At 40.6% G+C, this 70399-nt stretch overlaps 4 protein-coding genes across 8 annotated transcripts in view; 3 read left to right on the top strand and 1 right to left on the bottom strand.

The window, feature by feature from the left end:
- The window catches only part of HABP4 (hyaluronan binding protein 4), a 24965-nt gene extending 17390 nt beyond the window's left edge, over positions 1-7575 (bottom strand). For all 3 annotated transcript variants that reach the window (XM_062018141.1, XM_062018142.1, XM_062018140.1), the window contains exon 1: positions 7191-7575. In XM_062018141.1, coding sequence (XP_061874125.1) covers positions 7191-7455 — 265 coding nt within the window. In that variant the 5' untranslated portion in view covers positions 7456-7575. The remainder of the gene's footprint in view (positions 1-7190) is intronic.
- A 7312-nt stretch (positions 7576-14887) lies between these two features.
- Positions 14888-21483, top strand: ZNF367 (zinc finger protein 367). The gene is made up of 5 exons (XM_062019410.1): positions 14888-15393; positions 15945-16095; positions 17812-17931; positions 18205-18343; positions 18832-21483. Exons 1-5 carry the CDS (start codon positions 15040-15042, stop codon positions 19067-19069), a joined length of 1002 nt encoding a protein of 333 aa, XP_061875394.1. The 5' UTR covers positions 14888-15039; the 3' UTR covers positions 19070-21483.
- Positions 21484-22194: 711 nt separating this feature from the next.
- Positions 22195-43627, top strand: SLC35D2 (solute carrier family 35 member D2). 3 transcript variants are annotated; one of them, XM_062017765.1, is made up of 12 exons: positions 22195-22375; positions 24938-24971; positions 26550-26636; positions 29183-29250; positions 31309-31380; positions 33204-33272; positions 34220-34322; positions 35787-35879; positions 38256-38323; positions 39073-39151; positions 40886-40968; positions 41532-43627. In XM_062017765.1, exons 1-12 carry the CDS (start codon positions 22236-22238, stop codon positions 41632-41634), a joined length of 999 nt encoding a protein of 332 aa, XP_061873749.1. In that variant the 5' UTR covers positions 22195-22235; the 3' UTR covers positions 41635-43627. The 3 variants fall into 3 exon arrangements, with proteins under 3 accessions (XP_061873749.1, XP_061873751.1, XP_061873752.1); XM_062017768.1 differs by lacking the exon at positions 22195-22375 and adding an exon at positions 22590-22659; XM_062017767.1 differs by lacking the exon at positions 31309-31380.
- A 2592-nt stretch (positions 43628-46219) lies between these two features.
- Positions 46220-68069, top strand: HSD17B3 (hydroxysteroid 17-beta dehydrogenase 3). Its single transcript, XM_010198227.2, has 11 exons — positions 46220-46397; positions 47779-47825; positions 53590-53665; positions 60119-60226; positions 60949-61016; positions 62387-62422; positions 64463-64497; positions 65522-65603; positions 66668-66733; positions 67037-67186; positions 67852-68069. The coding sequence occupies exons 1-11, from the start codon at positions 46244-46246 to the stop codon at positions 67960-67962; spliced, it is 933 nt and encodes a 310-aa protein (XP_010196529.2). The 5' UTR covers positions 46220-46243; the 3' UTR covers positions 67963-68069.
- The last annotated feature ends 2330 nt before the right edge of the window (positions 68070-70399 follow it).

The following is a 70399-nucleotide window of genomic DNA, read 5'->3' as shown; positions in this document are numbered from 1 at the left end:
GTGGGGCCCACCTGCCCTGAGGAGAGATAAATGGCAGGAGCCATTGGGAACAGAGTAGCTGATACCCCCATTCCCTGCCCCCCCGAGCCATTTAGAATCATAGAATGGCAGGGGTTGGAAGGGACCTTTAGAGATCATCTGGTCCAACCCCCTTGAGAAGCAGGGTCACCTAGATAAGGTTGCATAGGAACATGTCCGGGCGGGTCTTGAAGACCTCCAAGGAAGGAGACTCCACAACTCCACAACAGGGCAGCCTGTTCCACTGCTCCATAACAAACAGAAAACAACATAGAGTGGTACGATGATAAAGAGCACAACCAGCCCTTTAAGATCATCTTCTCCCCACCCCTCCCCTCTCCTCAGGCTCAGAGCCCTGATCCTGGTGTCTTTTAATCCTTCTTTGTTTGTTATGTTTTGGGGTTTTACGGTTATATTTTGGCTGGTGGTAGATTAAATTATTTTCTGTCAAGTAGCCTGGTCTGTTTTGTCCTGGACCATAAGCGGCAATTAAACCCTCCCTGCCTTTTAGGAATTTTCAAGTCTCTGGTAATTGAGTCTAATTATGGTCTTTTGTCCCTTCATGGGCCTAAAGGAGGACACAAAGCTACTGACTGAAATGAGTTGATTATACTTTACAGTCAACCAGAAATATCCCCTCATGGCCAAGAAGGCCAATGGCATCCTGGGGTGTATTAGAAGGGCTGCAGGTAGTAGGTTGAGAGAGGTTCTCCTCCCCTTCTACTCTGCCCTCAGGAGACTAAATCTGGAATATCGTGTCCAGCTCTCAGTTCAAGAAGGACAGGGAGCTGCTGGAAAGAGATCAGTGCACGGCCACCAACATGATGGAGTAGAGCATCTCCCTTATGATGAAAGGCTGAGGGAGCTGGGGCTCTTTGGCTTGGAGGAGACTGAGGGGTGACCTCATTAATGTTTACAAATATGTAAAGGGTGAGTATCAGAAGGATGGAGCCAGGTTCTTCTCAACAATGTCCAATGATAGGACAAGGGGCAATGGGTATAAGCTAGGAGACAAGAGGTTTCAAATAAATACAAGGAAGAATTTCTTCACTGTGAAGGTGACCGAGCAGTGGAACAGGCTGCTCAGATGAGTTTTGCACTCTCCTTGTCTGGAGACATTCAAAATCACCTGGACAAGTTCCTGGTGACCTACTCTAGGTGGTCCTACTCTGGCAGGGAGTTTGGACTAGATGATCTTTCGAGGTCCCTTCCAACCCTTAAGATTCTGTGATCTCTGTAAAATAAAAATAAATACTTTTCCCCTTCTCCACATATCGTACAGTTCTATATACACTCCTTTTATATCCTCAGATATCTCTTCTCAAGGCAAAACCCCTAAAATTTAAAAATAAAATTCTCCCAATACATAAATCATTCTGTAAGTTACATCCAGCATGTCACACAAGTGTGCTCTTTTCTAGTTTAAACATCCTCGAAGTAACCAAAAGAGCAAACACATTTCAAGATGTAGGAAGGTGAAATTCCTTCAAAGGTGTCAACGATTCCTTTTTTGTTTTCCTTTTTTGTTACTGCTATCTCCAGTAATTCTCAACACTGCTTTTCTCCTAAATTGCAGTTGGAAATAAACCTACTCTTAAGAGTCCAAATTACTCTGGAGCTCTCTTTCTTAAACTGCAATAGTTTGAATGAGAAGTCTTTCGCATTGCAGTCTAGCTTGCAACACGGCCCCCCCCCCCCCCCCCCCCCCCCCCGCCTTGATCCATAGGTATTACTTTGCATTAACTATAAGATAGTGAATTTCCTCTGTCATTTTATAGCTCATTTACAGTATGTAATTTGTGTCATTGCCCTGCAACTCTTCCTCTACTGGGCTAAAAAGCCATGCACATGCAAATTTCAGTTATTTATCACTCTCACAGCTCTTCTAGCACAGACCTCCTACTCATTTGCATACACACAAAGTTAAAACTGAAACTGTGCTTAAAAATTTTAATTTCATACAAGTTTCATCTGTCTTGTAGATGTTAAATATAGCTAACAACAGCACAATCATTGGTCCTAAATTAAAATATCTCCTTTCTCTTGTTCCCAGAGATGCTTCTCTCCTCTGCTTTGAGCTTAACAGCTCATTTTTAAATGAAAAAAAACCACAACTCAGTCTCAAGAAACAATTTTACGGGAGTTCAGAGGAGATCAACTGAGTACAGAAACCAAATACAAGTACTTCTCCAGAATGAGGGCAAGTGGAGTAATTGTGCTATAATTCAAGGATCTATGTCATAACTTACAGCTGCAGGCAAAGACACTACATTAACCACCCCAGTTACACAACAATAGCTATACTTGCATCATTGATCTCCCTTTACAAAAAATGCTGCATAACTGGAAAAAGTAAAAGACTGTTGACAGTTGACTTATTTTGTCATATTTCAGAGTATAACAGAGTGAAGAACGCACAAACAATCTTACTTCCTCCTCCTTGCATTTGCACGTCCACGTGATTCTAATTCCGAACTTCAAGCAATTAATTTTGTGAACTAAAGCATGGCTAATTACACAATTTGCAGAATAATACCACAGCATCCCAAAATACAAGGAAAAGGCTTTGGCTATTGCATGCAACACACCGATGAAATGCACATGGAGTTAAGACTCTATTCTCTAGTATTTTGTTTACATGGGTGCCAGTACCCAGTTACAGAGTTGCCTACTGCAGCCTTCTTCTGGACAATCCATATGACTGCGTAGCTGAAAGGATACGTTACTTAAACATAAGAAAATTGCAGTCATTGTAAGACAATATTCCCCAGAAACCGCTCTGTGCCATTTTAACTTAAAAAACATAGTTTACAAACCTAAAACATGCAGTATTCAGGAACTACATCTAAATGTTACACGAGTCATCAAATGTACATGAAAGACAAAAAGCTTTTAGAAAGATTAGCAACAAAGGTTTAGAGATTTCAACAGAACAGAGCTTATTACTGCATGACCAACAATTTTAATTTGCCTGGACTGGTAAAGAATGCAAGCTCTGCAATCGAGCCTTTTGAATAAAGAGCTGGCAAATGCAGTTTGGCCGCTGTGCTAAGAATGAACTGAGTTAACATTAAGTGCTGCAACTATAAGAGAGATAACGTCTACAAACTGCCTTTACCCAAATTCTCAGTACATAGCCTGAAAATAACAAAATAACACAGTCAGTAAAAGAGGAAAAAAATATATTAAGGTCAAAAGTTTAGATTTTGGTAGACTATGAAATAGGAGTCCATTTTCTCCTTAAAGAAAGATTAAAAAAATAAGACTCCTTACAGCTCTCAATTCACAATTAATAGCTTGGACGCTGAAGGTCAAAGTACTGAATTACCTGTCATTAGGAGGTTTGTTTCAAATTGGAAACATCTCCAGAAAAAAAAAGTAAAAAGCCAACTTGAAATGGCAGTGAAGAATTAAATGTAAAAAAAAAAAGTCAACTCACAGAACTTTCTGAGTAAACCTTCCACTCTAACATCAAAACTTAAGACCAAAAAAAAAAATTCTCAGACTATAACATTTTTTATATATTGCAACATTGACGACTAGGCTTGCTTCAAGTCTTTCTAAAGGTAAAGACTATATTTCTTGAGCATATTAAAGCTAAGGAATAAACACAATAATAAAACAAAAATTGTGACATTTTTAACAAGATTTTTTTGTAACCTCAACAAGAAAATAGGCCAGTAATTAGATAAAACAGTCCAGAGGGGAACCAGAGGAGAGGCATGAGGATGATCAAAGGTCTGGAGAGCCTGCCCTATAGAGCTACATCTTCCTATAGAAGGCTCAATGGGGACTACATCACAATCTTCCAGTACATGAAGGACAGCTACAAAGAGGATGGAGGGTCCCTTCACAAGGAGCCACATGGAAAAGATAAAGGGCAACAGGTACCAGTTGCACAAAGAGAGGTTTTGTCTTGCTATCAGAAAGAAATTGATAACAGTCATTCACTGTAGCAACCTCCCCTGGGTCATAGTGGAGACTTCATCACTGGAGGTTTTTAACACGCAATTAAACAGGGTGCTAGATCACGTGTTCTAGGCTGCCTTTTCCACAAAAGGTTGGAAAAGACAATCCTTAAAGGTCCCTTGCAAACTGGGCTGCTCTGTGAAGATTCTGTGAACACTAGTGCAACACAAACTGAATTTTGTCACTTCGACCATAGTATCAGAATGGGACTTGGCTGTTCAGATGGGTCTAGATACTTTTTTGTGTGTCTAATCAGTGAAATGAAATTAGAAGGAGTTCTGTTCAACATCTAAAAAACAAACACCAACAACACCATCAACAACACAACACCAACACCAACCCAACACCACTCCAACACCACTGGAAACAAAATCTTTTAAGCATTTTGCAGCTTAAAAAAAAAAATATAAGTTTAGACCTTTGTTTCACAACTTAGTAATTTAAATCAATATTATTTTCCCAAATAAAAGGTGCACACTTCAACCAATGTATGTCATTAGCTTTATATCAAATTGAAGGGGCACAAGGACCTTCCCAAGCAGTTACTCATTCTCAACTGTTAAGCTGATAGTACCCTGAATCTTTTACTGTATCCACTACTTTTCTGTCTGAATCCTGCATAACAAACCAACTTTGCATGGCTCTTTTTAAAGAAGAAGCTGTCCAAAGGGACAGTGACAACTGGTTAAGATCATTCTCTACAAAGATGCTCATTAACTACTTGTAATGGTTTTGCCTGGGTCAGGTTTTTCGGTAGCAGTGGGTCTACAGGGGTGGCTTCTTTAAACAAAAAGAGTTGCCAGAAGCTTCTCCTGTAGCTCACAGGGTTAGGGCCAGTCAGTTCTAAGCTGGACCCTGCACCTGACCCAGGCCTGGCCAATTAGTGATGGACGTAATGCCTCTGTGAATGACATATTTGAGCAGGGGAATAAGCTGTAGTGCAGTTGCAAAACTGCAGCAGCAACAGGGAGGGAGAATGTGAAAACATCTCTGCAGACACCAAAGTCAGTGGAGAAGGAGGGGGAGGAGGGAGTTTAGGCCCTGAAAGAAAGACCCTGTGACCTGTAGTGAAGACCATGGTGAAGCAGGTTGTTCCCCTGCAGTCCATGGAGGCCACCGGGGAGCAGAGACCCACTCGCAGCCCATGGAGGAGCCCATGCTGGAGTGGGTGGATGCCTGAAAGAGGCTGTGACTCCGTAAGAAGCTCATCCAGGAGCAAGTTCCTGGCAGGACCTACAAGTTCATGGGGGAGGTGCCCAGGCTGGAGCAGGCTTGCTGTCAGGACTTGTGATCCTGTGAGGGACCCAGGCTGGAGCACTCTGTCCCTGAAGGACTGTTCTCCCCATCGTTGACCCACATTGGGGCAGGGTGTGAGGAGCTGCCCCCATGGGAAGCCCCATGCTGGAGCAATTTGTGAAGAGCTGCAGCCCATGGGAAGGACCCACTCCGGAGAAGTTCATGAGAGACTGTCTCCTGTGGGGAAAGACCCCACAGTGTAGCAGTGGAAGTGTGAGGAGGTCTCCCCCTAAGAAGCAGCAGCAAAGTCCATCTGTAATGAACTGAACACATCTCCCATCCCCTGCACTGCTGAGGGGGAAGGAAACGGAGTCCCAGGAAGAGGAGTGTGGGGGGAGGTGGTGTTTGTTTTTTTTTTTAAGACAGTTTAATTTCTCATCTCTCAGCTCTTATTGTTTCTTTAATAAATCAAACTTTTTCTCCCTAAGTTGAGTCTCTTTTGCCAGTGATGCCAATTGCCAAGTGAGCTTTCCATCCTTAACTCACAAGCCATTTGTTGTATTTCTCTCTCTCTCTCTCTCTCTCCTGTCCAGTTTAGGAAGAGGAGTGATTTTATGACTTGGTGGACATTGGGCTAAACCACCACACTACTGCATATTTGGCACTGAAGGATTCTCTGTCACAAGGTCAAATAATCTGTTGGGGCGACATAAGGGTGTAAGTCTAAGCAATAGAATCGGTAGCACTTGCAACGACTTGGATTGGTTGGCCCAATTCCAAGGCCATATCTTTTTCTAGGGCATTGAAACACACAGTTCAATTACTGTGAATTTAACAGGAGCTTTTACTACATGAAGAAATGAATAGCTTAAGAATAATTAATGTGTTAAGCTTTGTTACCCACTGCAGGAGAACAGGAACTTGCAACAACTCAAGAGAGTAAACTCAGAGTCTTCTGCACAGATTGTCAATATTTGGAAAGCATCAGGCAGCTGTCAGATACTTTAGCTGCCAAATCCACCATCCTGAAGCCGAATTCTACGATTTTTTGAATATTAGGTGAGTAGAAACAATCACACAAAACCAGCTTCAGATTCAGGTAGCTATAGATCAATGAAGCCTTCAGCTGCAAAAAGGACTATAGTAGACATTCTGATACAAAAGATGACTGGGTTCCTATTGCCTCAAGCAACATTTAGCATCAAAGCCTAGTAGCTGACTATCACTTCACTCAGTTCTGAACTGACTAACAGTTCACTCAGGAAATCAGGTTTTTGTTCAAAGGTTTGCGGTCAATGCAAGCTTAAGACAAACTAAGCACAGACACTCAAGACAAATTTTAACTCTGGAGACGCTGAAGTGATAGAAAACCCACAAGTACCAAGAAAACAAGGTGTCAAACACCAAAGGAGAACAGCTAGGAAAACAAGTGATGAAATGTACCGATAGCGATGCTAAACCAGCACGAAAACTACAGATGCTGCTGTGGAAGAGCTAACAATCTTCCACTTGTCTCTCTGGACTGATTCTGAAGCTTTCATTTACACGCTCAAATGCTTGTTTCCCTGTGGCAGCCTCCTGCACAGGCTGAGAGAACCCGTCAAGACCGCGTCGGTAGAGCACCGTGCCAAGCAAGGCTCCCAGAGTAACACTGCGGTTGTCACTTGTTCCTCCAGGTGACTTTCAGGTACACACAATGACACAAGTACAACAAACTCAGAGCCCTGCTCTGACCCCGCTACCTGCGGCGGCACGCCACGCCACGGCTGCCGAGAGGCAAGGCAATCGCGGAGTCGGCGGCGAGCTACGCCGCGCTGCAGGGCCCGGAATGCACCGGCACCGAGCCGGGAGCAGCCTCTGGTACTCCACTCCTCAGGAATGCCGGCTGCCGGGCCGACCTCCCCGCGGGCCCGTCGGCCCTCGCCTCCTCCCCGCCTCGCCCCGCTGAGGCAGCGCCGCCGACGTACCAGGCTTCGGCGACCCCGTCCCGAGCTGTCTGCGCTCCTCCTGGGACTCCCTGCGGCGGCCTCCCGGCCTGATGCCGGGACCAGCTCTCCTGATCGCCGCCTCCTCGCGCTTCTTGCGCTGCCCCTTGCGGCGCTCGGCCTCGCGCAGGGTGTCGAAGGGGTCCGAGTCGTCGTCCAGAAGCTGGGAGAAGCGATTGGCGACGCTGCAGCCAAAAGTCTCCTGCGTGACAGCAGCCCCCGTGGCGCCCAGCGTCCCCTGCATCATCGCTGCGGCCCGCGCTCCCGGGGCTAAACCGACGCGCTCGCTACGAGAGCGCGACAGGTAAGCCTCTCCGCGCTACCCGCGCCCCTGCACCATTGCCACTGGCATTTTCATTGCCGTCGCCCCGCTTTTCCCGGAGCCGCGGCAGCCAACCGCGCCCCGGAGCTGAGCGCAGCCCCTCAGCCGCCACCAATCAGCGCTGCCGGGCGCGCCGCCGGGCCCGCCCCCCTGCCGCCACGAGCCACCAGGCGCCACCAGGACTAAGTAATGGCAAACGCGAGCAACCCATCGCAGCTTTCAGGCCTGCCCCTGCCGTGACGCTGTGACGGGCGGTGCGGCGCGCCCGGCGTTCGGCCTGATGGATTATTCATTACTCATGTATTATGCAGCAGCGGCTCCTGGGCTGCCCCGCCACCCGCACAGCGCTCGCCCGACGGCGCTTTGGGCACTGCGGCCGCAGGGGGCCTGCAAACTGATTGTCCGCATGTCAGGGGTAGATTGCTTAGTAAAAGGATAAGGTTGAGGTGCTTAATGTCTTCTTCGCCTCAGTCTTTAGTAATAAGAGCGTTTCCACTAGGGAAAGTCAGACTCCCAGGCCAAGAGACAGGAGTGGGGAGCAAAATGTCCCCCCTACAATTCAGGAGATGGTCAGTGACCTGCTGCTCCACACTGATGTGCACAAATCTATATGGTCATATGGGGTACATGCTAGAGTGCTGAGGGAACTGGCAGGGATGCTCACCAAGCCGCTGTCCATCATTTATCAGCAGCCCCGGCGGACTGGGGGGGTCTCATTTGATTGCAAGTCAGCCAATGTAACACCCAAACATAAGAAGGAATGGAAGGGTAATCTGAGAAATCACAGGCCTGTCAGTTTGACTTCAGTGCCTGGGAAGCTGATGAAGCAGATCATCCTAAGTTATGCAGTACGTGCAGGACAACCAGGTGATCAGACCCAGTCAGCATGGGTTTATGAAGGACAGGTCCTGTTTAACAAACCTTATCTCCTTCCATGACAGTGACCCACTTGTTGGATGAAGGAAAGGCTGTGGATGTTGTCTACCTTGACTTTAGTGAGGCATTTGGCATTGTTTCCCACAGCATTCTCTTGAGAAATTGGCTGTTCTTGGCTTGGATGGGCATACGCTTTCCTGGGTGAAAAACTGGTTAAATGGTTGGGTCCAAAGAATTGTCATTGGAGTCATTGGAGTTAAATCCAGTTGGCGGCCAGTCACAGGTGGTGTTCCCCAGGGCTCAGTGCTGGAGCCACTCCTGTTTAACATCTTTATTAATGATCTGGATGAGGGGATGGAGTGCACCCTTAGTAACTTTTCAGATGACACCAAGCAAAACAAAACGGCCTCAAGTTTTGCCAGGGGAGGTTCAGGCTGGATATGAGGAGGAATTTCTTTACTGAAAGGATTATCAGGCATTGGAATGGGCTGCCCAGGGAGGCCATAGAGTCACTGTCCCTGGAAGTGTTTAAGAGACAATTAGATGTTGCACTTAGGGAAATGGTCTAGTGGCTGATAGGGCTGAGACAAAGGCTGGACTTTATGATCTCTTCCAGCTGAAATGATTCTCTGATTCCGAAAGCTTCCAGCCTGGTGTCAGCACATAACCACATCACCACAAGTCTTTAGATTAGAATTCAGATCCACAAGCTTATTAGAATCCCGATCCACGAGACGAACCATACTAGATGAAGAGTTCCAAAAGCAACTTGCTTTAGGTGGCCAACATGCTTGCGTAGCCTGACGTTTCCACAAAGTTTCTGAATAGTGGCAGAAACTAAGTTAGGGCTATTATCTGCTCACAAACATCTTTACAAAACCCTGGTAATCAGGAAACTCAGCAATTCATAGAACAGTTTGGGTTGGAAGGGACTTTAAAGAGCATCTAGTTCCAATGCCCCTGCCATGAGCAGGAACACCAGCTTGCACAAAGCCCTGTTCAGCCTGGCCTTGAACATTGACAGGAGTGAGGGCAGTCACCACCTGTCTGGGAAACCTGTGCCAGTGCCTAACCACCCTCACAGGGAAGATCTTCTTCATAATAGCTAATCTAGTCTGTCATTTTTCATTTTGGAGCCATTACCCCTCGTCCTGTCACTACGTGCCTTTGTAAAAAGTCGCTCTCCAGCTTTCTTGTCAGCCCCTTTAGGTACTAGAAGGCTGCTCTAAGGAACAATCCCAACTCTCTCAGCCTGTCTTCATAGAAGAGGTGCTCCAGCCCTCTGATCATTTTCATGGTCCTCTCCTGGACTTGCTCCACCAGATCCATTGCCACCTTATGATGAGGGCTTGAGAGCTGAACATAGTGCTGAAGGCGGGTACTCGAAAGCAGAGCAGAGGGGGAGCATCAAGCGTTAAGCAATGAGAATATATTAGCATTGTTTCTGCATCATTCTTACACTGCAAAAAATAGCCATAATTGGCAACAAAATAAAAATGTATCAAGGAATTTCCACAAATACAATACAGTAATAAATTATTGTATAGGAAACGTTAATCTAGACCAACTGTGCTTGCTTCTGAATAGCTGCTTTATTTTGTAGAAAGATGAAAATACATGTAGTTTTAGTGAAAAGAGGAACTGGAAAGCTACTTTGTCCTTTTCCAGCATGAAGAAACATATTTAACACCACCACATTTCCACAACAAATATAACAGTAGACCTTTTGCAGGCCTTTGTGGAGCCTCTTGGCATTAATGGCAGCACACACATTAGATTTTCTCATAAAAACATTGTATCCAGAAACCTTTTTGGAAATTCTTGAAATGTTATTTTTTTAAAAACATTCTACAAGCTTGAATCAAAGTCTCTGAAGTTGTGCTGTATATGAAAGATGGCAGACAGAAGGTTATCATTGTTGACTGTAGCAACAATGTGCTTGCAACTTTAACGAGCATTTTGAAGGTCACAGTATCTTTGGCGGAGAAAACATATGAGGAATTTAGAAATATTTCAGCAGTAAGATGTTGTAGTGGTGCAAGCAATATTCATTCAAAGATGTAGAGAACCTAGCTAATGCACATGCAGAGACATACACAGGCAACATAATACAACCAACACAGCTGACTCGAAGCCACCCTTCCTTTGCTAGCTACCTCCTTATATGCTGCTTCTGCCCATGTGATCACCCAGGGCCCAAATTATTAACTTGCAGCACCTGTTTCTGATAATTGGAAGTAGCTTGCCAGCTGCATTAACTTGTCCCTACCATCTTTATTCAAGCTGGCTGGTCCAAGCCACATTTGTGCCTACAGTAAGATTAGATATTTGCTGCTTTGTGAAATCTGGTTTTGTTTTCCCAAAGTTCCAAAAGATTTAAAAAAAATAAAGTACAACTTCTCAGAGAGATTCCACAATGACAGCTAAAAACAGCACTAGTTATGAATGTATCTTTTCTTTGTAATTTTAGTTTTTAAAATGAATGTAAACCTTTACAAGAAGTTCTTAGTTTTCTGATGCTTAGGTTTCAATCAATCCAAATTTTCTTCAAAATAGATTTCAAACCCCACTCTGATTAAAAGTCTTGCATGGTAGACTAAAGCAATCTGTAATCTCTTCATTTGCAGCTTTTCACAATGCACACTCAGTTCACACTTACACAAACCACAGGAGACAAAAAGAAAACCTGAATTTTAGAGTTGACATAAACCTAAACATTCTGCCTGGATTTTTGCACTGAAAAAAGCAATTGTGGATAGATTAAGTATTATTACATATTTACATGCAAAGCCTGAATTATTTGCAGTGCTAAACATGGGTGCCTAACCTTTCTGACACTTGAATACTCATCTAGTTTCTGTCAAGATGAAGTCTGCCTGTCAAAGTTGGGCCTCCATCCAGATTCTCTCTGCAAGTGGATTTTTCACAGGCACAGAATGGCAGCCCTACACAAGTTTCCCAAGCAGTTATAGATAAGGAAGATGGCATCATTACCAAAGGGCCCTTAGGGTTCTTGTTTGTTTGTTTACTTGTTTGTTTTAAAGGCAAATGTGCATAACTACAAGAGACAGAGACTTGCTAATGAAGGCTGATGTTCCTCTGACCTTTATAGCTCAACATTTAACAACTAGAAAGGGGCATCCTGTCCTTGACCTTTCTTACAGCCACTCTTTCATCCCTGGACATGAATCTAGTGCCCAAATCTGCCCTGTCTGGAGTAGGAACATCCCAAACCCACCACGGGGCTCAAAGTTCCATTCTGAGGCATGGCACTCTAACATATAGAGAGGGTAAATCTGTGTCATGTAGTGGATCTAGCCATCATACACATTTTCCAGCAATATAATTCTACTGAACTTAATTGACTACATGAAGTTTTAAGCTAAGCAGCAATGAGCTACATCACCAAAGATGCATGGACCATATCAATGTTGTTTTTGCAAAATGCAGCTGTGGGGCTAGATAACTATGGAGAGCCAGATAACCAAGTGGTGTCTGAGGGATGCTACATCTGTGAAATATAAATGTGTTTGAAGCTGCGTCTATGCAGCTGTGGGGCTAGATAACCTAGTGGCATCCGAGGGATGTAACTATTTTTAAGATATAAATTGCATGAAATATAGTTGTTTTTGCAGATGCAATGGGAATGAGGATAAGATGGGGAGCCTGAACATTAAATCAGTCAATGTGTCCATGATTAGAGTGTACAATTAAAATCTTAACTAACAAGTCAAAAAGGGGGTTGAGGGGGTCTAAGGAATTTGAGGTTTCCTGGCGAGTTGTACACCTTGGAATACCTAACCAATGTGGAAACAAGGGAGGGACCTTGTGGGTGGGAATAAGGAATAAAAAGTAAAACTTTGTGTCCATCATGGTGTGCCCATTAGTTAGGACACCTGCTCTTGTAAGATCACTTAATAAAAGTGCTTCACTGCAGAGTCTGACCAGAGTCTTTTGAGAAAAATCCTGTTAGTATCTCATAGATGGACCTGCTTTCAGGAACTTCTACTCATCCACTACCTTCATGGGAAAAGATGGAAATTTATCTTTGTTATGGGCATGCTTACTTCATTCTGTTTCCTTTCTTCTGGAGCATTCAGTAGCTGACCTCAAGTAAGCTATTAATATAATCAATTTTATTGTCTTGATATATTAATATAAAGCAAAACTTGGAAAATGTAATAATAGATACTTAGGTATAGGATACTGTGAGTATTTCTAAGTTATAACATAAATCCATATTACAGCACACAATACTTACTTGCACTGTGTTGAAGTACTTGCTGTTATCTACCTGAAGGCCATCACTGTCTCAAAGTTTTTTGGTTTGAACTTTGTAATATCACTAGAAATAGTTGAAGCATACTTCAGAGGAACAAAGTGCCTTCTTTCCTCTTCATTTATCACATTTTTGTGTTCTGTTTCAGTTTAAGAAATACAGTGTTTACCCACTTCAGAACGTTAAGTTGTTCTGCTTTTATTTCTGAAAGAGTTTATTACTCAGGCTCCTGAATTGTGATGTTCTTCTTGAATCTACCTAGTCAGAGCAAACATTGATACTTTCTTCTTGTTTTCTATTAAATTTCTGCTCCCTATCTTTTCATTATTTCTGTACTATGTTGCCTGTAACAAAAGGTATAATTTGTTGTAATAATAAGTAGGACTTGATCTGATTATAGGTTGTATAATGTTATTTTTCGTTATGGCCCTTTACCTCCCTATACTAACACTAAAATATTAATGCTTTTTATACATTAAGCTAGTACCCAGAGCCTTAAATACTGTAATGAGCAAATAGTTTTATTTATTGAATTGTAACATTAACTCCGTCAGGCACTGGAGCTCCTCAGTAGTTATATGTACTAACTGAAGCATCAGTTGTGTAGTTTTGGAAAATTATAAAGGGTATTAATAATTTGTTTTTGAGATGCAATTATTTTAACACAAGTAATTTTTTTTTCCAAATAGATTTTAACAGATCTTTCTGTATTACTGCTTCTCTACAACATTGTTGTCTTACGGGAACTTTCTTCCACAGGTTATTTTTAAGTCCAATGCCTTTTAAGTGGGTCAGACCTAAGCATGTGAAAACCTGTTTGCTCATTTTGGAAACAAAAGTTACAGACTGCAGAAGAAGAAGAAGAATTTAACTAAGAAAAAAACCGGGTGTTTATTTAGTTTAAAGGGTAGTTGTGACAAACTGTACTGTAACTCATAATGAAAGGGCTGTCTCCAAGTGGATACTTAACAACACTGCAGCCCAGTACTGCTGTCTCTACATCGGAAGAGCTACTAGGAGTTTCCCATTATCCAGAGGGAGATCAGTTCCTTGCACTCTCCTGTTCCGTCAATAGCGAGGGCTGTAGTGAACAGCACGCAAACCGCGTCGAGCGATGCAGAACGGCAGAGGAACCTTCTCCCTGCTCTTGGTATTTGTTTCAAAAAATAGCTATTAATGTGAGAAATTAAGAGTTCTGTAAGCAGTCAATGAAATGGTTACGGCAGGGAGGCAAAACTAGCAGGTCAAAGTCAGGCTGACAGTTTCAGCGGAAAAGGCCGGCACCAAGTGCCAAGAAGGGCGCTCCAGCTTTACAGGAACAACTACCGCTTGAACACCGCAGCGGGCTACCCCTGCGCGCCGGCCCGCCGTAACAGCCGCGCCGCCGCCTGCGCGGCGCCCTCCCGCCGCGCAAGGACGGCGGCACCTCACGGGGAAAACTCTCCCAGCTCTGCCCCCCGCTGAGGGCAGACACGCGGCCGGGACACGGAGAAGGGAAAGCAAAACCGACGCCCGACCGCGGAACTCGCCCGACCCAGCAACGTCGCCCCGCTGGGCGGCCCCTTGAATCCGCGCGCAGGACGCGCCTAAGGCCCCGCGCTCGCGCGGGCACCGCCCCACCGCCAGCGCGCGCCCAGCCGCCAGCCCCGCCTCCTCCGCGCCCGGCGCTCCCCTCCTGCCGCGGCGCTCCAATCAGCGGCAGCGCTGAGCCAGGCCGCCGCGGCAGCGCGGGGCGGCCCCCGCTGCCCGCGAGCCCAGTCAGTTTCGAATTGCGCCGGTGAGCTGGGCGCCTGTCCAATAGGGCGGCAGAACCGAGCCGCGTCTCGCTCGGACCCCGTCTCTGGGGGGCGGGGCCGCTGGCTTCCCCGTCCCGCGATTGGGCGGCGGGACCGGCCGCGCCTTGACGACACGCCGGGCCGGATGATTGGTTACGCTCAGGCGCGAAATATAACGCGGGAAAATCTGGGGCTCGGCCTGGGCTGTGACCGCAGAGGGGTTGCAGCGGCGGCGGCCGCTCCTCCTCGGGGATCGCCGGGGCTGACGGGAGAGCCGGCGCCGCTTCGGAAAGGTGCGGGGAGGCTGTGGCTGCCGCTTTCACCCGGCCGTTGCCGTGGGCGGGGGCCGCCGCTGACTTTGCGGATCGGCTCGGGGGTAGCCGCAGAGCTGGGGGGAGCGGGCGGGAGAAGGCACCAGGATCCTGCCAGGAGCCGGCGTCCCCGGCTACGAGCGTCTGAGGCGCGGTTGGGCAAGCAACAGGTGGCGGCGGCCGCGCGATCTCCGTACTATACACCGCTCATCTCGGGACGCAGACTCGGACAGCGGGGCTTCCAGGCCTTGGCCGCACTGGGTCCGTGATGGCAGATCGGCTGCCGCCGGGGCCCCCGGTGATTTTTTGCCAGGACTCCCCGAAGCGTGTTCTGGTTTCCGTCATCAAAACTACCCCTATCAAGCCCTCCTCGCGCGGGGTAGGCGAGGAGCCGCCGTCCGCCCCGCCCGTCCCCACCAGCCCCGGCTTCAGCGACTTCATGGTGTACCCTTGGCGTTGGGGCGAGAACGCCCATAATGTGACCCTTAGCCCCGGCGGCACCGCCGCTCCCTCGGCCCTCCCGCCGCCTCGCGGGGGAGCGGGTAGAGCCCCCGCCGGCAACGAGGAGAAGGCAGGAAGCCCGAGCGGCGGCAGCGGCAACAGCAGACACCGACACCTGACGGTGAGTGCGCGGGCGGGGCGGGCTGCGCCGCGCTTTGCCGCGACGGGGCAGGCGGGCGAGCGGCGGAGTTAAAGGGTGACTGCGCGCCGCGCGCCCCTCCCCCGACTCCGTCCGGAGATTTAAAGTGAAGTCACTTCCGGCAAACGCGCGCGCGAGCGGGCGGCCCGGTGCTGTGTGGCGTATGGGGCGGACGCCGCTCGAGGGCGAGGCTCGTGCTGCCCCGCACTCTGCTTAACGGTGTAAAAGAAAAACAAGCAGAAAAACCGCCAAAGGGGAAAAAAAAATGATACAGTAGTCTTCCATTTTGGCAGTTCGTCCCGCTGCGCTGAGCGCACGGCGGAGCGCTGGCGGCGCCAGCCGTTTCGCCAGCTGCACCTGCCGCCTGTAGCGCGGCCGTTAGGGGCGGGCTGGGTCAGGGCTTGGCGCTCTCCGCTTTCCTTAACGGCCACAGCGCTGACGCCGTCCCGGCACCGGCGCCCGGCCCCACCCAGGGCTCGGAAGTCACTTCAGGGAAAGTTCAGGGTTTCAGTTCCGTCCTTACTTCAATGCAGGATGGGATAAGGCGTGGCCGGCCGAGAGCAGACACCGTCCGTGACCTAATCAGCGAAGGAGAGCACTCTTCCAGCAGAATACGTTGCAACATCTGCAACAGGGTCTTCCCACGAGAGAAATCGCTGCAGGCCCATAAGCGAACTCATACTGGTGAGTAAAGGGAAGATGTGAGTAGCTGGTGTGAGCAGCTTTGGGAAGCAGCAGGGGTTTAAAAAAAAAATGCCCCAAATCACAAAAAAAGGAAGCCAACAACTTCCACTTGATACTATTTTATTGTAACTGTTAAATTAATCATACTTTTCTTCTAGCTCTTGTTAGTGCAGTCAAGGTCTCTGTAACAGTGTCTGTCATGGGGAAAGCATAGTGGCTGTAACAGTAATTGAGTAAATATATTAGCTGCCGCTGTCACAGACTCACTTTGTAAGAAAGAGGACTTGACTTAACTGTAGTGTTCTGTGCATGGTAGCACTTTTATTTTGACTTCTGTTTCTCTGTGATTTGTTTCCTTCTTGCTGGTGAATTTTTTTTCACACAGCAATTTGGGCTGTAAGAGGAGACTAACTTAAAAAGTAGCTGGAAACTTGGGTAGTGTAACACCCTGGGAAGTGTATCTTAAATTTTGGGAAAAGAGTTCAGATGCTTAAAATCACCGTCAAATGGTCTCTCCTGCCACCTAAGATTAATTTTCTGAGGTGGTGGTTGTCAACCTAATTTATTGAACTGTATGTAGAAGTTACATTCAAATGTAGGATCAATGCACTCAAGAACTACCTTGCTTGAACTGAACAGGAGATACTGGTTATTTAAAGCAAGCAAAACCAGTTTGGTTTTTTTTTTCCTTCATGTTCCAAGAGGACTCTGTATTTGCAGTAAAATCAGAACTAACATAGCTCACAATATGGACACAAACACTACCCCCAAAACACCCAAACAAAACCCCAGAAAAACATTAGCTGCCATGGTCTCTTCTTCTGCCTCATTGGCTCAGACTAATCTAGATATTAATATTAAACAATAGCTTCCTCATGTTTTTTGGTCAAAAGATGTTTTTACTTCACTTGACGATTAGATTAGATGACTTCTAAAGGTTCCTTCCAACTCGTACCATTCTGTGATTCAGTGGTTGCATTAGGTGTTGAACTACTATAAACTGCCTAATGAGCAAATCTTACCTCGGTGTTACTCCTCTGACAGCATCACCCTAATTTTGTGGACCTTCCCAAGAAGCAGTGGCATGGCATGCCTTTGCATAGTTGCACGCAGTTCTGATGCTCTTGAGGAAAGAGACACCAGCTATCTCCTTTTGGTTGCAGTTTGCAAAACTTCCTTGGCTTGAGTCTGGAATAAGTTTCTCTTGCAACCTCCATTTATCCATTACAACTTTTCTCAGTTTTCTCCAGTGACATACTTGTACAACTTTGCATGTTACTAGCCTGTTGACCTCATTTACTTTTACCCTAGTTCAGGCTACATCAAGAAGAAAATTTACCAGGTTGCAATTTGAAGTATTTGTCCATTTACTCATTCCTCTTCATATATTTGCTGCTTGATACATGTATGGATTCATGGAGTGAAGTTTATGTAGTGCTCTAAATGATGCTTAAATCAGAAAATATCACAGTGAAAAAAAAATCCCCCCCCCCCCAAAAAAACACTGAGCATTTACCTCTAAGTAAGGATCTGTTTGGGTTAAAAATGGATCTCTGCTCTTTGATACACTAGGGCTTTCTAAATATGTGCAAGCATCTGAATGAGTAAAAGTAGAGAGCTTGCTTGTGCAAACTTTAAGCCAGGGACCACCACGGGTTACTCTGACTCATCTTTTATATTCAGCTGTCATCAGCCTGTTCTGTTATTATTTTTAAGGTGAAAGGCCTTATTTGTGTGACTACCCAGACTGTGGAAAAGCCTTCGTTCAAAGTGGGCAGCTCAAAACTCACCAGCGTCTCCACACAGGGGAGAAACCTTTTGTCTGCTCAGAGAATGGTGAGCCATCAAAGAACAATTTGCAGCTTTTCAGAACTTACCTATGTTACTATGTAAGTAGGTTATCAGTAATTCTGTCAGTTGAAATTATTGTAGCACTGATGGGATATGCAATGAACCTGGGAACTAGAGCTTGCAGTTTTCAGCCAAGCCTAGGGTTTTATAAGTGACGAAGATTGGATTCAGCACCATCTCCATCCCACAGATGTTATGTTTATTCGTTGTTTGTCTGCTTTCCATAACATGTTCTTCATTGTCATTTTGTTTTTTAAGGCTGTTTGAGCAGATTCACACATGCAAACCGTCATTGCCCCAAACATCCCTATGCCCGACTCCGGAGGGAAGAGCTCACGGACTGGCTGAGTAGGAAGCAGACAGCTGACAATAAAGCTGTGGCTGAGTGGCTAGCAAAGTAAGTAAAGCATTTTCTTCTTAGGGGACCCGCCCCCCCCCCCCCCCCATTCCCCCAACCCAAAACTAGTACAAATCAGCCCATCTTGCCTTTCCTTAAAAGAGTGGGAACTCCTGGTCAAGACAAAGTTCTTCTGGAGACCAGTTTATTTTTGTTCTTTGCTTACATGCCTTTCCTTGCTTGACACCTTTGTCTTTGACACCTGCTAAACTTGTTTGTCTTGCTGAATTTGCATTTCTATGAGGGGCAACAATTGTGTATAAACACCTGCTGGGAACACAGTTTAGGGGAGACATTCTGTCACAGATGTTCAATTTTGTACTTACACTTAAGAGAGTGAATAAAGAAGGTTTCTGACAGCTGCCATATAAGGGTTGAAGGATAAAGCTGAATGCAGCCTTAGTGTACTTGGGAGGTTCGCTTTGTACTGTTGGTGTGCATGACAGTTGTTTGTATTTTGAAAGCATTCCCCATGTTTGATTTTGCAGATACTGGGAGACTAGGGAACAGCGTGCTCCTGCTTTGAAAACTAAAACCATCCAGAAAACGGATCAGGAACAGCAGGACCCAATGGAATACCTTCAGTCTGATGAAGAGGATGATGAAGAGAAAAACAGCGCTCATTCTGCTGCACGCCGCCTCCTCCAGGAGCAGCGGGAGCGCATGCATGGTGCGCTGGCTCTCATCGAGCTTGCAAACCTCACTGTGGCACCCCTGCGACAGTAGATCAGAACCGAGCCTGCCTATACACAATGTACTTGCTGGTGGTACTTAACCAGTTAGATCCTGAGCATAAGCTAAGCACCTTATTTGCTTATCATAGGCTGCTATTCTGTAGAATTTATGAAGAATGTTGTTGCCCCATGACATGGGGTGAGAGAATTGCACTTTTTGTAAGGTAAAAGACAGATGTAAAGTTTCTAAGTATTTTGTAAATATAAGACTGCGTAATGCAGGGTTGACAAATTTTTGTGTTGTGGGAAGCTAGATTTTGCAAGGTTAACTCATTTATTTGAAGCAGTTTTCATGGGAAGCACTTTCTGAACAAAGTGTTTGCGATCAGCAGAATGGTACACACAGACGAAGGCTGGCAAATAAAGAATTTATCTGAGTATTTAAGCAAATTTATAGTAAGTGGTAGGTCTGAAGATATTGTTGATCTGCAATGAAACCGCAGTTTTCTAGGTTCAGTTTATCTTTACTGAGTATCACTGAGGCAGAAGGCAAAGCTTAGTTATCTCAGCTTCTAGAGGGGAAGAAACTGCTTCATGTAGGATGCAGGAAGCAGGATGTAGGATCGTTCAGGATCTTCACTGTGACTGCTCAAGGTATGAGGCTTGACTTTGCTGTTTTACGTTTTCTGATTTGATTTCAGCGGAATCTCTTGGTAGCACTTGTTGTTCTTAACATGTGATGTTAGGAACTTTTGCACATTGTTGGGTTTATCTGAAAATGATTAGTCTTGCAAAGTCTAGGTAAAGGTAAACAATTCATGATGGTTTTTTTTCCTAGAGATTTTTTTTGGACCCTGTAGTGATTTGGCACTTGATTTTTGTTAATTAATAGGGGTATTTACAGGGTGGTATGGATTTGTAGTAAACTATTCTAGATTTCCTATTAGCAAACACTAAGTTTTAAAATACTGCTTTTATATGATTATTAGCAAACAGAAGTCTCCATACTTTCTGTGCATAAAGCCACCTTATTGCTTTACTTCAGGATAACATGCCGATTTTTGTGTTCACTAACTAGCACAGCTATCAATTAAACACTGCATAAAAGTATTCAATGTACAACTAGGAAATAGGCTTCCAAAGGTAGTTACAAGTGTGTTAACAGTGTGATTTCATGTATTTCCCAAATAATTGAAGTTACAGAATGCTGCCTAGTACTCAGATGCTGATAAAAGTCTAGCGAGATATCTTGTCACTTCGTGAATGTTATACACTTTCAAATAGCATTGTTTCATGGGGATCTTTTTCTGTATTTTGCTTTGAAGGCAACCAGATATTCCTAATATGCTAACAAAACTTTGTCTTCGGATAAGACTTTGTGTGTGTTTTGTGGGTTTTTTATTCTTGTTAAGCTACTGCTTTAGGGGATATTATTAATTTGTATTTACTGACCTGCTTGCTTTAACTCCTTCCTCTTGTGGAAGGTCAGGACAGTGGGAAGAGAAGCCATTTTCCCACTTTTTTAAACAAGAGGAAGAAATAATTTTATCAATCAGATGCAAACAGCTGTGCCAGAAAAGTAGTGCGATTTCTACACCTGAAACTACAAATGCTATGTTATCTGATAATTGATAACCTTATTGTAGTTAAAAATCTCATTCACCCTGTTTAAATAATGTATTGATGCACTTAACTGAAGAGTAATCGAAAAATTAAAGAAAAAATGACTTTAATTGAATGTAAAAAATTTTGCACCAGTGATACGGTTTCACTTTTGTTTCCAATTCCTAAACTTAGCTGACATCAGGCTCATTGGCTTCTGTTTTAAGTCTTTCAGGCTTAAAAGTAAGAAACAGTGTAGTCATTCTCTGCTTCTTAGTGTATGTAAAGTTGGTAATTCGCAAGTGTAGGTTTGGAGTATCTCAAATAAGTTACATGCTTCTGACTGTTCAGTTGGCTGCACACAGAGTCTGATCCCAAAATAGGCCCTGAGTTAAGTCTGCTGTATTTCTGAGTCATAACTCAGAATTGTTCCTGAGTAGTGTTTCACAGGGCACAAGACTGTAATTAGCCAGTTGCAGACTGGAGTCATATCTTACTTCATTAAGACTGATTGTTTTAATTATTCTTTTTTTCCAGTCAGCTGTAATGCTTCAGGCAACTTGCAGAATACTTCTTCATGTATGACAAGTAAATTCTACTTGGCTGTAGATAAAATTCAGACAGCTGAAGCAGTTTTGTCATGACAAGTTTTGGTTAAAATACCAAGTTTTGTTGGTTTTTTCCTTTTTTTTTTTTTAAAGATGTGGAAGACTGCTTTGTTTTATTAAGAGGTTATTATATATGTAAGAAATCTTGAAGTGCTTTGAAAGATTAAGTTGTAGTTTGGCATGACTTAACAACAGAAGAGTGGATGTGCTGTCATTGCAATAGATGCTTTGAATAAAAAATTGGTTAAATTTTCAAGTTTAGTGTGTGTTTGGTTTGGTAACTGCTAAATAACTCAAGTCTCTTCCTCGTTTCTTCAGTCCTGTAAGTGTGACTCTTTGCAGCACCTGAAGGTGTTTATTTTGCATGTTGAAATTTGACACCAGCTGACCACTCAAAGAGACTTGTAAGAGTTCTTTTTACAGTCTGACATACTCGAGAGAGCTTTTTTTGAAGCCCCCTCCAGGCCCGCTGGCTTGCGGCTGCCCTGAGTCGAGTGGACTCGGGCCTGTGCAACCCACGCCGGGCGGGAGGCGCACTGCAACCCGCGGCCTGCCGGCCACCTCTGGAGGGGCTGGGCCTCAGCCCGTTCTTGAGAGCGAGCGCTCCGCGATGCCGAATTCCCTTCCCCCTGGACAGATTTACAGCTAGAGCGTGGCGGGTGGTGCCGGTGAAGCTGGGGAGCTGCCCCGCTGGCGTGGCGTCCCCCAGGAGGGACTCTAACCACGAGAAACTTCCCTCCCGGCTGCACGATGAGGGGCAGCGGTGGCCGCGGCTCGCCGCTGGCGGAGGCCCCGGCTGTGGCTGTTGGGGGCCGGGTGGAGCGGCAATGGTCCCCGGAGGCGAGGCCCCGCCGTGGCGACTGCGACGTCCCGGCAGGGGGCGCCCCGCGGCCGCCGGCGGTTCCGCCACGCCAGGTCGAGCCGGGCCGGGCTGAGCCGGGCCGCGGAGGAGGGACGGCGGCCCCAGCCGGCGCTACCCGCTGCCGCTCCGCGCCGCGCCGCCCCGCCATGCAGGCCGGGCAGGCTGTGGGAGAGGCGGCGGGCTCCACCGCGCCCTCGGCGCTGCCCAGGGTGCTCTCTGCCCTCTTCTACGGGACGTGCTCCTTCCTTATCGTACTGATCAACAAGGCTCTGCTCAGCACCTACAGGTGAGGGCCGCCGGCGCGGGCCGGGCCACAGGCCGCGGCAGAGCGGGCGGCAGGGCCGCGCATCTCCCGGCGAGAGCAGGTTGCATCCGGCTTCCGAATCGCAGTGGGGCCGCACGGCGCGACACTGCTCTGCTTGTCGGGGAAGTGTTTTCTTGGCCCTTGGCATTAAGTAGGGTCGTCGATGCACCTCGGGTCCCTGGGCAGCCAACTGGAGCACTGGAGATGTCGGGGAACGTGCTGAGCCTCTGGTCAGTTCCTCGCATTTCAGGCTCCATTTATGCCCGGTATGTACCACTTCTGCAACACTACTCGACGGCCAAGTCCTTTGCAAGTATGATTTTGAGGCATGTGACTCTTTTTCAAGGCTATTTATTACTCCTGCAGCCGAGGCTGGTGTTTTACTGGTCACACCAGTGCAGACCCTTCAGGGAAACAACATTTCTCCTGACTCTACCTGCCAGACAATCATGTTAGCTTCTGAGGGGACTTTTCTTTTTTGAGGGAGCCAAAACTGAGAAGTGAGCTTCGGAAAATCTCTTACTCATAAAAATACTGAAGAGCTACACTTTTAACTTGTTGGCACATCCCATATGGAAACATTCTGTAGCAAGGCTCTTCTTGTTGTTATTATTTATCACTTAAAAGCTTCCCTCTGTCTTTGCTGTATTTTAGCTCATCATGAACTAAAAACGGGAAAGAACCTGCAGATAAAGTAAAAAAAAAAAAACCAAACCAACAAGTATTGCTGTTATTTTCTAATGTTCACCGCTGTTTGAACACAAGACAGCTATATCTAACACCTCCCAGAAATGATACATGAGGCAATTTGAGACTTTGTTTTATAGTAGTTTTCATCATACAGTCTGCAGCTCCCTGTAAGTCCCTGGCATATGTTTGACACATCTGTGAAAGATAGCTACAGACAGCATATGTATCACAGAATTACAGAATTTTAAGGGTTGGAAGGGACCTCGAAAGATCAACTAGTGCAACCCCCCTGCCAGAGCAGGACCAGCTAGAGTAGGTCACATGGGAACTTGTCTGAAGGAGGAGACTCCACAACCCATCTGGGCAGCCCGGTACAGTGCTCCATCACCTTCACAGTGAATAAATTTTTCCTATCAGTACATCTAAGTTTTTTGTAAAGAGCTTGCAGCGTTGTTGGAGATGTTTAGGACTCCGCAAATACGAAGAAATGTAGAGAAATTGCTGTAGTACAGATGGATGAAGTCTCTATATGGTGTAAGTGTACTATGAAACACAGTTTACATGTCAGGTGATTATAAATCCAAGTCCTCTCTCCTCTGTTTTATCTTGGGGTTTTTTTGGTTGTTTTTTCTTTTTTTACCCTAATACCTCTGTTTTCCAGAACTTATTTTGCTGCTGACAGCTCCTCATCTTTTGGCCTCATGACCTTCCTGCTGTGATTCTGAGTTTTTCTTCCTTTTGCAAATACTATGTTTCTGTACTAGTGGTGGTCATTTGAGATGTATATTTCTCAGCACACTGAGTAGTATCAGTACAGCAGTTCCTGATGGCTTCTGTGATATATTGCCACAACTTGAAGGAGCTTTGATAATGGAAAACTAGAAAGCTTGTTGAGGACATGTACCCTCCTTAGGCATTTGTTAGTGCAGATGCCCACAGAGATTGAAATGGAGTTTATTTATATTCCCTGAATGCAAGTTTGTGTGTTACCATCCCTGCCAGTGCAGTCCAGCAAAATGCTACCTGGCTCCTGGGAGGTAGCAGGAGCTGTCACACTCAGGGAACTCTTTGACACCTAAGGCTTTCAGGCAGAGAGGCTCCTTCCAGACACTGCTGATTATGGCATAAGGTAGCAGCCATCTATTGCAAAGAACTTCTTTGCTTGTGTCTCGATATACATGCAGAGAATTAGCAGTTACTGCCACACACTTGATGGTTTTAACTTGGTACAGCTTTAGAGGAAAATATGGAGTTACTCAGGCTCTCAAGTGTCCTGCTGAAGTTTCTGCTTTCTTAACGTTCAAATATCCATGCTTTCAGCTAAAGCTAACTGAAGGAGTATGATAGGAATTTAGCTGTTTTAGTAGACCATAGATGTTTCTACAGCCATTGATCTAGTTACTTTCACCAAAAAAATAATGTTAGTGTGTTTGGGCTGCAGACTTAAGCTTTGAAGTTAAGGCAAGTGCAAGACATTTGAGTTAATATACCACCTCAGGGTGTATAGTGTGTATGTCAGGCTGCTCAAAAAATTACGCATTTTTAGAGTTCTCTGAATGTGATAGATAACCACTTAAAAATATCCTCCAAACAATTAGGAATTTTGAATTGATCAACTGTGTATATGCCAAATTGTTTGGATGCATCTTGTGTTCTGCTGCAGAAATAAAGTAGGAGATTAGTAAGTGTAGCAGTTCCTGAGTTGTTCTGAGAGACAGACCAGTCATCCGTGTGTCCAGTTGTTGACTTTGGTGGTAAATTTAAACTCTCCTTCATCCCTGCTCTACCTTTTTCTTTCCCCTACTTCCCCAACTCCCCTTTTCTCAGTATTAAATATCTGTTTATGCTTTTCAGCTTCCCGTCACCACTGTTTCTTGGAATTGGACAGGTACGTTCACAAGTAAAACAATGTACATGCGTTCATGATTTTTTAGGTTAGTTAAACTAAATGCTAGCATTGAGGTATATTTTTGAGAGGGAAATCTCTGTTAGACTTCACTGTTCATCTTCTGTATTAGATACACTCTGAGGAGGACTGATAAGTTTTAATGAGATTGAGGAAGTTTAAGCCCAAATCAAAACTATTGCATGGGAAGAGTCATACAAAGGACTGGAAGTGCCATTTATTTCCCCTTGTAGATTTGGTAATGCAAAACTGAAGATTTATTCTAGCAACTGCATAGGTCCTGTGAGAGTCCTGGAGCATTTGTGGATTATGTGCAGAGATGTTGTCCCTATTTGTGGGCAAACTCTGTATTTCCTCATAAATCTCTTCCCCCTTTCAGTTTTCTCCACCTCACATGCAATTTTGGTTATTTATTGCCTTATTTTCCTGTGAGCAATTTGCAATACTGAAGCAGAATTTGGTTTTTTGTTAGCTTTTCTGGTAGTAGTCATTGTAGTAAAACCAGGGTTCAAATATTTGTGTATGTGATCCATAAAGAAGAACCTGTGGATAACTGAGAAAGACTGAGCTTTAAAGAAAATGTTGTTTATGTAAATACATTGAAATGGGAAGATTTACTTCCTACCAAGGTTACAAGCTAAGAGGTAGTGAGGAAGAGGTGAAAACAGAGTACTGCAAGTTTGTCATCAGTGCTGCCTGGTGCTGAAGAGAGTAAAATATCTTGCAAATTCTTTGCTATGTGAGAGGGGAAGACGGAGTTTCATATGTTTAGATTGCTCAAGGAACATACATCATGTTTCAGTGGAAGCCCAAGCCTAGAAAATGTGGCAATAGTTCATATTTAAGGGCAATGGTATGAATTTGTTTCTTTGCAGCCCCTAAGACCCAATGGCACTTCCATTTTTTTTTTTTTTTGTCGACTGATTCTTCCAAGATTTCCCTGAACACTTTGTAAAGTGCGTATAATATAATGTAACGCTTCAATGTGAATATGATTCCACTTCAGATAGTCAATTATTGCATTCTTGTGTAAGGAAAATTTTAATGACATGTTTTTTCCACCATGGGATCAGCATTGACTCTCACAGTTTGTGGTTGCTCAGATATTTTCCTTCATTCTGTCTGTAAATATGTTATTTCTTCCTCATGTTGTCAACAGACTGATCAGTGCACAACCCCCATCTCACATTATGAAAAAGCTGTAGGAGTGATTCCACAGACTAAACAACACTCTGTGTGAAAATAGTGTAGATATTCTGAAATCATGTTCTGGATTATATTTCCACCTCCTTCTCAGCATGCATTATTTCACAGGATGCTGCTGATTTTCTCAAGCTAGTAAAGTATGTCAATATTTTACTTTTAAGTAAATAGCTAGCAAAATTGATAAGAGTAAAGTTATTCCAGTTTATTAGTTACATGCTGTATCATTCTTTGAAAGAAATACATAATAACAACTATTTGTCAAATGCATATAAACATTTTGTCATTGAAGCAATTCTTTTGTTCATACCTTACAATTTTTCTCTTACATGACTTCTTTTTTTTCTTTTTGTTTAGATGGCAGCCACTATACTTATCTTGTATGTGTCAAAATTGAATAAGATTGTTCACTTCCCTGATTTTGACAAAAGTATACCTATGAAGGTAAGGATTATGTAGGTCCTGATATTAATAAAAAAATGTTACTTCTTACAGTGGCATTCTTTCTTATGGAGACAAGATACAAAAGCAGAATAGAAGAAATTTTGCTTTTGTCAAATATGGTTATTTGTGTCCTTGTTTCATTTAATATTTAATGTTTGAATTTCATGGCAATATTCTGGACTTTTGTTTGCAGAGAAGTCTGCTGCCACTTTGTTGTTATGCAGTACATGGGTAAGGGTACTGTACAGCTGGATGAACTCTTTCAGATTCCTGAACAATTTTTCTGGATGTGTATAGCTCCCTGTGGAATCAATAGGAGATCTGTGTTTGGGAAACAATTTTGATCACAGCATTAGGGGAGAAAGGCTGCTTGGAAATTTGAATGAGGCATGTGGTGAAACAATCGAGAAATGATATATGATAGGACAAAAACCTGAACAGCAATTGTCTCCAAATGTAAGATTTATGTTCTGTAAGCAGGGCTAAAATAATACCCACTGAAAACACTGTAGGTAGGGGCAAGCTGCATCGTACAGACCTTAAGTTTGTGAGATCTAAAGAGGCAGGATGAAAGAAAATATGAGAGGATCTTTTATTGTCTCAAATTGGCAACTAGGATCTGAAATTGAAATGTCTGTAGCAATGATCCTTGTAGTTTTTTACGTCTCTGTACAAAGTTGCTGGAACTTTGCTTTGATGTACAAGCCTGTGTATTTACATCTTGTTGCAGAGTATTGGTGAATATTTGTTCAGATAAGCTCCCAGCTGTGCTGCAGGGCTCAGGTATCAAAGTTTTTCAGGTCAGCATCTTCTTTGCAGAACCTTGCCTTGCCATTTTATGAGCCATTTTAACAGCAGTACAAAGACATTATAAAACCTCAACATCCATTTTCTTTGTCCTAATAGTATCTATCCTTTGGAAGATTTTCCTGCATGTGCTGGGAGCAGTCAGCATTGCAGCATCCAGGACTTGCATGTTTCTTGTGCTGTTGAATTTGACCAGTCATGGTGAATCATCTGGATTACTCATAGTTGGTTTCTTTACTTTTTAAAGTGCTCTTTGACTCTTTGTCCTTTTGAGAACTTTTGCTTTCGTTGACACTGAGATTTTCATTACTTTTCACTCTCTGACTGGCTTTTGAGTTTTAAAGTAGCAAAATTCTTATATTAGCGGTGGAGCTTTGGAATTCTCAGTTCTTTTAAAGTAAATATTTAAGTAAATATTTCACTGATCTCTCCTGTGCTGGATATTTTAACTTTGTGTTTACAAAAGAGGAATTATCAGAGGAAAGGGAATGTAATATCATCTGTGTTTTCATCCTAAGAATGAAATGAAACTTGTTTTTTCTAAATGGAAGTCTATGTAAGAGATAGTGTGTAACAAAACTTTTGCAAACTTTTGTTGGCAAACAGAATATTTACTGTTACTTATACTCCTGTTTACTTTATAGTCCTGTTTACCTTTAATGTTACTTTCATTTAAAAGTTAACTTTAATGAAGTATAGTTAACTTTTAGTGTACTTCTCTCTCCTCTTTGCTCTAAAAGAAGTGCAGAATTTTTAACATAGATAAAATGCAACCATCTCCTCTGTATGCTTTTCCAGTACACAGTTCTTTGAGAGGGCATAGCCTCCAACAGGGTGTCTTCTGGCACAGGTATAGACACAACAATAGCAGCTATAACACATGCTAAGATAGAGGATCTGTTTTGTCTTTCTGCCATTTCAGCTCTGACCAATAGTGAATGGGACTGCATGTGCACAACACCTTTGTCCCCATTGATTATTTTGGTTGGTTTTAATCTTCTGCAGGTTTTCTGTAGCCAGAGAAGTCAGCTTTGAGCTGCAGCTGCATATTGTGTAGGGATCCCTGACTTTTCTTATATTTTCTTAAGGCTCTACAGTTCTGTTATTGTTTCTCTGTAGTACGTTAGGGCCCATATGTTTGTGTGTGAGTCAGTCTCATTATGATAGAAGCTCAAAAATGTTAAGTTTAATTATCCCAAAATACTTTCTTCTCTAGTATTTGCATAGCATAATTTGTTGGGTAGATCTAAAATGGTGTATCTTCAAGACATACCAATGTATCAAGAGTACCCAGAGAAGCACAGCATACTTACAGTTCATTTATTCTTTTATTCCACCTGTTTTTTTTCTTATTTAGGTACTGTTATTAATAGTACCTTTATACCTAAAATTCAAATGCTGGAGTAGGTATTGATTTGAGGATTACAGAAATTAAAATAAAACTGATTAACATTTACACTAATTGGAGTCTGAGTATCATTAGAGGTAGATTGTGACTCCTCTAATGAAATCAGTGAAGCAGTGGTTGTGAATGGTCACATGAGTGAGAGCTTCAGATTGGTTTGCAGCACAGTTACCTTTTTTTTTTTCCCCTTCAAAAAAATATTCTTTCTTGCTAATAGATATTCGAAATCTCTCTATATAATCTGATACTACAGTTATAAAATTCTATCAGGTAAAGTTTCTCAACAGTGCTTCAAAACATAGTAATCTGAGTTGTGCTTTTAATTTTATCACAGTTATTTCCTCTGCCTCTGATTTATGTTGGAAACCACATAAGTGGATTATCAAGTACCAGCAAACTCAGGTACAGTAAATAGAAGTATAAGTAGACTGTTTGGATTTTACCCTTTTCATTTGTTGGGGGTAAAAAATAAACACTAAAGAACAGAATTCAGTAGGGACTTAAATGCTTATAACGTCTATCTATGTGTCTGTCTAAACCCCTGTTACTATTATGAAATTCTTACCAAATATTTCACCTGTTTACAAGTTGTATGCATCTTTTAAGGAGGGCTTAGCCATGCCTTTAGTGACAGAAAATCACAATACTTCTGTGTGGCAATGAAAGTGCTTTCGCTTCCCCCTCAGACTCAAACACCCAGCTTTTCCTGGGTATCCTAACTAGAGAGTTTGAAAACTGTACAAATTATGTTTTTGAATGAAGAATAAGGGAAAGGCTTGTACCGTGATGTTGGTGCTGGTTATTCAGGAATCACCAAGAGATGGAAAAACTACTGTGAGATGGGTTAGTGCTGGTGTCCTGGCCTGGCTGGGCACCAAAAGCAGGTTGTGGGGAGATTGCTGAAGGGCTCACTGCCTCTTACATGCCCATAAGCACAGATTCATGAGTGTTGCTTTCATGCTAGTGCTAAAATATATAAGTTATATAGAGGACTTGCTGCAGTAGATTGGATGATCGAGTTTTCTGTGGAAGCGGGGTGTGGAAGCATGATGGCTGCACCAGGAGTGGGAGGATACAGAAGTATCACTGCTCTAGTTTCTTGTACGTTACAGCAGGCTCTTGAGAATTTAGTAGTAAGCTAAACCAAAGCAGAGAATTTGTAGGTTTTTAGCATTTCTCAACTTGGAGACAGATGCTGGGAGAGAAAATCTATTATTTTAAATTCGTTTGCATTAATTTTTTTAAATAGAATTAATTTTCTCTGAGTAACAATGTTTGGCACCTGATTCTACCACTGCTGCTTGTACATGTTGAGAAGTTGTTCCACTCAAATGACTGTTCAGACAGACATAAGGACTCTTCAGCAGAACAGTCTCTAGTGGGAGTTCAGCCATTGTGAATATGGAAGTCATTTTAATCATGTTGATTCATGGATTCTTTCCTGTTTCACTAACTAATTTTAAAATAGAAAGTTTAGTAGGTTATTTTAAACACAAGTGCACCATCTCCTCCTCCTATGACTGACAACACTTTTAGTGTTATTGTTTATAACTAATTTCTTTAAGAGAAAAGTAAGAATGGCTGCAACGTGCAATTGTGTTTTGTTACATTATATGACATTTGTTGACATGATGGAATTTCCACCTTGAATTGTCTGTAAACTGGAGATGATTCTATGCATAACTTCAAAATTTCTGTTGTAAAGTGATTAAACTCTGAGTTAGGATTTGTATAATTTATTAATGCAGTTGCCAACAGTTACCTTAAACGGAGGATTAATTAGTCCATGTGGCCATGCTGTCAGATTTCCAAAATGTCAAAATGCAAGTGTGCAAGTCTCAGATTAATCAAAAAGGTTTCCAACTGTACTACTTTGTTTAGACCAACAATATGTTGTTCAAAAGTAACCTGTTTGTTTGGTGCTTGCAACTAATCCCACCTTTCTTGTTCCTTCTACTGTTTCTGATTTTTCATGTGAATTTATTTCACCTTTTTTTTGAAAATACAGCTTGTTTACTGTGCATATTTGCTTTATGTTTTATTTGTGTGGCACATTTTCAGACAGGTTTATTGTGTGTCCTCTAAGTTTACAATAGAAAGTTTTTACTTACCCTTCCTGTGAATTCTATGGAAAGAATTATTTCATAGGAGCTATGCTAACTAGCAAATAGCTTTTATATTACATTTCGCTGATGCAGAAGTACCTTTTAGAAGGTAGCCAGTTGTGTGGTTTTACAGACAGGTAAATCTTGTTATTTTTCTAGTGATTTGGTTATCTAATTGGCCTTTAGTATCAGATTTTTTTTTAATATGTGTGCTAAATGGCCAGAAATTTGTTTTGTTTGCTCATTGCTGGACTAAATGGTTTCATCCTCTGGTTAGTAAAATAAGAATAAGAACATAAAAATGCTATTAATCTGATGGTATGCTTGTATTTATTTTTTTGTTTGTTTTTGACAGTTTGCCGATGTTTACAGTACTCAGGAAGTTTACCATTCCACTTACTTTACTGCTGGAAATCATCATACTTGGGTGATCCTTTTCTTTTTTTCGCCTATTAAAATGCCTTTGTTTTATATCATATCAAATGGGTTACTTATGGCACCTTGTCAGGATACTTAATTAGTACTTTTTACTGATAAATAGCAGAAAGCAAAGAAAGTGGGTTTATGTAGCTTGTTTTGAAGACATAGATACATGCATTTTAGTGAAGGCAGGATAAAAAATCATCTTGTTCTTATTTACACAGCTCATTCTGTTGACTGTTGTACAGGAATTAAGTAAGCCAAGCACAACTCTTTTAGCAGTTACGGTTTGTGTCTCTTCTCAGAGGCCCCTAAGCTACAGACTGCTTCAAACAGTCAGATCCTTATGTCTTAAAATGGTGATGATAGTGTATTAGTCTGCCCATGTAGAGCAGCTTTCCAGGTCAAGTCTGGAAACTTTACAGTTAATTGAACTGAAATGGCGTCTGTTGATATGCTGTTGGTTCAGAAAGCTCCATTATAGATACCTCTCTGATTTGTAGTGAGAAATTAATAAGTGTATACTGCTGCAGCTTGGCATCAGCAGTGTCGTTTGTAGTGACTTGAAAAAACAGGGATATAAACACATCATATTTCACATACATCACTGTCATAGTTCTACCCAGATGGCTTGTGCTTATTTCAGATGAGGTCACAAAGGGAAAAGCAGCTTGCTGAAGCTGCATGCAGGCAATATGTCAGTGATGGTCATGGGAGAAGCTTTTAAAAAAGCCCCCAAATACACTGTCATCTCTTTTTTGTCTGAAGCAGCCAAATGTGGTCTGTGTCTGTGCATGTGCTGAGAGTGAGGTTGTCATAAGTTCTCAGCTGGACTACAACAGTGTAGTCTATGAGTGCAAGCAACATTGTAACCTATGGGAAGCTTAAGAACAGAAGACTGTATTTGTACAGACTACTCCAGTAAATTTCTTCAGGCTGAAAGTTAAAGGACTCCAGACTCTATACTGGCTTACCTCAGGATTTCAAAAGCAGTCAGGTTTGTGTTGTTGAGGGTCATTATCATCCACACCTACTATATCTAGAGTTGGCATATACAGCATACTTTTTGGGACAGCGTTGCACAATTGTTCTCCATTGGCACACAGGATTTTTCCAAGAGCATTGTACATTTTGTTTTCATGGACCTTTTCTCACAGGACAGCTCAGGGCTGGAGACTAACCTGGGAGAGGGACTAGGGGAGTGTCTGTAAGCCATATTGTAGTTTGGTGCAAAAATAAGTACTTAAGACATTAATAAATAAAGTAATTCAGGTATAAAAAACAGAGTAGTTTTGCAGCATGCTTTTCCCTACTCTGTGGCAGTGCCGATGCAGATGTAGTGAAAAATGTCATAAGTGTTTGTGTTGTCCCCTTCTAGTACAAGGTTTCAGTTTGACTTCAAAATAAATACCTGTAGCCCAGATAGTATGCTGTACAACATCTTCCTCAAGAAAGGTGAGATGAAAAACTGCATGTGTAGTGATTTACCTTTATTGGATTTCTGAAAGACAGTGAATTATGGACATTATGAATACCAATACATAGTAAATTACAGTTAGTTCCAATGCTGTTACTTTAAACTTTTAATATTTACTTTTAAAATTGCCTAGCATCAGGACATTCACAATGCCTTTTTGGTTGCTGTTCTCGGGGCCAAGGTCTGACAGTGTGGCACATGGTCAATTATATTGCCTCTGTAAGGTTATCATGACTGTGCCCTCCTGATAAATGTTCTGTGATTACTAATTGTTTTGAAATTTTTCAGGCAGACAGCCATTTAATCTCCCCTTCAGATAATGAAAATGTAAACTGTCTATTTTTTATCTACAGGAAACGATACCCACTGAGTATTATAGTCAGCGTATTTGCCATCATTCTTGGGGCTTTCATAGCAGCTGGGTAAGGTTTTCATTTGTTGTATGAAGTCGTGTTATGAGAGGAGGATACAACAGGAGGATTAATCTTTTTAGGTGACAAATAAATCTAAATTGAGATCAGTTGCTCTGGATTAAGTTAATCCAGAGACACAGGAATACAAAAGAGAAAATTTTAACTCCAGCAGGAAGTACTTGGGTGCTTCTTCTTTCCCTTCAAAGTTTTCTGTGTTTGCAGGATCATAAATTAAAAAGAAATGGAAAATATATGGAAAAATATATTATTCTTCTGGGAAGAAAGGCTGATTTTTTTTTGGTTATAAAGTATTGTTTTGACTATGCAAAATCTATTTTCTTAATCACTTTGAACAAATCTCTGAAATGTGAAACTTATGCTAGTCTCCTCTGTTTTCTTTCTGTTTGAATATTACTTTACTTAACTTGAAATGTAATGTTATTTTTATTTCTTGGCTTTCCTGTGTACAAAGGTAAATAATTTCCATGTGATGTGATTCGGATAGAGCCATGTCCTATTAAATGAATTACCCTATATCCATGAGGTAACTAGTCAAAACAGAAAAGATGACAATATGTCTGGTCCAGCTGTATAAAACAAGTAGTCAGACTTTACTCTCTAGTAAACTTTTCTGTTAAAAGAAGTAGATAAGTATACTCAGTAATAATTGGACAAGTTGTCAGGTTTGAGACAGATGGAATTTTTCACCGAATGAAACCTGAACATTTCCTTCCATTTCTGCAGCAAGTACTGGGAACTCTCTGATGACTCATTTATGCTGTCCTGTAACTGGAGAAATGTGCTTTGACTTGCCAAGAAGTCTTAAAGCAAAGCCTGTGGCTTGCTGAGTTCTCAGAATTTGCAGTTCCTCATTTATGATATTTCTGTGTGTAATCAAGGTAATGCAATGCATTGTGTACTGTTTGCTTATTTAGAGTGTAATATTTCTTTCTCAGGTCTGATCTGTCTTTTAATCTGGAGGGCTACACCTTTGTATTGCTGAATGATATATTCACAGCAGCAAATGGAGTTTATACAAAGCAGAAAATTGATCCAAAGGTAATCATGGGGTGGTTAGGTTGAATTTAACATTATGACAATATGCTACTTACTATGTGGCTTTAGGAACATACAGGTATAGAATAATTAATAGTTTCATTTGCTTTTGTATTTCAGTTGATATATGCATCCTCAATACAGAGCAACCTGTGAAACACTTGCTGTTAGTATCTCAGGCCAGGGTTAGATAAACAGTGCATTTTATTTTCTCCCAAGTCATAGAATCATAGACTCATAGAACTGATTAGGCTGGAAAAGACATTTAAGATCTTGGAGTCTAACGATAAATGTAACACTGCCAGTCCACCAAGTCTTTTAGACAGTTTCTAGTAGCTTTACAACATCAGTATTGGAAAAAAATACAAATTGTGTACCTCTATATATATCAAAGAAAAGTGTCTTTTTTACCAGAAACATATTTTAAGTGAGGTTTACAGAAAGTAAACTTATGGATAAGAACAGAGACCTGTCTAGTTTGAGTCCATAATCACAGCAACTGATGTCTTTTTTGGCTATCTAAAAGCAAATCTACTCCAAACCCAGGTATTCCAAAGAATTAGGTCATACGTTGATAATTATGCTTTTTTTAAACATTGAGCAGGCTGCTCTTCAAATACAGTCCCATGAAAACATAGAATGCCGTAGCAAAGGGCAGTCTTCAAGATGCTGGATAAGGATTTTGTCACCGAATTTTGTGGTTCAGTCTGGAGAGTGGAAATATATAACTTTGAATAATTTCAGCAGCCACATCAAATCCAGACTGTATTTTCCCTTATGAACAGCAGTTAATGGCTTTCCAGGAAAACACAGGATTTTATTTTAAAGCAAATGGGAAACTGGAGAGATTTGCTAAGTAGCATGGCTGATTCTGGAGGAAGGGAAGGCTGCTTTTGCATTCCCCTCATCTTCTTCCTCTGTGTTGAGTTAACCAAGAGGATACATGACATCCCTCAAGTTGCTTGAAATTACATCAGTTACCAGTGATCTAAGAGTCAGACTTAATTTTACTGTTACATTTGCCTCAGGAAGTCATGGTGTATGCTTTTGTTGTTGATTTGCAGTAGATGGATTTGCAGCAGATGGATTTGCAGTAGATTGGTTGATTTGCAGTAGGTGGATTTGTAATAGATGGATTGTAATCCTATGGCCAGGTGGAGGCTTATGTGGAGTGTAACACAAAGCAGTTCTGGATAAGTGCCTTGAGAAGTTTCTGAATAGGTGGTGGTATAGAGAAACTGTCTAAGGTATAGTAGCTCAGTAATACTCTACTGAGCATACCAAGTGAGTGAAGTAGAAACTCAGCTCAGTACTAAACACTGAATCCAATAATCACAAATTTGTACTTTAATGTATTATGTTTTGCCTGCTCATTGACAATAACATCAGAAGGATTGCCAGACTAATATTTAGTATTTTGCTCCCAAATGATTTATAATTCCAAATACCATGTTTAATTTTTCACAGGAATTGGGAAAATATGGTGTCCTTTTCTATAATGCTTGTTTCATGGTGGTTCCAACAGTTATTATTAGCTTTTCTACTGGAGACTTTCAGCAGGTAAGAAGAAATATTACATATCTCAGTCTGCTAATAGGATTTTGTTATTTTTTTCTGTTTGGGAATGGGTAGGGTTTTTTAATCTATTTTTTTAAAGAGGTATTCCTACCTCTGTGTTAGTGACTAGTATTTGAAAAACATGACTTAAGCTTGTCCTTCACAGGTAAGAACTAAGGAGAACCTGAATTCGTGTGATAGCCCTTATATGAATTTTTAGATAAGAACTAATGTTTGAGTGGTGACCCTCAGCTGGAGCAATTGATTGGGAATTCAGCTACACTGTGTAATTTGCGACATGTTCTAAACTGAGACTTCAAATACCAAAACCAGATAATTTCCAGTCCATCTCTCATTCTGATTCACAGAACAGATTCCTGTTTAGTCTCAGTCTAGTTTAGTAACCTACATTTTACATTCTCTTACAATGACAGCATGACTCTTCGTAGGTAATCATAATACAGTACAATACCACGTGCAGTACATCCTGGCACTTCAGTATCAGACCAGAAGGTCTGTGTTTTTCTGGCTTCCTTTTTTTTTTTTTTTACCCAGTAAAATTACTCTAGACACTTGTATTTGTTTTTGGAAATGTTTGAGATTTACCACTGAAAATTGTTACAGAGCTTGGGGGTGTCATAAATAATTCCTTTGTTGTATGTTATTTTGCCCTGGACTTAGATGATTTTGTCATTGTGTTAGTAGAAATCTACTTTAAGTGGAAAAAAATGTTAGTCCCTGAAAATGATGGATTTAGATCTGAGTGTGAAATCTCTTCTTGTTACACCAGTCCAGCATGACCTCAGTCCAGCCAGTTCAGTCAAACACAGCTAATGGTTTTCTAGACAAACAGTGGAGGCCAAGTTTGTATGGCAGGAAGGTTTCAGCTGCTTTCCAAGCAGACAGGACTGGAGGCATTTTGAGGGAGCTAACTGAATGTGGAAGTTTACCTTGTTGCTAGGTTGATTCCATGGGAAAAATAAAGAACCTGTTTTGGCCACTTGCTGATTTGACACAAACAATGTAATGCTTAATTACCTGAGAAGAATAAATATATATTGGAGAAATGCGTAGTGTCAATTGTGCATAAGTGTTGGCTTGGCAACTCAAAAGTCCCATTAAATGAGATGAATAACTAGTGTCAATATGATACACTGGGATGAAATCACAGAAAAAAAGGAGAAAATGGAAAAATACTGATGACAAGTCAGCAAATCATTATAGATAAAGCCTGTATTTAGCAGATTCTTAGGCCACAGAAGTTGGCTTGCCTTCACCTTCGCAGAGCTTTTTGCCTTAATTCATCACAGGCAGTGCACAGCATGTATGTTTTGCCAGCCAAAATATCAGTACCATGTCTTCGTGATAGGGAGATTTTTTCTGCTCATCTAGCTGGTTCTGTAACGATAGCTGTCACATCTTGTAGAGACTCCAGTTTGTGAGTGTCCCAGGTATTATTCACTTCTGCTTCACCAGCTGGCTGACTGGAAAGATGGGAAAGCATGATGCAGTGGAAGAGAAAGGAGACCACAGAATGTCTCTTTGTAATACTTTGCAGTTTGTTGTTGCACACCAGCACAATTCTAGCAGGGCAGAGCTGACTGAGACCCCGCTAATCTATTGCAAGTGGTGGAAGCTCACTTAGCCACAGCTCAGCATTGACTAATAGCCTTTACCCTATTCCTCAGGTGCTGAGTTTTGTACTGATACAGGTGACTAAACTAATCAGATTAAAATGAGACATATCCTGGAGGTATTTAGAGATGAAAAAGAATCTGTGACGTGTTTCAGTGATTGTTGTGGGGCACTATGTGTTTGTTTGCTGCACATCACTAAGAAGCAGGCTTCAAAGTGACAATTTATCCTTTTTATTGCCCTTCATTGATCACAGGCCTTACTAATGCTTATTTAATCTACTTTTGAGCTCAAAAATGCAGACTTGGACCTTGAAGGCTGTTCATGAATGAGTCTGTGATATGAAATAGATTTCAAGGAATCATCATAGAATCATAGAATTGTAGAATCATCATCAAGGAGATGATTGATTTTTTTTGCTTTGTCTCCTATCTGTGCTGTTTGTTGTATAATATTAGTCACAGTATTGATATTTGTGTCAATAAATATAAACTGACAAATTCTCTGTGTTGTGTTTATATTCCTTGCTTGCAGTATGCAGTTTTATATCTGCACTGCTGTACATGTTACAAGGATGTTTGGCATGGTTGCTGTCATCCACTTATCTCTGGAGTGAAGTGCATTGGACTGCTTCCAGTAATAATATTGAATTTTATTGTTATTTGACACAGTTTAATACTAACTACATTTTATATGTGTTTACAGTTGACTACATAGCACATAATTCTTTATTTTTTTTAATAGGCAACACATTTCCAGCACTGGACAAATTTTTTATTTGTTTTTCAATTTATTCTTTCCTGCTTGTTGGGGTAAGGACACAAGGCAATCAAGTAAGATGTTTCAATCACAGTTTTTCAGATTGAAAATTTCCAGTATAAGAGTCATTATTAGGTTATGTTCAAATTCAAAGGAAAAATATTTTCCCCTGAGGGTTCTGACTTGTTTTTTAACTATTTCTAATAGTGTAAATAACTGTTTCAGTACTATCTGTGTTGTTGGTCTCACAGTACAGTGGTCAACAACATGACATTTAGCATTAAACTTTCTGTACTCAGTATCTGTTTGCTGTCTGTCTCTTCTGATGATCCGACTTCTCTGCTGTTAGTGGAATGTAAGCACTTTAGTATAGGAATGGTTTCATGTGTTTGTTATGTAAAGTACCTGGGAAAACAGTAAGAAAATAATGCTTTGTTCCTGTTGGAACTGCAGAGTCAAAAGAAGAATAGAAAAATAAGTTGGATTCTGTTCTGCTCTTTCACACATCAGCAACCAAGGGGTAAAACTAACTTCAGATGTATTTGAGAAGCACAGAGAATAGGAATGACTCAGCTACCAGTGCTCAAGCAGCTTGTTTTAATCTATATTTTGAGTGCTGCATGTATCCTCATCATTAACTTAAAATACAAATCTACGGGATCTTTTTTTAGGGTTTACAACAGGTGGGATTGAAGATCCTAGCAAAATACCGGTATAGAAAATGTTGAATATTTCAAAATATTGCTAAACTTCTGCACTCCGTGTGAGGAATTTATAGCCTTATCTCCTTTGCTTTATTTAGGTTTCTCTTGATGTATTCTACCGTCCTATGCAGTCATTATAATTCTGCTCTTACGACAACAGTAGTTGGTGCTATCAAGGTGAGTTGAGGAGCAGAGGAGGGAGATGAGAATCCTCAAATAGACAGGGAAGAACATTGACTCAGCAGTGAGCCTGATTATTCATTGAGCTCAAAGTGAGGGCTAATACTGAGACACCACTTGTGCATAACAGGGTCACACCACAAAGTGACCTCCTTTTCTTATTTTGAAACTCAGGTATAATGTACAAAGCAATGTGAGGATTGATTTTTTTTTTTTCTACAAGAAGAACTTGAATGACTTTAGCTGAAAGATGTACACTTAACTATATTTCATCAGATATTGCCACCTGCTTCTTTCTATTCTTTATCAGGTTACTGTGAGTTGGTTGAGGTGACCTGATGCAAATCCATTGCAAACTGATACCATCTAACTCACTTTCATGTTGGGCTGAACTAATTTCCATTGCAGCTGATACATAGAGCATTCATGGATACAGAAAGATGGCTAAGCTGTAGTGAGGAGTGTTGTAACCATCAAATGATTGTTTGAAGGTTAACTGCTTCAGCCTCTTTGAGAACTTACATTCTAGCTGAATGGACTATTTAATTGGGGTTTGCATAAGTTCTGGTTGATTGGATCAATACGAAAACATACATGACTTAAAAACTGAACTTGGTGTCCCTATGACCTGTTCTCTCTAACCCAATTTAATTTAAAACCAGCTTCCTTTGTGTTGATGAGGCCCGCTGGTCTGAGCTGGGAGCATCACTGACTGCTCCAGCACTTTTTTGTAGGCCAGTTTGCTGAGCAGCTTGGAGCTGTAAGCTGGAATATTTTTTGCAAAAGATAAAACTTGTGCAGTTGTGGACCAAACAACTATCAGAATCCAAATGAGCATGGGAAAAACAGTCCTCAAGGTGCTCTCTTGCATGGGTGACTAAGGAAAAATTACTTCCAACGTAGCAAAATCTGTAAAAGAAGGAAAATATGCAAAAATCTTTCTACAGATTTTTTGTAATGTGGTTAATCTAGTAACTTTTATACTGTGGCCCTGAAAGAGTTCTTTTAAATTTCATGTGTCTGCATTGAACCGTTAAGGTGGAGCAACACCATTTCTGTTTTCTCAGCAATAGTAGTCTTTGAGACATTTTGAACAACTTTAAATTTGAGAAGCACTTTATGATGCTGTAGTCCCCAGCAGAAACTGGGAGAAGTTACGTCATTGGCCAGGCTAGCTGCTACAACGTTTGAAACCAAAAAAGTCTTGGTAAAATGATCACATGGTTCTATAGCTTTCCTTCTCTCTATAGAGATCAATTTGTCCCACACTTGAGGACGAGGTGAGAGGTAGAATCTTTAAACTGTTCCTGCCTTGAACTTGAGCCAAGTGCTTTCAATGCACATTGAGTTGACAAAGTAAGGAGGTAATCCTTTTAAAGCAATAATAAAGAGCTCTTATTGTAACTTTAAAGCATACTTTTTATGCTTGAGAACCCAAAACCTGTTTTTAAGAAACGAGATTTGACAGGAGCATTTTCAGAAGACAGCCACAACTCCATTTTGCCTAGTATCAAATAGCTGATTTTCTTTCTTTTTAAATTTATTTTATTATTTTGTTTCACTTCTTACATTACCTATAAGGCTGATGTCCCATGAAACTAAATGATGATTTTAGAGTGTCCAGCAACAGAGTATAGCTGTTGCCTTAGGAAAGTAAATTAATTGGTATGATGTAGATTCTTGGAGATGAAAAATGACTTCAATAAATGCATGGCTTTTGTTTCCTTACAGAATATATCCATCGCTTACATTGGAATGTTGATTGGTGGAGATTACATATTCTCCGTATTAAACTTTATAGGGCTGAATATTTGGTGAGTGGAACTTGAATAGCCTTTATCTGTTACAAATGAAGATTTCTCAGTGAGATATAGTTTTATGTTTTGTTTGATTTGTTCCACTTGGGTAATGCAGTTTTGAAAGTACTAATGTGAGGAAGCACAGCCTCATGATATAAAGTTCATTACAATTAGTTGAATCAACATGCCTGCAATTTTACTGTGTGGGATTGAGTTAATTCTTTTTTTGAGCAGCAGATCTGAGCTGTTAGGCTTCCAAGTAAAAGCCAAGTGGTGTAGGAAGTGAGAACACTGACCAAATGAGTTGTACCTGTTGAATATGAGTTACAACTTGTGAGTTGGTAATTTTTGTGCTTTGATAAACTGTTACATTTGTTTGTATGAGTCTCTTGGAGCAACTGATAATTGATCTGTGTCTGCTTGGGGCTGGTTTCTAAGGTGCTTACATGGCTCTGAGGCACTCCTGGTTTATGCTAGCTGGCATTCTTTAATCTTCTGAAAGGAAAGGTGCATACCAATAAAATGGTCTATACAGCACAAGGCATCTCTGACACCTCCATTTATTCTCTCCTCTTTAGTATGGCAGGAGGACTGAGATACTCATTTTTAACCTTCAGAGGAGACAGCAAGCCTACGCAACCTGGAGATGAAGAGAATGCACTTTCTGAGTCCAAGAGTTAGCCAAACTGCCTGCCTTGGAAGAGGCTGAATATACAAGTTTGTTTGGCATTCCTGTTAACTTAAATAATTATATATGCTGGAACATATTTGGAACAAGAAAAAAGGTCTACCTCATCTACCACAGATGTACACACAGTTCATTGGTTTAGAAATACTCTTGCACACCCATGTTTTTACAAGTGGACAAGTTTAATTTTAGCTTCTTTTTACACCATGAACTAATTTTTAGGAAGGAATACCATGAGCAAGTCTAAAGTTGTAAATTTCTTAATTTACCTGTATTTTGGTGCTATTTGTACTCAAAAAGATCTGTGAGTTCTTGTTTAGTGTCTGCCTGTATTCTCTAAGGCAAAACTCCCTGATAAAGATTACAAGGCTTGATTCACCATTGCCTTATGCCATATGCAATCTCTCATATCTGTGCAGAGATGAAAGATGCTAGTGATTCATAATGATTTCACATAGGCATTTGCTCTTGTCTAAGTTACATAGAACATATGGGGCAAGGAGGAACCATGTTTCCAGATTGTTCCTTCGATTCAGAATGTGAGAATTCAGGATATTGCCTAGTGTGTTCAGTATACATTGTGTAGACACTCTCAGTCTTTTCCTTACCCTCAATAACTTCATGGTGTTCTGCTAAAATTGTCACTGTTTTTGTAAGTGAACCCTCATAACTTTGTGGCAGAATCAAGGAGAGAAAGAAATTGAGAAAACACTTTTTAACAATGAAAAATATTTTTATGTATATTGAAAATATTTTTGTGTGTGTAAGCCAGTACCAAACAGGTAATTAGGAGAGATTACAGAGGTAAATCAATCGTTGTTTAAGTTTGTTCAAATTTTATATCACAGTCCCTTCTCTTGATGTTTTGTCTGTACCTTTTAATGCTGCAGAGAATGATGTTTCCATATGCAAACTACAAGAAGAGAAACTGATAAATTGAAGACTGACTATTGTTTAAATGAGGAGGAAGGATCAATATTCTGTTTTGTCTTATATATCCAGTGAAAACTTATCTGCTACTAATGTGTGCTTAAAATTCAGAGCAAGTTATAATAAAAAGCCCAGGGGGTCACTACAGTGGGAAAGACTGACCCACTGACTTAAAAAACAAATGTCCAGACTCTGATTGTCTGGGACAATAGTGGCAGTGCTCTGTATGTTTGTTTCCTTCTCTGAAAATACAGCTGATAATGTCTGTCTCTGAGGATAGAGTATTCACCTTTGGAAACATGGTAGAAGCACTTCAGTGCTGGAAGACAACAGAGTAATTAATCTTGTTGGAAGTTCCCAATTCCCTGCAACCATGAGCTGAGATTAAAAAAAAAAACAAAAAAACCCAAAAAACCAAGAAGATTTTGGAAGACTTTGGCATGAAACCAGAGTGATCTAATGACTTGTTTGATCCCTATTCAAATTAGAATACAGCTAAATCTGAAAAGCGTTACTCATAGATGACCAGACTGGTTTTGGTCTAAGAAACACGAGTAGCTCACACCGGAAGCTTGAGGGAATGACTGGGCTGCCTGCTGCCTGCATGGATTTGAATGGCAAGAGGAGCAGTGACTGCAGATACTGGAAAGGAAATTTAAGGGCACAGTCGACATGGAAACAAAGATCTGAGCTATCCAGTTTCTCACAGCTGGTTAAGAGATGTGACTGTCATTTTCTACCTATTGAAGACTCAGTCAGAGAAAGGGTTGCTGCGAATGTTTTAGAGAGATCCTCTGTTTTTAAAAAAATTCTTGGCACTTAAAAAGCCTTCAATATTTTTTAGTGTATTCTTTCATAGGACTTCTCTTTTTCCAGATCATCTCTACCTCCAGAATGCTAATCATTGAAGCTAATCTCTATGCAGTGGGACAAAGCACTGGAAGGTTAATTATGCAATGAATTACAAAAAAAATATGAGAGGCATTTGATTGCAATACTGATAGACACACAATGGCATCTGCTAAATAAGATGCAGTCCTACAAAGGAACAGCTACTGTATGCATTGAGCTCATTAATATTTTGCTGTACCTTTTATAAATAAAAGAGATACAGATTACAGTTTTAACTTTTTGTTTGTTTGTTTTTGTGTGGGCACAAGTATTTGTTTTCTATACAATCAGCTGCTGTCGTCTACTTGAAGTAGTTTCATCAGTTCATTCATTCACCATTTCATTGGTATATCCTTTTGCAACTTGGCTTCAGTCACTTACTTTTTTTATCTATCTGCAGAGATAAATTTAATTCCAGTAAATTTGCTGGTAAAAATTCTGGGAATACGGGCTCAGCCAGGCACAACTGTCATGTTAGAATTTAGGCACTTAGGGAAATGACTGTTTCATTCAGAATCTCAGTAATCATGTCTTTTGGTTAATAAAATAGTAATTTAATAATGGTATCTCTTAGTATATATCTGTAGGTAGTCCTAACCTTACTTATCTACAGATTGCTTTACATATTAGCTTCATGAAACATTAAAACAGTTGCAAAAGTAGATGACTTATGTGCCATGTGCATCTTCATTTTCTTTCTTTTGGAAAATCAGTAGAAGTGGTTAGAGAAAATTTTAGTCTTCAGAATACATATTTAAAATAATTAGTGATCTGGTTTTAAGAAATACTGGATTGACTTCTGAAAGTTGCATTCTCTCACAGAAGTGTCTTGTGGTTACATGCTGCTAGCTACAAAACTTGATTTTCAGAAGTCGGCCTAGTATTTTTAAAACAGTTAAAGTTCTACAGGTGGCAAGGTGTATTTACAAGGGAATATGCAAAAAAAAACCAACTTGGTGACTGGACTAGAAGGTGATATTTTACTGTACACTAATTTCTTCTCACTCATGATTTAATAAAGATTACTTAGCACTGGACTAGCAGTAATGGGGTGAGATTAATAGATAAAAAGTACAGTGGTCACCAGAAGAAGCCTTCTGTCCATGCAATGTGTAAAGTTATTGCAGTGATTCCTGTGAAAGTCAGAGAAGCAATGCCTGAGGAGGAAAATTTAGACTGGGCTGGATGAATAACTCTTCACTTTCATAAGAATTTGTTCTTTTTCCTCTCAGTACAAATATTTGGCCCATTAAGTTCTATAGGCTTATTTCAGACTCATTACCAGCCTCTGGGAAAGAAAAAGACAGGGGACTGGGCAGGGCTGAAAGTGCAAAAGAGAAGAGTGGCAGCTATGGAAGTTCATGTTTTGACTCCCATCATCAAATATAACTGATTTTTTTTTCCTCCTTTTTCTTTGAAAGTTGATATTCAGCATCATTGTTCATACAGAAAACACAGTGCAGCTTGGTTAAGTGTGAAGTGTTCCTTGAATAGTGAGTGATTCTTTGGGAAATTAGTGGTTGCAAATATTTTTGTAAATGTAGTATTAGTTTTTTAATTTTTTTATTTTACTGGCTTCATTTCTGGGGCCAAATGAGGTGAAATTTTAAGAGAGCTTGTGTATGAGGAAACTGGGTTATTAAGCTAAAATGGTAATGATTTTTATATCTTCTTGTTACAGGTAATCTTATGCATCTGCATGTTGTGATTTTCTGGCTGAAGGTGTCAGTAACATGACACTTTACACATACTGCTTCTCTTCTGTTGGACATTTCTGGGTGTCAGAGGTTTAGAAATGTCTCACTTTAAGTGTGGAAAAATATCATTAAAGTATACAGACAAATTTTGTTTTACCTTATCCTAAGTGCAAGTGAAAGTGTCAGTGTTTAAACTGATCTTTGAAAAACAGGTAGTTTCAAACTGGTACTTTAAATAAGACTAAAGATTGTTTCTGAGCCTTCCATGAGAATTTCCAAGTTAACTTTAAAAAAAAAAATAATCACTTGAACACTGAATGTCATTGATTTCATCTCTGTCTCATTGTGAGATACTGTTCTTGAAAGTATTTTTGCCTCTTAAGATTCTGATTCATGTCCTCAACTTTACTACTAGTTCAAGCATACTTCGTACAGAAAAGCTGAGAAAGTCCTTTTCCCATGTTAACTAATTTCTGTACTTGTTCATGCCATTATTGCACACTTGTTGGATGGAAGTAATGATATTAACCTCTCTTTAGAAAGCTCTGAAAACTTATATAATATTGCTTTGTCTGTATAGAAACAAGTGACTTTAGTAACCTTTTATTGTTTGTCTTCAAATTGGTAGATAAGTCTGTTTTTTCTAATTTCAATGTGAACTTGCCTTGAAATGTCTGGGGTAGGGTTCAACTCTTCACTGTAGGAAGCAATGCTCTTGTGTGTTATCCCCAAGATCTGGAGTATTCTTATCCAGGGTGATGGTTTAGACTCATCTTTACAATGACAATAAGAATATATTTTTGTTCTTGACAGGTTCCCAGAGAAGTTAAGCCTTTCCTCTAATGCAAGTGCTACAAATCATTATTTAGTTTGGATTTTTTCAGTAGTTTACTAATTGGGGTGTAATGTAGAGGTGTTTCTCTAATCTAAACCCAGGACATTCTGTGGAAAAAGAAAATCACGTGACTTGATTAGATTTCTCACTTCTCTGCCAGCGCTCAGAGACTAGCAACAGCGTGTTGGAAAGAGGCATTTGCTGGGGTGAGAGGGACTGATTCATACTAGCTCACTGCCTTTGCTCACCATGGAAACATTCCAGCATCAGCTGCTCACTCTTATTGGAGGTTTCATCTGTTTCTGTACTCTGGTAAAATGCGTCAGATTAGTGAAATATATTTTCCCATGTATCTGGATTGGTTTGCCTCAGACTTTCTTTCGGTCGCTGGGAGGATGGGCAGGTAAAGGAAATTTCTTCACCTTCTTGTAACTGAGTAGTGGATTGTTACACTGCTAATCAGGAGCAGTTTTACTTGCATTTACTTGCCTTGTTCCTTCAGAACATGGTTTCCACTGGGTGGGGTTTGTTTAATTTCTTTTCATTTTCTCCTAGTAACTTTGGGTTTCGGAGCCTGAAGCTTTTGCTTGCTTTGGGAGAATAGAAAATTAGTCAGTCTGTAACAGCTCACACACCTGGTGTGTAGATGGGAATTCTATCCCCGTGTAGAAAAACATCTTCTGTTTTTTTCTTCTTCTGTAAATGCTTTAGTTTTATTAGCATTGCCTATATCCTCAGTTTCCTGATACTTGAGGCAGCTAGTTTATGTCTAGCATATGGTCCCCACTTCTCAAAGCAACTTTTCTTTGTTCTTGATGATGTTGCCCCAGTGTGGGTTTTTTTCTGAATTGATGACCTATCCTTAATGGTATGCTTAACGAGCCAAATCTGCTGTAGCCTAAAAACTTCAAAGGCTGCAACTCTGCAGTGCTTTTTAAAAGATATTATGCATTCTCGTAAAATAACAGAAATACTTATAATAAACAACTTCTTTTTCCTACTGATAATTGATGTTTTCCTTAAGCTTGTTAGATTATCAGTATTAAGCAAGAATGAACAGGTACTACTGTTTCCAAGTTCTTGGGCTACAGATATCAGTGATGGTGGCATCTTGTTAAGAATTTATCTGAACAGTGTGCTTGTGCATAATTTCTTCCCCCTGCATTAATCACTTGATGTGAATGGATTGAGTATGTGTTTACTAAACACATCTCACAGTGGATTAATTAGAAATTATATTGACCCCTGTGCAGAAGACCTGCCTGAATACCAGCTGCTTCTGAAGCAGTATATAGTTTTGATTTAATTGAGGCGAGGGCCTCCATACTGTGGATGAGCCTAAGGAACATTTTGTGAAAAATACTTGTTTCCTCTGACGGTTATAAGACTTTTTCCCTTGAGTAGATCTTTATGTTCAGTTCTTTTTATACCAGAATGTCTTTTGAGCCCAGTGAAATTCATAAGACATGGATGATTTGAGGTACATGTGGCACATGAGATCCTGAGAATCATGGAAATGAATTTGGCAGGTGGAAGCTTGTTTCCTAACAAACAGGTCTGATAGGTGTTTCACTGACAGGTCTGTGAAAATCAGTAAAATACCTACTGCAACAGAGATGTTACTGTGGGGAGGGAGCCTACAAAGGAGAGCTAAATGGAAGAAAAAGAACGAAATGTCACAAGAAAGTTTTATAAAAGATTGAAGAAACACAATGAAAATTAATTCCAGAAAAAAGAAAGCAGAAGTAATAAAAATGTAACTTTTTTTTTCTTACTTTCTTCAGTGGTCACAGGAGCAGGAGATGGCCTTGGGAAGGCATATTCCTTTGAGGTAAGATAGATTACTTACCCTTAAGTTTATTTTTACAAAATGGCAATTGCTACCCCTTCATCAGTCTGCAAACTGATAACATTGTTCTAGGGTTCAAAGGCACTGTGACAAACGCAATGTTAAGCCTACTGTCCTGTGTGTGCAGGGCAGCATTAATCAAGTTCTGAAAGAGAAGTGGTGCAGCAATTCAGAGGATAGTCATTCATGCCTCCATGGTCTCATCAGACCAAGGAAATAAAATGAATAATCCAAAAGATTTCACATTGTCTGTCTAGAGTAGGAAGTCTTCTGAATTGTCCTTTTCTCCCCAATTTTGCAGCAAAACTGCTTTTTGACTTTCAGTGGGGTGATCCAGCATTAAGATGCAAAATGTAATTCTGTTGCCTTTCTGCTTGGAAATACATTTTGAAAGACATATATGAAACAATAAAGGAGAAATCTGTAGAAATTAATAGAAATTAGAAGTTATGGAAGTTAAAAAGACACAAGGAAACCTAACAATTTCATTAGGAATTGATAGCTGTAGGAAGCTGCAGGAGGAGAGAAGTCTGTTCTATGCCTGTGGCTGCTGCTGTGCAGTTACTACAGCAGTCTCTTTGTATTTATTTTTGCTAATCATCACTGAAGGCACGGTGGCCTTGTACTGTCCTGTACCAGCCTTGCTACTAGTTATAGTGACCGAACAGTAGGTTTTCTCTTTGGTGTCTTCATTCGAAGCCAGCTCCCTTTCTAGCAGCTAAACAGCAATGAAACATGAGTTGTAGTCGCAAGAGCTGAGGTGACCAGGTGAAAATTAGCAGCCTGTAATATGCAAGAGTTTAAATGTCATGCCTTCTGCTTAGAAATGATAAAATATATTTCATAGGAAAGGAGAACAAGTGAATTAATTTACAAGATTTTTAAACCATTCTTCTTAAGTTTATGCATTGTTCAAGCACCTACCTCATGATTTACATTACTGGGAATGGCAGTACAATAACTTTTGAAAGTGCACAGACAAATACAGGTGTTATAGTTTAACTTTTAGCATGGTTGTGGTAGAGATCACAATCTCTCGTATGGGAGAGAAGGAAAAATTCTGTCTGTCTACTCACTGAGTTGCAGTAATGATGAGCAGACAGGAAGGGTCTGATGGATACATAGTTCAAGGTGAATGGGATGGAATCAAGACAGGGAGAGGAATCATCAGAAATGCTTAAATGTTTATTTAATGCTGCTCCTCTGTATGTACATGTAGCTGTACATGAAGCCTGTTGAACTAATTTTGTATGTGAGCACCTGGTGATATTTTATCCACCTGAAAGCTGCAGGAACCTGTGAATGTCTAGAATGGAACATCTGCTATTCTTCTGCTTCTTTTGTGCTACATGGGTTATACGAGAGTAAATCCCGTTTAAAAGGTCAGCTGTAGCTTTTAAATGGTTGCATTATACGATGAGAAAAAACCACCATCTACTGTGGGTTTTAAAAAAAACTTGACTGGAACTGGCTCGATTTTTGTCGCACCTTCCTCCCCAGGTGGTCACTTTCATTCAAGCTGTGCTGAGCTACTGCTGTGTGGGTAGATCCCAAGCCCACACCACATGAGCTCATAGCTTGCCATGTTGTCTTGCTGACTGAGTTTGAAGCACAGACTTGTGTGTGGCTTGTGGATAAATAAATCTGACCCTGCTGTTTTAATATCTGTGTGCCTTTGGAGTTTCTGGTGCAACACTGCACTCTTGCTGGTTTGATGTCAGGTTACAAAATTCTCTGATGTTTTTCTGGCACAGGTTCCTCTGGTGTTTTGGGATGATGTGAAGGCAAGCCTTTGTCAGTCCTCCAGAGTCTGAGCTCTGACACCAGTGATAAATTTCTTTCTGACATCCTGAGCTCAGACATCGGTTGATAATGATTCACAACAAGCTCCACATTTATTGATGATTTGTGGTGCAGAAGACTAAGGAGAGCAGTTCCTGTGTTCAGAAGGCTAGTGTGATGTGGCTTTCTCTGTTCAGTGTTTTATGTGGAAATCTCAGCTAGTGGTTCATTGTGTAAAACTCAGGAGACTGAGATCCAGGCAAAGATTACAATATTTACGGGTTCCATACTCTTGTTACTGAGGTTTATGGCTAGACACAGGTCTCTGCAAAGTCTGTTAAGCTGAAGAGCTGACTGTATGAAGAACCAGGCAGCCGTGAAGTCTCATGATACTACTTTGTTCATGCCAGGACACAGGATTTTCTGAGAAAATTTTAGTCCCTTTAGTTTCCTAAGCTTGTATTGAGAGGCAAGCATATACAGCACTTGAGCTTATCCTCTTCTCCCTGAAAGTCCAGGCTTTTATGAAGGCTCTGTCTATGTTTCTAGCACATCAAGTTGATTTTGAAGGGCTAGCCTTCTTGAGCATAAAGACCTTGACCTTTTAACTGACTACTGTGATATCAGAGTACTCAGATTTTGGATCTAGTTTGTTGTACTTATTTCAAAAAGCCAGATTCCTGTTAGATTTTTATCCATTACTTGTTGGGCTGCTGGAGTTTAGACTCACCAGACTTAAAACAAGTAACAAAACCAAATCAGCTGTGCACATACTGCTAGTCTGCCACATCTCTACTTAGCTGGTTGCATTTTAGGTGCTGGTGCAGTCTCATTTGTTCTGTTTTACTGATGTAGTAACTTCAGATGTGTTTTAGCACCTGTTACTGACTTAGCACCTCAAACATACTGAGTTTATGGATGAGGCCATGATATACTCTGAGATTTATGATTTACCCTCTCCGTGCGTCTCGTCTCACGTCAGGGCATGAGCAAGATGTTGGTGGCACACATTCTTGTTATCGTTCATAGTTCACAGCTGTCTTAGAAGTCAGCCTAATGTTTGTGTTTAATCAATGTTTTAGCAGGCCAATTTGGGACAAGCACTGCATTCATTTGTTAGCAACAGATTCTCAAATCACAAAATCTCAAGGGCTGGAAGGGACCTCGAAAGATCATCTAGTCCAACCCCCCTGCCAGAGCAGGACCACCTAGAGTAGCTCACACAGGAACTCATCCAGGTGGGTTTTGAATGTCTCCAGAGAAGGAGACTCAACAACCCATCTGGGCAGCATGTTCCAGTGAAGAAATTTTTCCTTATGTTTCTTTGGAATCTCTTATGTGCCAGCTTGTACACATTGCCCTTTGTCCTGTCATTGGACATCACTGAGAAGAGTCTTTTTTCTAATAGGTAATAACTTATGGTAGGCAGCTACAGATTCCATAAAGTATTATCAGAGGTTTTGATTTTTTACATCTAAAGATCCATGTAGAGTATAACCAATTTTTCAGGGTAACCATAGCAGTTACATGCATGATCTGAACCCAAAACCTGTGTCTTACCTTTCATGAAGCTTTATTGTTTAAAAATTCACCTCAAACTGAGTTGCAACAGCATTCTAGAAAATGCAGAATAGCTTTATACTAATTTAATATAGTTTAAACTCTTTAAACTTGAGTTCATGAGATTCCAGATTACAGATCCTGCTTAACAATCCTTCATTATTAGCTCAATTTCTGAATGCTAGGTTGTCGTAATTTGTTGTGGCTGATCTCGGTGGTAATAATCTTACATTTTACACACTGAGGTTCAGAAGCATTTCAGTCCTTTGCCACTTGGAGTCAGGATTTCCTAACCCATGCTGATTCACATTGCAGAGCACTGAGAGGCCGGTGCTTAACTGCAATGGGAAATACTATACTCAAGCCTTTGTGTTCAGAAAATACTTCGTGCTGAAGATGTCTAGACTAAAAATCACCTTTATTTGAAATATGGTAGCATTAAACCTGAGTTAACCTTTCCTATAGATGGCCAGGAAACTTTTTTCTAAGCATAGTTCTTTTTGTTTGCTTGAGGCTGCACTTGAGTCACATGGTAGTTACAGTGCCCTACAAACCTGTTTTTGAAAAGAATGCATACTTTCTATGTGGATGAGGAAGCAAAGAAGATTAGTCAGGTGTGTTGCCTCTTTTGCCCTGAGAAACAGCTGCTACAGGCTTTTACTTCTTTAGTCTGGCATTCAGCAGCAAAGAAGAGTCATCTCACTGGACGGTTAAGAGTTTTTATAAGATTGCCACAAACACATGCATTTAGCTGAAATACAGTGCAGCCTTAGCAACAGGAATATTTTTTTTCTTAGCATTTGGGAGGAGTTTTTAACAAACAAAATACAGAGTCATGGGTGAAATGATATTGAGAAGCCCAATGAAGCAGAACTTTGTTTTAACTTTGTATATGACATGGCTGATATTTGGTAATGGGTCTAAAGGCACAAAATTTGAAATAATCTCCATCCAAACATTGTCTCCAGTTGGAAATAGCTTGAGTCAAGGTCACTGGGGACAAAGGGGTAACTTGCCAGTGTGTTGGTAATTCAAGTTATCTTCCTGGGAACTTCAAATGGACGCTTTAAAAGACATTTCAGAACTCCTAACTATCTAATTCTATGCATCTAAGGCTCTTTGGAGCACTGGTCAATTGTGCTAGAGGGTGTCTGAAAGCACAGATTTGTGAGCATGGTCTTTGTCCTGAAAATGCAAATGGTTGTGGCTGATACATTCAATAAGTGTCCTGCTCCTTGTACTCTTGATATAGCAGTTTTTTAATCAAAGGTTCCCTGACATTCTCTACATTGTTTCAGAAGAGCCCAGCAGGATATACTGTTGCCATCAAATAGGTTTAAGGAGAAAGATTGCAGGGAATCAGCTACAGAAATTAATAGATCTTCAGTGTCTGGCCTGCATCCCTTAGCATGCTGACCAAACCTGGTACTTTCATATGACATTGGCTTTTTCTTTTGTGCTGACTAATTTAGCAATCTTCTTGCTCTCGTGGGCATTTTTCTACTTTTAGCTTTATCTCTTATTTCTTTAGGCACACAACTCCCTTCAGCTTGCAACTTGCTAGTAACTTAGTTTCAAAATCTAGGAATGTGTTTCTCAGGCTTTGCTTAAAACTCTTGAATTGATGGTAACAGGAGGCTTCGGGAAAACAGGAGAAAACTGTTTTCTATTTGTCCTGCGTACAGTAATACCTGACTATAAATGGACAGCTGTGTTAAGTAGCATTTGCAGCTATAAACTTCAACTATTGCCAACGTATTTGTGGCTGTACATTTGTACATTGAAGTTTTGTGCATGGATTTTTTCTTTTAATAGTTTGCATCTAATTTAAAAGACCAAACAAACACAAACCAGTTAATATTTATCCATCTGATCTGCATCAGATTTTCTTTCAATTAAAAAACTATGAATAAAATCTGAATCCTTTTGAACTCTTGAACCTTCAACTCAGTGTTCTAAATCTCCTTCCTCAGGATGAAAAAATGTGAGTGTGGAAGGTGATGTTGTAAAACGACTAGAATATCATCAACGTATTTGGCCTCCCAAGTCCAAGTAGAAATAAAAATGTGTTTCTGGAAAATGTCATGTTGCTTTCACTCCTTTCAGTCATTTGAAATTGGCTCAGGTTATTTCTGTTCATATTATTGGTGTTTGATTGTTTTCCAGCATATTTTTCTTGTGAAAGTCCAGGAGTATACAATGAAGGAGATATTTTGGAATACTGTTGTGAGACTGATTAATTTTGGCCTGGTTTTAATATCTGTTGTTTACACATTAGGCAGGTGACTGATGGATGAAGGCAACTTTAAAAATCCATGATTGCTTTTGATGCGAAACAGGAAAAAATGTGAAGATTCTTGTCACCTCACTGATTCTTAACAACTTTTATGTTCCTCTCTTGTAGCTAGCAAAACGTGGATTGAATGTAGTTATGATAAGTAGAACACTTGAAAAACTGCAGAGAGCAGCCTCTGAAGTTGGTGAGTCTTTGTCTCAAACTTACATTCCCACAAACTTACCTTCTCCTTTAGGAGGCTGGCTTTGCAGGGATCTGGAGGTCTCTTTCCTTCTTGGTAAAGTACCTAGTATACTAGGGCCCCAGATTTTGCTACAGATACAGACACAGATATTGCTCCAATACTACAAATAAAGTATTACTGGGTTGAACATTCCAGTCATGGATTGCTTAAAAAATACATGCTATCACTCAAACAGTGCAATGTGTTTGATAAAAAAAGTGAATGTGAGTCTTTTACTGGCTTTATCTGCCTTTGAAATATATAAATAGAGACAAGGGAGATGTAACAAGGGAGTTGTTGGAGGGATCTATCACACACTTTATGCTTGTTGGGAAAATGAGGTTATTTTTAGTCTAGTTCCTGGAACATAGCAAAGGAGGACTAAAAATGAAATCAAGGTACCTGGCTCAGTTTTGGTTTGTTTGGTTGTATTTTTTTTATATTTTCAAGTCACATTTGGCTTTTGGTAAGCAGTTAAATAGCCTATCTTGAGAACTGATGTTACCTTTCTTCAAAGGAAAATAGCCATTTACCCTGGGTAATGGCTTGTTAAGATTGACTGGATTTCTTTAGGTCTCAAATGAATTAATATTCTCCACTGACTTTAAAGATTACTGTAACCAAGCTTATTCTTCCCATCTCTTTTTCTACACATGACTTCCATACAACATCTACTTGATTCACACATTCTTGTGTTAAGCATGTGTCATTCCACAAATACACCTGTGCCAGAAAGTCTTACCTTTAAGCAGGCTTAGCAGCTGACTCCAACAGAGTATCAGGTCCAGGATGCCTACCTGCCTGTCACTCAGAGATGGGGCATACCTGCAGTGAGTCAAAAAGTCTGTAACTTCTGAACCTGCAGGTACAAAAATCAAGAATTTGACCGTGAAATTTTCTGTCCAGTTTCTCTTCCTTTTTTTTCTTTTTTTTTTTTTTTCCCCAGGGATAGTTTTGTCTTCTCTTTGGAAGCAAGGAGTATCAGAGGAAGAATGCACCAACTCCCAGAAGACTCTCTATAAGCAGTTGTATCCATGCCCCTCTTATGTAAACAAGCATAAAAAAAATTATGTGGGAATTAGGACAGTTCTAGTGTCATTGTTGCTTTTCTTTGCAGCTAAAAATAGTTAAAATAAGAGAAACCTGAAGAAAAAAAAAAACAGGATAAAGACTTTTTGTAGTTTCTCCACATTTTAAGTTGTAATCGGAGGCAAAGAATAAAAAACAGTAAGTTTCCTGAGACTAGCATGTCAAAGTATAGCAAAAAAAGTGATAGAGGGCTGGGAAGATGACACACTGTAAATTTCTCTATCACCATGATTTACTTTAAGGTGGCCGTTCACTGGCCACCTTCCTAATTGAGCTTATACTGTTCTGAAATGTACAGCAGCATGTAGTCAAGAGCTTGCCATGTCCTGAAAGGTACTGCTGAGGTAGCCTACTGTGGAAACATTCCTAAGCCTTGTGCAAAAGTGACATGTAAGCTTTGCCAGGTGGGGAAGCTTCTTCACAGACTGCAGCAGTGTTACAGTGTAGTCCCAGGGGTGGGGAGGTGCGTGGTGTGGCCCCAAGAGCTCAGGCTACACTGGTCGGGTCTCTGTGCTGCATTCAGCTGAGTTGTAGGCATAAAGAGACTTCCCTAAAGCTTGCCTAAATTTGTGGTAAATCCCAGTGAAATCTTTACATTGTTCTTTGGCTGAAGCCCAGAGTGACTCATCTTTACTTGTGTCAGGTTGGAAAGCAGTACATAACAACAGGTAGATGACACAAACAAAAGTGGAGAGAGGAAGATCTAATGAGGAAAAGTATCTGACTTGGAGTCCTCTCAAATCAGCAAAGAGCTCTGGATATGGGCTTATGTTAAAGCTTTGGAAATGTACCACTGATTCCAATTTTCAGACTTGAGCTTTACTGTAATTAAGATAAACAGTCACTGGGAAGGAAGAAAAGTTAAATGTGCTATGATACAAATAAATAAACATTGGAAATCAAAAGTGAAGCAAAAAACCCAAATTATTGTATTGTTTAGTGAATGTTCTAACTTTCACTGTCTTTTCTTTCTAAACTGCTTAAATAAGCAGTATGTTGTTCCACGTGGCTCTCATTACCCTGAAGTAATATGCAAGGAGATTAAGGCATGGAGAAATAGAGAGAGAAAGTTTGTTACAGGCTATGTAAATTTGTTGCAGAACTGGACTCCTTCCTTACTCATTACTATTGTTTCCTTTTTCTTAACAGCTACATCGTGTATCTTTTTGCATTCAGTTGATCACCATAATTAGACTTACCACCTTTTTTAAATGGATGATATTATTTCCCTAAGCCTACGCTCACATTCAGTTTGGATTCTGAATATTATAAATTAAAAGAGTCTGAACTGCAGGTAGTGTCAGAGATCTCAGAGTTTGGCTTTCCAAGTCCTGTGGTCCACAGGTTTGCCTGAGAACAGTTCTCAGAGATGGAGCAACCAGAAGTACATAGTAAGAAAAATATTTATCTGAAGAAGACACTGGAACTGAAAAACAGATTTCCTTCCAGTTGATCTGGAAAGCACTTTTTGAATGAGATAAAAGTTAACAGAATCAGTCTGGAGGGCAGAAGGAGAGGACCATTACACTAGATATACTGCCCATTTAACACACTTAGTCCTGTGGTTGTGAAACATTGATCAAACCAGAAACCCAGAGGATGAGAAATGGCAAACTATTAACTGCAGTCCTTTTTTATTTCTTCTGCCTACATTTCCTAAGCAAGCTGTACAGGCAGAGCTAGATTCTGATTAAAAAGTTATAACCTAGGCTCTATATTTATGACCAGAGTCTGTACTGTTTAGCTGTTCATGACAAACAAAGAAGCCTCTTCTGTAAGACAGAAATGTTATTTACAACAAGGGTCATTGGAGATTTTTTGGGGGGTTTTTTGTTTATTCTTTGAGAGGAAACAAATCTATATCTAAGGAAGAATAAGGTGTGTGATCCTCAGAAAGCAATGGGAAATAATGCTGTACTGGTTTAGACTAATTGAGCCTGTGGTTAATGAATTTGGATTTGGTGATGCAGCAAGTTTATCTGCCTCGCCCTCCTGTACTTAATTACTATTACTACAGAATAAAGCTGTGAATAAAAAAATCACTACACACAGCTGAGAACCAAATATGCCTTGCTCCCACTAACACCTATGAAGGTACTAATTTGCTTAGCTGTCTCTTCTGCTACAGTTTCAGTTTCCAATCTGCTCTGCTGTCTGTTTCAGCCCCTCATCCTTCCTGTTCCAAGTGCTATGCAGGTAACACGCTGAAACCACTGACTAGCACAAAACTCACTTGACACATCTTTTCTTCATCCTCAAAGACTGTGAAAAATGTGTGTGGTGCTTTGGCAACCCTGTAAGATAAAGTATTATCGACCAGAACTGTTTTCCCAGTAGGCAGTACTACATAATGGACGACTAGACGGCCTTGACTGATATTCCCATATTCAGATTTATTGAGGTTTTGGGTTTGTTTGATTTTTTTTTTTAGTTTATTTTTAATGAGTTTGTGTTCTCTCATATTTTCTATAATCTTTTACTTTTGCCCTTGTTATTTTTGGTTCTTCTCTATTTCCTGTTATTTCTGAAAGTGAGTTGCATTTCTGAGGACATATATTTCTCCAAAAGACTTCAAAATATAACTAGAACTTGTGCTTTATAATCTAACAGGCTTTTTATATTTCTCCCCAGTCTTAAATATTCTTTTAACATCTCCCTGTTGTTGAAATAGGTTATCACTTTGCTTTCATTTCTGCAAATTTCTACTGAATATGAATGCCATCACTTAGCCTGAGTGCTTCTTTCCTCATCTTCAGATTTTGCTGTCGTGCTTCAAAAGGGTCATCTCTTTCTACAAAGTAGGTCAGTTCTTGTGTTACTCCAGCATTCATTTTGCTACCTCAGTTTTAAAAAAATTCTTCATTACTCTTTTAAATAGAAAGGGAGAGTTTCTGGCAGACCATTGATGAACCAACTTCATGCTTCATCCTGATTTATTCTCTGTAGATTTCAAAAGGCAGAACACTATCCTGTCTAACAAGTGGAACTCCAAAGTGGTCTGAGGTCAGAAGGAGTTAGATGTATCCTTCTTAATGATACATTTTATAATACATCAGATTAAACAACTCAGTTCGGGTTTTTAATTTCCCCTTTTTTTTTTTTCCCTCTTAATTTAAAAAAAAGACAATAACCTCTCCTGGTGGTTGAAAACCTAGGTTTTTTGCTTCTGGCATGTGTAGGACTTTTAAAAAGAATTGGAATGGCTTGTATCTTCAAAGAACTGCCATAAATCTTTGTCACAGAGAGGGAGAGATGTGAGAAATGCTGGAAATTACTTTTTGGCTCTCCTTTGCAAAATTGTTATCGTTTTCTGAAGAGCTGTCCCTGGATAATTCATTTATCAGCACAATAGTTTCATTGTTTTTTAATATATTGTTTTATTCTTAAATGGAACAGAGGAAAGCCATCTGGAGTACTTGTTTGTTGGCTGTCAGTGCTGGTTGCAGCAGTACAGTTCTGCACAGATAAGGGAATGCGGAGGAAGTCCAAATGGTTTGTTTGATCATCATTTTTATCTTGCCCTAGTTTTGGCTGCCCTTCTCACTGCCCATAAGAAAGATGGCCACAACATCACTACACTTTTTAAGACTCATCTCATTTTGTTTATAGAGCTCTTCCATCAGAAGGTCACTGTAGGTGTCTGCTTCAACTGTTGCTCTGTTCTTTCCCACTCACTGCATTTACGCTCTCAATGTCCTTTTCTTTATAGTTGTACCATTCCCCCAGCCTGGGACCACGAGGGGGTCATTTGCCACTAGAGTTGCTTTTATAGGTTGAAGGTTCAAAGGGTGCTTCGTCCCTTTCATACATACAACCACAGCTTGGAAAGAGGGCAAGAAAAGGGGCACTGTTTCCTCCTTTCTTCTGTCATGGAGACAGCTATCCTTTAAAATTGCACACAAGATGCATCCCACATTTCAGATCTGGAGTCAGAGCATCTGCTGTTTCCTCAGACTGCTTGAATGACTCGAGTAGTGTAAGGTGGTCAAGACTTGCAGTAGAAGAAGAACTGGGAAGAAACAACTTTCATTCTCCAACTGAGGCTCTGATTTGTTGCAAACTGGCCTACTGGACCCAGAGGCATCTTTTTCTGGTGTGAGCTGATGCAAGGCCTCTTCCTAACTTCTGACTCTACACCAAGGGATGAGGCAGTATTTCAAGGTAGAAGTCAGTGAGTCTGATTCCTACTGAAGGCAATGCTTTCTGTTGCCTATATGGTAAAAACAGTCTTCAAACAAGCAGGGATAGTTTCCCAAACAGGACCCAAAGCAGACTTTCTGCCGTCTGTGTGCACCTGAATTGCGAGTCTGCAATCCAGTCATCTATTGACATTTCCAAGCTTTGCTTGCCACTTTTTTAGCAAACTTCATCTGGATTTCAGGTTGCCTATAAAACTTGAAAGCAGATTTAGTAGCAAGAATTTACAATGTGAACATCCAGTTAGAAGAGACCTTACTGGGCCCCTTTAAAGGAGAACTTTACCTTTAAAAATGAGTAAATAAGAGCCTCTACCTCTTTTCCTCATGAAACTTCATTGAAAATATGAACAGCAATAAATCAACTGCTGAGAAAAATGGTAATGTACAGCTGGGCTCCACTCCTGCATAGCAATGTCACTGGAAAAATCACACACATTTCGCTTTCCCTTCTGTGTAAATTGACCTTGTAAAATTTAAGCTATACCCTCCCTAAAATGCCTTTTAGTCCTGAAAAATCATGGGGAAGGTTCAATGTGTGGGAATGCAAATGTCAAAACAGGAGAGGAATTCTTAGAAAATTATGCAGAAAATACTGCATCACATCCGGTCCTGTTTCCCCCTCTTCCTACATAAAAAGCTCTGCTTGTTAAAGTGTTCATCTTATGCATTAAAACACTTTAAAACTGTTCTGCAAAACTGTACTTACATAGAGGATCTGGCACCCACATTCACTTTTCTAACACATGCTGACAATGTTCATTTATAAATATTATGATAACCAGAAGTCCTGGTGTAATTTGTTTCTGGTTTGGGGCATTTTTTTGTTGTGTTTTTTTTCTCTTACTGAAGGACCAAGTAGTATTCATATTTGTGAGGGAACTTCTACTGATTTCGTGGCACAAATTCATCCTATATTTGCCAATTATTTCCCTTGAAAACAATTGGGTACAGTGAGTGTCGTGCCTGTGTTGTAACATTTCTGAAAGGAAGTTGAAACTACTGTTTACTGTACAGAGAGAACTACTAAATGAGACATCTGATTGTTTCTTTCTTTACTTAATTACAGCTCTCTGGATATATGCAAAGGCATTTTCTTTTTCTTTTTTTTTCCCTTTCTTAATTACAGAGCAGGCCACAGGTCAAAAGGTGAAGGTTATACAAGCTGATTTCACTAAAAATTCAATATATGAGAACATTGAAAAAAGTCTGCAGGGCTTGGATATTGGTGTTCTGGGTGAGTCATTAAGGTCTGTTAATTGAAGAGTATTTTATGGCTTCAGTGTATTAAACAGAGAATTAAATAAATGATGTGTCATAACAGCTTGTTAAGCAACACTTAAAACCAAGCATTCAGCTGCCTAATGCATTTGGGTATTACTTATCATGAATAAATTTTAAAAGTGAATTAGGATCTTCTTGTTTCTCTATACAGTTTCTCTGTGAACCCCCTCTGCCACTTTACAAGCAGCATCTGGCTTGTGGGGTGACTTCTTCCCTATTTGGCCTCAAGGAATTAATTGTCACCATTGATTGTTTTACAGCTGTGTGCAGTTCTTATATTCAATCTGAAATGAGCCTATGGCTGACACTAATTGGTACAATCCATACAGCAACAATGAAAGCATATAATTTTTTGGGGGAGCTTTTTATGGGTTTCTTTTTTTGTTTTTATTTTTTTTTTTTAAGGAAATCATCCTTCTAATAGTGAAAAAAATAAAACAACAACAACAAAGCCCAAGCAAAGCAAGCCCCAACTGTAGCAATAGGCTGCTTTTCTGTTCCCTGAAGTCAGCACTGATCACTATCAGCTCTTTCAGCGAAAACAAGACTTAATGCGGTGCAGCGTTTCTTTTCACATACCCCTCAAAAGCTTCTGGGTCTCAAGGACAAGCCATTTCTTTAACTAGCTGACCTGTACCTAAATTTGGTTCTTATCATTATATTTCCTTTCATTAGTTAACAATGTTGGAATGCTTCATAATCCTCTTCCATGCCGTTTCCTTAATGGACCAGATGTAGATGAGGTAGGATTATTCTGTGAGTTTCTACTTCCAATATAAACATGAGGAACTGTATTTCTATTTAACAAGGGACAGATTCTGATGCTGCTAAAATCAGCATGTATTTAACTGTTCAATTGAGCAAGAAAAGAACTAGGCCTGAAGGAGCATACTTTGATTTGTTTTTAATGTTCAGAGGAGCCTGCAAGAGCAAAAGAACGATAAATTTTGGCTAAACTGCTGGAAGCACCCAGCAATAGAGGCAGGAGCACGGCTCACCTGGTTGTAGCAGGGATCAGCAGCCCCTCTGACTCACTGCTCACTGGTAATGTAATGGGGTCCAGCCTTGTCACAGCCATAGATGAAATGTTGAGTTCTTGTTAGTATTGTTAAAACGTACTTTCTTTGGAACACCATTACTTTAGAATGCAAAGAAAAATGAAAATACAAACCTCATGTAAATGCAGTTTACTTTTTTGGAAGAATTAATTTACATGTGTAGAGTAGTTGGAACAGGCTGCCCAAAGGGGTTGTGGAGTCTCCCTCCTTGGCGGTCTTCAAGACCTGCCTGGACATGTTCCTATGCAACCTGATCTAGGCTGACCTGCTTCTGCAGGGGGGTTGAACTAGGTGATCTCTAAAGGTCCCTTCCAACCCCACCATTCTATGATTCTATGATTAAGGATGTGATCATGTTTTTAATTCCTTTATTGTTGTTTACCATGTTGTTTAGTATTAGCCATGAACCCTTTCCCCCATCCCCAAGTTTATAAGTGTTTTCCTTGCCAGCATCTGTCTCGGGGTCCATTCAGCCTATATGTCATCATCTGTACCAAATCAGAAATCTCCAAAACAGGCTGCTTCCCTCAGAGCTGTAGCCATATGATGGCATCTCAGCTACTGCTCTGTGTTTTCTTGCTTGTCTTGGGAGGATCTCTTTACACTTCCATGCCTTTTCTGCACAGATAATCTGCCTCTGCCACTGAGAGGCACTTGGTCTCCACCTGGCACCTCTGTAATTTGCTGCCTGTGTGCATGTAGCGTGGTTTGCTGGAGCCATCAGACACCAGGCTTCCAGGTTTCACCACATGCAATGGTGGGGCTGGGCAAAGCAGAGGGCACAGAGTCAAAGGAATGCAAAGCATATTTGAGATAAAATATTTTAAATATTCACTTAAAATAGAATGAATCAGGACTTGCCTGCCTTTGAGTATCCCACACCATAGGCTCAGCCAGTGACAATTTGAGGGAAGCTAAGCAGCAACAAGAGCAGTTGCCTTGCTAGAGAGCTTTTTGGTTGGAATTGCTAGCTTTATTACCTGGGTAAGCCACAAACTCTTAACACAAATTAACACAAGTCAACTATGAACTTAATGTTTTCTTGCTTCCTGCAGAACCTCATCAACTGCAACATTACTTCTGTTGTAAAGGTACGTGATGCACTTGCATCTATTACATCTGTAGTGTATTTTATTGGAAAAAAAATAGCCCCACACAAGAGTGCCAACTGGTTTTCATGTGTATTTTCAGTTAATTTATTAGCAAATAGTAATTTTCAGCAGGAATGTCAGTATTATTTTAAGGACCTCATCTGCCTCTCCTGCCTATGAAATATTTTGATCGAAGCTGACTGGAAACATTTTGACACAGTTGCTTGGTTAAGGCATAGCATTAACACTGCAGCTGAAACATTTTTGCAAAACATGTTTTGTTTTGGTAAACAAGGATATTTGTTTCAGAATCAAAATCTTCAAGACAGGAAGATCTGCAGTTTGACTTTTTGTACTGTACTTGCATTTTCTGTCACAATTCTGTTCTGTGAAAACATTTTCGCGTCAGTGAAGGACAGAAACTTAAGGAGCTGACTTACAGTTCTGTGTTGTTACCTCTTGGTGCTAATTTTGGTTGACTGCTTCACTTACAAGACCATTTCCACCTCTGATTAATATTTGTATTTCTCTACTTTTTTGCAAGCAGCATGTTAATATAAACAAGAACAGAGCAAGAGCTTTGGAGTTCATCTTGACCTTGGCTAATGTCTTTCTAAACATGACATGAAAATTGTCTGCTTTGGCTATCACACTTTACATCCCAAATTTGTACTGCTGCTTAATGACTTCAGATACTAAATAATGTAAAATCAGTCAATTGAAACAAATCCTCCCATGAAATAGTTTGGTGAACTTTGCCTCTAGGTTTTATCCTACCTATATGTGAGAAGAACAGAAATACCTGCAATAACTGAATGCTAAATATATGTCTCACAGAAACAGGCTAACATTTTGTATCCTCTCAGTCTGGATACAAAAGGTTTCTCTACCATTTCCTACATGGCATATACCTCAGTTGCTTCTTTACCAGGACCTGGGGATTTCTTTCCCCTGCTGCTGCAATCGCTTCCTTTTTCAAACTTTCAAAAGTATTCACCTTCCTCCAAAATACAAAGAAGAGCTCATGCCCCTTATCAACATTCCTCATAGTTAGGTCCAAATCATCTTCAAATCTATTTTTGACCCCTGCCTTGATTCTGGCTATGATCCTGCTCACCAGTTCTTGCAGTGGGATGCCCAAGCTCCAGGTGTTCCTGGCTCCCACAGATGTCAGTGGAATTTTCAGCACTGCAAAAGCAGGACCTTTTCCCATATCTTCCACTTTACTTGGAAATTTCCCTTCACTGAAGCTAACATGACCCTCTTGCATTGTCATCCCTTCTGAAAACAAAGCTTGTGAACCCCACCTACTCTACTATTCTTTTTGTGCACAATGATGCTACTGAAGAAAAGGGGAATTAACAAGCATTGAATTACGCTACATTGTTAATTTACACTACTTTAAATTACTACCCTTTACAAGTTAGATCACACTCTTATCCTGAGAACATTCATATGTTATGTATATTTTTAATGAAGAGGGAACAGTATGAGCATGAATTCCCTAGGGACTTAGTCTTACTTTGAAAAATACTCTCCTAATACAAAAAGCAAGAGCAGACTTCTTACCTTCACTTTAAAAATCACAGGCACAATTAAGCCTATTATTAAAATAAGAATGGATGACTAAACAATCATCATCAAAGAAAGATCCTAAAAAACCTCTAGTACCAGAAAAAAAGAAGTTGTTTTTTCATGATTTTCTGCCAGATAAAGAGAGAAGTGAAAATGCAAAAATATTATGATGTTAACTTTCTCCTTACAGCTATTATTCAGCATTGAGGAATGGTAAAATTCAGGTACTGTTGAAAAGCTTTAGATAAGCATAAGTCTTTTGCTTAGCAGAATATTAACTTTTGGAATTTTTTGACAATTCAGATTATTTTCAGGCTATTAGAATTAATAAAATGTTTTCTGAAAGTTTGAATGTGCTTGAGCAAGTGGAAAATCTTGTGAACAAAACAAGATCAGTTGAGAACTGTAATGGGAAGAGGGACAATGGATAGAATGGATATAATTCTTAACATACTTATCTTACAGATGACAAAAATAATTCTGAAACAAATGGAGTCAAGGTAAAAATATTTTTCTTCTAGAGCTTTCCATAGCTTTTAGCTGCTACCTTCAGTCTGTGCAGTGGTAGCTGTGCTTTTTCATTATGAACAGTTGCACTTTACAGAATGTCAGTCATGAAGACTTTTTCTGCTGCTTTTTGTGCTGTGTGAATGCATGATAAGAACTGCCACAAATTTTCAGTTAACTGTAGAACATGATAGAAAACATAAAATATAGGGTTGTATCTAGTAATCATGCAGGTGTTGCAGAAACAAAATGCCATGTGACGGGTCCAATTGGACAGGGAACAGCATTTGAAAATGTTGTCGTAGTCTTCTAAAAGTGGTGGCTGTGCTTGAAATAATACTTTTCAATCTCTGAAACATCTGTACCACATCAGAGAGATTAATTCTGCTATTCAATTAAGGATCTCTTTTCTTCTTTTAATATAATATGTATTTCAGACGTGGGAGTCCTTAAATCAGAGGTTAAGTTCTCCAGATGGAGTTTCTAGCAAACATTTTTAACTACTGCATTTTAGAGGCCAATGCAGGCTTTTTGTTTTGGCAACAAAATAAGCTCCTACTGTTTAGCTGTTTGGTTTGGTTTTTCCTGGTTGCTGTTGAAGGAATTGTTTTTAGTGATTTGTACAGGGAGCTGTGAACAGGGAAGCTAAAGCAACAGATGCATGAAGCAGGAAAAAGAATGCCCTGGCTAATGAGCAAAAAACCTCTACCAATTACTTAGAAGCATCAAGTCTTTCCTCTGACAGTATTTTTTGCTCTGTTAGATGTACAATAGCATGTGCAATGTTCCCGTGGTTCTGATTCTGCTAGACATTTAAATTTCACTTATGACATTATTCCTAGCTGGTTTAGGTGTAATTGCACCTAACTAAACTGTAAAGATTTGGTCTTTTGCAAGTGTAGTCTACAATATAATGAGAGCTATGCCTTCTGGGGAAAAAAGGATTATTTTCCACTTGTACAGGCTTTTGCTTTAATACTGTCAAATATAAACTGAATGTAACTGTTTAAATTTCAGACAGAAAGGTCTAATTCTGAATCTGTCCTCTGGTCTGGGTACTTTCCCTTGTCCATTATACACAATGTACTCAGCTTCTAAGGTAAGCCCTTCACAATGCTTTCTAAAGAAATAACAGAATCTTAAGGGTTGGAAAGGACCTTGAAAGATATCTAGTCTAACTCTCCAACTCAAACATAAGGGAAGCATTTTTTACTGTGAGGCATCCGTGGCACAAGGTGCTCAGGGAAGGTGTGGAGTCTCATTCTCTGGAGGTTTTCAAAACCCTCCTTAGTTCCTGTGTGACCTGATCTAGGTGGACCTGCTTGAGCAGAGAGTTAGACTACATGATCTTTAGAGGTCCCTTCCAGCCGTAACCACTCTGTGATTCTGTGGCCATTGGTGTTTAAATTGTGAGACCTGTAACATAATGGCTTTGAAAGACTGTCACTTTTTCTCTTTAGTAGGGCTTTTATATTTCTAATTACAGAATTCAATATTGTCAAGTTTCTGGGTATTTCTCAAAGATCTAACTCCTAAAATCAGAAGAAACTCAACTTTTACACAAAGAAGTTAGTATATGCCTACTCTTCATGGTGTGGAGTAAAACTTAGAAATAAAAGCTTTAAATATGAAGCTACAAAACCCCACAAATTCCCAAGTACTTAACTTTGAAAATCACATTTGTAGTCTCTGTTTGTAGGTATACACTGAAGGCACGGATTGTGTGTTTCTCCTCTTTTTATTGACAGAGAAGCAGCAGTGTAAGTGTTGAGCTGGGAGGGTAGATGTCAGCCAGAGATGTGAGCCACATGAAACAATAGCTAGAATAAGTGGGACTCAGGTGTTTATATCTCTGCATTTTCCTAAATACGGCAAAGCTTTCAATCCAGTCTGCAGCGGTACTTGTTTCGTGTCTGGCTTGAGCCAGTGCCAGACTTCATCTTTTCTGGTGCAGAAAGGAAGTCAATCTTGCCTTAGGTCACGTGCACTAGCGAAAACTGTGCCTTGGAAAGTTCATTTCTCTGTTTTTCACCACTTCACTGTGCCTTAGGTTGCATGGTGCATGACCATTTTGTTAAGGACTGGTCTGCACATATTTGTGAGCATACATGAAAGTATTTGGTTTCCTAAAGCTAATGTGGTTTTTTGTTTGGTTTTTTTTAGGCTTTTATAAGCACTTTCTCCAAAGCACTACAAGCAGAGTATAAGTCAAAGGGAATTATCATACAGGTGATGCTATATCTTGCCATATTTGCCTTCCTTTTAACAAATTCTTCAAGACTATCTGAGGTGCCTGAATCTATATGGTGTAGCCATCCTTGATGAAGTGCTGTGTTACTCTTTCAAAGCTGTGTCTCTACCATGTATGCAGCTTTTTTCCTTATTCCACCAGAGAACCATTACTTATTCTATGTAGTGCCTTAATCCACTGCAAGTATCAGTTATAATTTGTCACATGGTGTGAGATTCTGCAAAGTAAACGACCTTAAATGTTGGATGACATTACACTGTAATTATGATTTCTTATTTTAGGTAGTGGCTCCTTATGGTGTTTCTACTCCAATGACAATGTACCAAAAACCGGGTCTCATTACAAAGACAGCAGAAGCGTTTGTTAGTGAATCACTGAATTATGTTACCTTTGGAGACGAGATTTTTGGATGTCTAGCCCATGAAATTCTGGTAATTGAATTTGATAGTGTGTATACGGGTTCCAAAGGCTTGAATCAAAGGTGTTTGGCCTCAGCAGGTTCTGAGACCTTAAGGCTGGACATCAAATGAGGAGCTGTGAATAAGTTAAAGCTACTATGGCATCAATACACTATGAAGGGAAGAACACAGAAGCAAAGCAAATTGGTATCCAGTGCCCTGTGTGGCTTTTTCAACTTTTATGTCTTGAGCTGAAGCCAGTTTGATGTCTTGTCAGTCTTTGTCTTTTCTTTAGCTGTCTGTTTTCATGGCCCTTGTGGAATATTCCTGAGACTCCTACTCCTTTACAGAAATTGGCCAGCAGGTTCAAAAGTTGTTAGTGGGAAAGGGAAAAAACTTAAGACCAGACTGTGATCACTTAAACATTGTTTTCTTAGGATATCAGGCTAACCAAATAGAATATTCATACGTGGCAGCTGTTAGTGGTGAGCATGAAATGAGAGTATAGGGAAGAGAACAGGTTTGCTCAAAACTGAGAGGAAGGAACATTTCCCTCTAAGAGAAACATAGGTATTGGAAGTGTAAAGTAAAAGCTTTTGTGTTTACTGTTTTCTGTTACCTTTCTGAATGTTCAATTTCTTTCAAGAGGTTTCTGTAACCCTTTGCTTTTCTATTGTTTTTGATTGATTATTCTGAAGGCATGTGTCCTGCAGTTCGTCCCTTTATGGGTATTCCACAGCAACAGGCTTCAAGAAGCAGTCCTGAATGCATTTACCAGTTACCTGAAGAAAAGGTGGAGGAACCCCTAATGGAGTCTTTTTTTTCGGAAGATGTGCTGTGGGAAACCCCAACAGGGTGCCTTTCACTGTTTCACAGTTTGTATTAATGTGGAAGGAATCAAATCAGTTTGAGCTAGAGCTCCATGCAGTGATAACAAATCTATTAAGTAAATTTATTCCTCTCTTTTTCTAAAGACCTTAAAAATTGCTAGAGGTGTTCCAATGACTTCTGTGAGTCTTAGATGTGTTCTAAGAAATTTGTATAACTATTTTAACATAAGCTCAATTGAAGGCCACAAATGTTTACACTTATCTGACATTCATTAATAAAATAATTTGCTTTATTTCCAAACTATTTCAGTGAGTGTCCTGTGTCTTTGATTCTTCTGAAAAGCTGAAGAAATTTGTTAGAAAAAGGGAAAACTTTCAGGGTGTAACTTACACACTGGACCTTTGGAAGTCTGCAACTGTAAAAAAATGTATGTTGGTCCAGAGCCTGTGTCATGGTTTGACATGACAGCCTTTCTGGTAAGGGGGAAGGGGCTGTAAAGATGGCTCCTGTAAGAAGTTGCTCACAACTCTCCCCAGCTCAGAGCCAGATCCACTTCTGGGGCTGAGACAATTAGACGCTTCCACGATCACTTTTTAAGCCAGAAGAGGAGGTTTTTCCTTCATCTTCCTCCTTCTTTTTCCTTCTTCTGCCCCTTCTTTTTCTTCTGGCTGGTGGTGGTGCAAGGAGTAGGAACAGTGAGAGAAACAACCATGAAGACTCCAAGGTCAGTGAGGAAAGAGAGGAGGAGGTGTGCTGGAGCAGAGGCTCCCCTGCATTCTATGGAGAGAACTGGGGAAGCTGAGATTTATTTTCATTTCTTTAAAGACCCTGCATCAGCAGTAGAGACTCATTTTGATAATGACCCCATATCAGGGGCAGAGACTCATTCTGCTAAAGCTGGCCCCAGACCAGGGGCAGCGATTCACTTCATTAAAGGCCCCGAGCCAGGGGCAGTGATTTTCTTCTTTAAAACTATGGCCAGAGCAGGCCATGTCCCTAGGAAGGGACCAATATCCACAGCTGTAACTGTGAGGAGGAACCCATGACAAAGCAGCTCATTAAACTTATGCCCAGAAGAGGCCTTGTCCTGAGAGAGTGACCCTGTAACTACAGAAACTGCAACTGTGGCAAAGAATCCACGCCAGAGATATTCACTAAGGACTGCATTCCGTGTGAGGGACCCTCTATCGGCAGAAGCTGCAGCTGCTGGGAACACCCACACCAGAGAAGCTTGTTAAGGACTGTGTCCGTTTGTTAAGGACTGTGTCCTGGGGGAGGAACCCTGTGTTGGAGCAGAGGAAGAATGCCAGGAGTCATCCTCATCTGAGAAGACAGAAGCGGCAAAGCCCATCTGTGAGAGACTGACCACATTCCCCACTCCCTGACCCCCTGAGCCATTGAGGGGGGAGGAGGTAGAGATAGGAGGGATGGGGGAGGGAGATCTTAAAGTGCTGGTTGTAATTTTCTCAGCATCCTACTCCCTTTTTGCTTTTATTCTGTTCTGTTTCTTGTAGAATAAACTTTCCTACTTTCCTCTCTAAGTTGACCACTGGAGTCTGTTTTGCCCAGAACCATAATTGGCAGTGAGCCCTCCCTGCCCTTGTCTCAATCCACAACAACCTTGCTTATCTTTCTACTCCCATTTCGCTGGGGCCTCTTCCATCCTAACGAGGGTGGGGGTGAATGGGGGCACCAAGCGAGAGACTGTTGTGGTGCTGCTGTGTTAGCTGGGCCAAACCACAACAGCCTGTGAATTACTTCACTCTCTGCAATACCTGTCATGGGCTGGAGGAGATAGAAGCACGGGCAAACAATATGCAATAATTGTGTATTCCTGGATGAATCTAGAAGGCAAAACTTCAGATTGTAGATACCTGTGAAGATCATACTGGCTGCTATTAAAAAGTGTATCAAGGACAGCGCAACATCAGGCACAGTCAACACCGGTTCATGAGGGAAACACTCATTTAACTAGCTTGGTATCCTTCTACATCACTTGTCTAGAGGATGAAGTGAAGGTAGTGATTTTAGTAAGGGTTTTGATGCAGTCCCTCACAACATCCTTCTGGCATGTTGTCTGATCATGAGATGAGCAGGTACATGGTGTGCTGGGTAAAGAAAGGGCTGAGCATCAGGGCTCCAGAGGTTGTTGTGAATGAGGCTACACCTGGTTGGTGACCGGTCATCTGTGGTGTTCCTTGGATCTCATTCTTGGGCCAGTTCTGTTCAATGTATTTATCAGTGATCTGAATGCAGAAGTTACAGGCACCATTAGCAAGTTTGCTAATGACACCAAACTGTGAAGTGCTGTTGGCTCTCCTAAGGAACAAGAAACTTTGCAGACGGGTCTAGGTGGATTGGAGCATTCGGAACAATTAATGGTATTAAATTTAACAAGTCCAAATGCCATATTCT

Source organism: Colius striatus, chromosome Z, assembly GCF_028858725.1.
Source record: "Colius striatus isolate bColStr4 chromosome Z, bColStr4.1.hap1, whole genome shotgun sequence".
Lineage (NCBI taxonomy): Eukaryota > Metazoa > Chordata > Aves > Coliiformes > Coliidae > Colius > Colius striatus.
Note: the sequence above shows the minus strand (reverse complement) of the source record. Positions and strands in the feature narration are given on the sequence as shown.

What these genes read in the sequence shown, in the direction of transcription:
- ZNF367 (XM_062019410.1), top strand. Translation starts at nt 15,040, where the DNA reads ATGGCAGATCGGCTGCCGCCGGGGCCCCCGGTGATTTTTTGCCAGGAC. An exon ending in GCAGACACCGACACCTGACG is followed by an intron (nt 15,394 to 15,944) that starts GTGAGTGCGCGG and finishes ACTTCAATGCAG; the next exon opens with GATGGGATAAGGCGTGGCCG. An exon ending in CCATAAGCGAACTCATACTG is followed by an intron (nt 16,096 to 17,811) that starts GTGAGTAAAGGG and finishes ATTATTTTTAAG; the next exon opens with GTGAAAGGCCTTATTTGTGT.
- SLC35D2 (XM_062017765.1), top strand. Translation starts at nt 22,236, where the DNA reads ATGCAGGCCGGGCAGGCTGTGGGAGAGGCGGCGGGCTCCACCGCGCCC. An exon ending in AGCAGAAAATTGATCCAAAG is followed by an intron (nt 34,323 to 35,786) that starts GTAATCATGGGG and finishes AATTTTTCACAG; the next exon opens with GAATTGGGAAAATATGGTGT. An exon ending in CTACTGGAGACTTTCAGCAG is followed by an intron (nt 35,880 to 38,255) that starts GTAAGAAGAAAT and finishes TTTTTTTAATAG; the next exon opens with GCAACACATTTCCAGCACTG.
- HSD17B3 (XM_010198227.2), top strand. Translation starts at nt 46,244, where the DNA reads ATGGAAACATTCCAGCATCAGCTGCTCACTCTTATTGGAGGTTTCATC. An exon ending in GGAAGGCATATTCCTTTGAG is followed by an intron (nt 47,826 to 53,589) that starts GTAAGATAGATT and finishes CCTCTCTTGTAG; the next exon opens with CTAGCAAAACGTGGATTGAA. An exon ending in ACATTACTTCTGTTGTAAAG is followed by an intron (nt 62,423 to 64,462) that starts GTACGTGATGCA and finishes CTTATCTTACAG; the next exon opens with ATGACAAAAATAATTCTGAA.